This window comes from Oncorhynchus masou, chromosome 3 (genome assembly GCF_036934945.1).
Source record: "Oncorhynchus masou masou isolate Uvic2021 chromosome 3, UVic_Omas_1.1, whole genome shotgun sequence".
Classification (NCBI taxonomy): Eukaryota; Metazoa; Chordata; class Actinopteri; order Salmoniformes; family Salmonidae; genus Oncorhynchus; species Oncorhynchus masou.
The window spans coordinates 47,496,586-47,557,533 of NC_088214.1; the positions used below are offsets into that span (position 1 = coordinate 47,496,586).

The 60,948-nt window shown below is 43.1% G+C and overlaps 2 protein-coding genes across 3 annotated transcripts; one reads left to right on the plus strand and one right to left on the minus strand.

The window, feature by feature from the left end:
* Window positions 1-25,058: 25,058 nt before the first annotated feature.
* On the plus strand, window positions 25,059-49,313 carry ranbp9 (RAN binding protein 9). The gene is made up of 14 exons (XM_064942771.1): window positions 25,059-25,626; window positions 37,554-37,665; window positions 38,169-38,221; window positions 39,738-39,905; window positions 40,398-40,420; window positions 42,645-42,829; window positions 43,084-43,196; window positions 43,526-43,634; window positions 43,932-44,086; window positions 45,438-45,594; window positions 46,122-46,243; window positions 46,479-46,630; window positions 47,389-47,500; window positions 48,215-49,313. Exons 1-14 carry the CDS (start codon window positions 25,410-25,412, stop codon window positions 48,343-48,345), a joined length of 1,809 nt encoding a protein of 602 aa, XP_064798843.1. The 5' UTR covers window positions 25,059-25,409; the 3' UTR covers window positions 48,346-49,313.
* A 3,882-nt stretch (window positions 49,314-53,195) lies between these two features.
* On the minus strand, window positions 53,196-60,652 carry nol7 (nucleolar protein 7). Of its 2 annotated transcripts, XM_064942785.1 has the most exons (8): window positions 58,730-59,371; window positions 56,961-57,021; window positions 56,169-56,224; window positions 56,050-56,075; window positions 55,800-55,908; window positions 55,233-55,354; window positions 53,974-54,051; window positions 53,196-53,751 (listed from the first exon to the last, which is right to left on the minus strand). In XM_064942785.1, the coding sequence occupies exons 1-8, from the start codon at window positions 58,912-58,914 to the stop codon at window positions 53,678-53,680; spliced, it is 711 nt and encodes a 236-aa protein (XP_064798857.1). In that variant the 5' UTR covers window positions 58,915-59,371; the 3' UTR covers window positions 53,196-53,677. The 2 variants fall into 2 exon arrangements, with proteins under 2 accessions (XP_064798857.1, XP_064798863.1); XM_064942791.1 differs by lacking the exon at window positions 53,196-53,751 and having other exon boundaries at window positions 55,163-55,354; window positions 58,730-60,652.
* Window positions 60,653-60,948: the final 296 nt, after the last annotated feature.

The window sequence follows — 60,948 nt, forward strand, 5'->3', positions numbered from 1 at the left end:
TCATTTGAGGACCAGGATGTTGACAACTGTGCCATACAGATTGCAAAATCTGGGAAGAGATTTTTTATGTACCGATTCCATGGTACAAGGTGTATGAGTTGATATATAAAACAACGCAAGATTCAAGACTTTGTGCTTTTCAGCTAAAATTATTATATAGAATTCTTGCCACCATCAAAATGTTGAATATTTGGGACATAAAATCATCAAAGCTCTGCAGATTTTGTTGTGAGGATACAAAATCAATAGACCATTTACTTTGGTATTGCCCTCAGGTAGCCTGTTTCTGGTTTCAGGTTCAAGAATGGCTGAAAATGCATAGCATTGATCTAAAATTGACCCTAAAAATAGTACTATTAGATCTGGAGAGACCGGGTCAGTCAATTACTAATATACTAATACTCTTAGTAAAAGTATTTATCTTCAGCACGCAATTTGTAGATTCTATTCGGTTAGATAGATTGGGAAATTGTACGTTAAACATCACAGCATAGTTGAAAGATATGTGCTGCGTAGAAACACAAAGTGGGTGGCCAGCAGAGATAGATGGGATGGGCTGAGGGAAGCTGAGGGTTGGTATGTGGAACTGGAGACAAGTGGGAGTGGAGTGGCTGTGTTAGAGAGAGAATGATGGTCAAAAGATAAAGGGGAAAAAAGTCAAAATAAAACATAATAAAAGTACATTTGAATGACACGAAGTGGCAGTGTTTTTACAACTAATGCCGGTTTGTCTGATGCCGTACAGGTGTTTGTACACATGCATATACACACACGCTCATTCAAATAAACACATACAAGAACACACACATACATGTAATAGTGCAAGACATGCACACAAACATATACAGTTGGCATTGCTGTTATGATTTCAGTTGTCCTTGATGTCCTTTGTTTTAAATGTATTATTTTTTAATATATTTTTTTGCATTGTTGTTTGCTGTTTTCTTCTGTCTTTTCCTTTTTTCTCTTTAGTTTCTTCTCTTGGTTGTTGGTGCATTGGGGGGGTTCTTGGGGGTGGGGAATGGAATTAGGAATGGAATTAATTTTATTTTTTATTTTTTTATTCCGTGGGGGGGCTGTGGGAGGGGTCTCGAATGGTTGAGGGACAGCTATTGGGGAACTGTGGGGGATCTTGTAGGGTTCGGGTTTCACAAGATTGGGATCATGAAAAAGGAAACTATGACATATATTTTATATCACTATCATGCACACACACTCTCACACATAAGGATGGCTCTGTTGCGGAAAGACTGATACATGTTTGATAGTGTCTTGATGCTGTATTGGTTGTCCTTCATGCTCTAATACTTTAATGTTAACCCTTCCTTGTGTTTTTGTAATAAATAATAAAACATGTAAAAGATTGTGTACAAATCCTTTTGATATGGGGCTGTGCATTATCATGCTGAAACATGAGGTGATGGTGAAAAGCACGATAATGGGCATCAGGATCTCGCCATGGTATCTCTGTTCATTCAAATTGCCATCGATAAAATGCAACTGTGTAGTCCGTAGTTTCTCCCTGCCCATACCATAACCCCACCATCACCAGGGGGCACTCTGTTCACAATGTTGACAACAGCAAACCGCTTGCCCACACGATGCCATACACACTGTCTCCATCTGCCCGGTACAGTTGAAACTAATTAATCCGTGAAGAGAATTCTCTAAAATGATGTTGGAGGCGGGTATTGTAAAGAAATTAACATTAAATTCTCTGTCAACAGCTCTGGTGGATATTCCTGCAGTCAGCATGCCAATTGCACACTGTCTGGTGGATGGATTATCTTGCCAAGGAGAAATGCTCACTAACAGGGATGTAAACAAATGAATGCCATTTGTTTTAGAAGTAATCTTTTTGTGCGTATGGAAAATTTCTGGGCTCTTTTATTTCAGCTCATGAAACATGGGACCAACACTTTACAAGTTGCGTAAATATTTTTGTTCAGTGTACATTTGAAAGTTATCTAAACACTTAGGTTAGAAAATCTACATCTTCTCATATTTCGTCTCAGGAAAGCTCATCTGCATGCTCGTCATCCTCACCCAGGTTCTTGAACTGACTGCAGTTTCTCATCGTCACCAGCTTCAGCGGGCAAGTGCTCACCTTCGATGGCCATTGGCACACTGGAGAAGTGTGCTCTTGTTTCAACTGTACCGGGCAGATGTCAGACAGCGTTTTGTGGGCAAGCAGTCAGCTGATGTCAACGTTGTGAACAGAGTGCCCCATGGTAGCGGTGGGGTTATGGTATGGGCAGGCAGAAACTACGGACAATGCATACTCAGACCTGTCACCCATTGAACATGTTTGGGACGCTCTGGATCACCGTGCACGACAGCGTGTTCCAATTCCTGCCAATATCCAGCAACTAAGCATAGCCATTGAAGAGGAATGGGATAACATTCCACAGACCACAATCAACAGCCTGAACAACTCTATGTGAAGGAGACGTATCGTGCTGCATGAATCAAATGCTGGTCACACCAGAAACTGACTGGTTTTCAAATCCACGTCCATACCTATGTAAACATGTTTTATTTGTGACCAACAGATGCATATCTGTGTTCCAAGTCATGTAAAATATATAGATATGGGCCTAATTAATTTATTGTAATTGACAGATTTCCTTATATGAATTGTGACTCATTGAAATCTTGTTGCATGTTGTGTTCATATTTTTGTTCAGTGTAGTAACAGGTCTAAGTAGAATAAACAATTTTTTACATAATACCGCAGAAGCATTGTTCTGCTCATATAACAATGTGCACCTTTCATCTCCAGTTGATACAGATACTCTGCCTATCGACATTTTGTCTGGTGGTAATGGAGTTACTTTGGCAAACATGTCAGAGTGGTCATTCCATCCTATCAGGTTTCAGGTAAGACCCAAGTGCAGACTGTGTAGAAGTAACAATATTTATTGTAACAACAGGGGCAGGAAAACGACAGGTCAAGGCAGGCAGGGGTTGATAATCCAGAGTAGTGGGGCAAAGGTACAGGATGGCAGGCAGGCCCAGGGTCAGGTCAGGCAAAGAGGTCAGTAATCCAAAGTAGGTGCAAAGGTACAGGACGGCAGGCAGGCTCAAGGGCAGGCAGAGTGGTCAGGCAGGCGGGCTCGGCGTCAGGACAGGCAAGGGTCAAAACCAGGAAGGTGAGAAAAGAGAGACTGGAAAAAGCAGGCACTAAGACACAAATCACTGGTAGGCTTGAACAAACAAGATAAACTGGCACAGACAGAAAACACAGGTATAAATACCCAGGGGATAATGGGGAAGATGGGCGACACCTGGAGGGGGGTGGAGACAAGCACAGGTGAAACAGATCAGGGCGTGACACGTCCAGCGTGATGTTCCGTATACAACATATATACAATATACGTTCCCTGCTCCAACCTGATGGCTGCATTCACCTGTCTATTTCACTTTAAATATCATGGTATGTGAAGTGAAACTGGATGATAAACACAGCAATCAGGCAAACCTACTAGTTTATCAAACTGGCAAACTGTTTTGTACAACTTTTCACATAACCCACATTACCATTTTCTATGAAGCCGTCTGTGTCATCAGGGCAGGAACCCGGGTCACTATGAGAGGCCTCATGATGACGTATCCTTTTGAGAGTAGCCAATGTAAATTCTGGCAACAACTGAGGAGGATTCACAAGGGTATATGTGTCGCATGATGTACCTTTATTCTGAGGTCTTGCCTGACAAGCTGTGAAAACAGCAAGTGAACAGTGAATTACACGTGGTCCTGTTTAGCTCAGTTAGTAGAGCATGGTGCTGGCAACGCCAGGGGTGTGGATTCAATTCCCGAAGGGGACCAGTATGAAATAAAGTATGAAAAGTTGTCCTGTTATCAACTGATTTCAGCCAGTTTATGGCTGTGGGTTGACTGCATTGTTTAAACGGAATGATGGCAGTTAATTAAAAAAGAATTATGGAATCATTCCTCCAAAACTGTCTGGCTAGCTCGGTAACAAACATACAGTGCAGATAAATTGTTCAAATTAACTATTTTACACAATATCTTATCACAGCGCTGGCAAACCATGGTTGACCCTCTCCCTGACCAAAATGGCTGACCTTTAACCCATCATAAGAAGGTTCATATCCATTCTAGTATTCTAATTCGAAATTCTATGGCTAGTGCACTGTTGTAGTCAGACATGAGTTAGCTAATACCACCATAGCTGCATCCAATGTGAATGTGTGCCCTAGACATGGGTCGGACCTCGGAGGCTAATGTGACTATTTTGTCTAAATTACACTAACTTACAGTGCAATGGAAATGCGATCACATTGTTAAAGTAGGCAAATCATTTGTAGTAAACAACATGAGGTCGACAAATTCACTTTAGAAAGTTGGCATGTTGTCATTACTGTTACTAGCAAAGTTTGTCAAAAATAGTTAGCAATGCCAATGTTAGCTAGCTAAAAAAAATATATATATATTTCACCTTTATTTAACCGGGTAGGCTAGTTGAGAACAAGTTCTCATTTGCAACTGCGACCTGGCCAAGATAAAGCAAAGCAGTTCGACACATACAACAACACAGAATTACACATGCAATAAACAAAACATACAGTCAATAATACAGTAGAACAAAAGAAAAGCAAAAGTCTATATACAGTGAGTGCAAATGAGGTAAGATAAGGGAGTTAAGGCAATAAATAGGCCATGGTGGCGAAGTAATTACAATATAGCAATTAAACACTGGAATGGTAGATGTGCAGAAGATGAATGTGCAAGTAGAGATACTGGGGTGCAAAGGAGCAAGATAAATAAATAAATACAGTGTGGGGATGAGGTAGGTAGATAGATGGGCTGTTTACAGATGGGCTATGAACAGGTGCAATGATCTGAAAGCTGCTCTGACAGCTGGTGCTTAAAGCTAGTGAGGGAGATATGAGTCTCCAGCTTCAGAGATTTTTGCAGTTCGTTCCAGTCATTGGCAGCAGAGAACTGGAAGGAAAGACGACCAAAGGAGGAATTGGCTTTGGGGGTGACCATTGAGATATACCTGCTGGAGCGCGTGCTACGACTGGGTGCTTCTATGGTGACCAGTGAGCTGAGATAAGGTGGGGCTTTACCAAGCAGAGACTTGTAGATAACCTGTAGCCAGTGGGTTTGGCGACGAGTATGAAGCGAGGGCCAACCAATGCGAGCTTACAGGTCGCAATGGTGGGTAGTGTATGTGGCTTTGGTGACAAAACGGAGGGCACTGTGATAGACTGCATCCAGTTTGTTGAGTAGAGTGTTGGAGGCTATTTTATAGTTGACATCACCAAAGTCGAGGATCGGTAGGATGGTCAGTTTTACGAGGGTGTGTTTGGCAACATGAGTGAAGATGTAATTTTGGATTGGAGATGCTTAATGTGAGTCTGGAAGTAGAGTTTACAGTCTAAGCAGACACCTAGGTATTTGTAGTTGTCCACGTATTCTAAGTCAGAGCCGTCTAGAGTAGTGATGCTGGATGGGCGAGCAGGTGCGGGCAGTGATCGGTTGAATGGCATGCATTTAGTTTTACTTGCGTTTAAGAGCAGTTGGAGGCCACGGAAGGAGAGTTGTATGGCATTGAAGCTCGTCTGGAGGTCAGTTAACTTCTTGACGCTACCCATCCCTTATACAGGATAATTGGCATCAGCAAAATGCTGAATAGCATAGCGCCACAGTCAAATAATATTACTAGAAAATATTCATGAAATCACAAGTGCAATATTGCAAAACACAGCTTAGCCTTTTGTTAATCCACCTGTCGTCTCAGATTTTGAAATGATTCTTTACAGCGAAAGCAATCCAATCGTTTGTGTAAGTTTTTCGATAGCATGACAAAACATTATCTACACTAAGCATTAAGTAGCTAGGTCACGAAATTCAGAAAAGCAATCAAATTAATTGTTTACCTTTGATGATCTTCGGATGTTTTCACTCACGAGACTCCCAGTTAGACAACAAATGTGCTTTTTGTTCCATGAAGATATTTGTTATATCCAAATACCTCCGTTAGTTTGGTGCGTTATGTTCAGAAATCCACAGGAAAAAGCGGTCACGACAATGCAGACGAAAATTCCAAATAATATCCATAATGTCCACAGAAAGATGTCAAACGTTTTTTATAATCAATCCTCAGGTTGTTTTAAAAATATATATTCGATAATATATCAACCCGGGAGTGTAGGTTTTTCAATAGGACAGGGAGAAACAATTACTCTGTTGCGCAAAACTCACTCTGAGAGTGACTTATGCAATGTATTCTTTCTCGCTCATTTTTCAAAATAAAAGCCTGAAACTATGTCAAAAGACTGCTGACACGTTAGGGAAGCCATAGAAAAAGGAATCCGATTGATATCCCTTTAAATGGAGGATAGGCATGCATAGGAACAGAGAGGTTTCAAAATAAGAGGCACTTCCTGATTGGATTTTCCTCCGGTATCAGTTCTGTTATACTCACAGACAATATTTTGGAAACTTTAGAGTGTTTTCTATCCTAATCTGACAATTATATGCATATTCTAGTTTCTGGGGCTGAGAAATAGGCAGTTTCAAATGGGTATGTTTTTTTAGCCAAAAACGAAAATACTGCCCCCTACACGCAAAAGGTTAACACAGTGTCCAAAGAGGTGCCAGGAGTATACAGAATGGTGTCGTCTGCGTAGAGGTGTATCAGAGAATCACCAGCAGCAAGAGCAACATCATTGATGTATACAGAGAAGAGAGTCGGCCCGAGAATTGAACCCTGTGGAACCCCCATAGAGACTGCCAGAGGTCCGGACAACAGGCCCTCCGATTTCACACCTTCGTACATCAGCTGATATCTCAAAGTGCTGTACAGAAACCCAACCTAAAACCCCAAACAGCAAGCAATGCAGGTGTAGAAGCATGGTGGCTAGGAAAAACTTCCTAGAAAGGCCAAAACCTAGGAAGAAACCTAGAGAGGAACCAGGCTATGTGGGGTGGCCAGTCCTCTTCTGGCTGTGCCGGGTGGAGATTATAACAGAACATGGCCAAGATGTTCAAATGTTCATAAATGACCAGCATGGTCCAATAATAACAAGGCAGAACAGTTGAAACTGGAGAAGCAGCACGGCCAGGTGGACTGGGGACAGCAAGGAGTCATCATGTCAGGTAGTCCTGAGGCATGGTCCTAGGGCTCAGGTCCTCCGAGAGAGAGAAAGAAAGAGAGAGCACACTTAAATTCACACAGGACACCGAATAGGACAGTAGAAGTACTCCAGATATAACAAACTGACCCTAGCCCCCCGACACAAACTACTGCAGCATAAATACTGGAGGCTGAGACAGGAGGGGTCAGATGACACTGTGGCCCCATCCGAGGACACCCCCGGACAGGGCCAAACAGGAAGGATATAACCCCACCCACTTTGCCAAAGCACAGCCCCCACACCACTAGAGGGATATCTTCAACCACCAACTTACCATCCTGAGACAAGGTTGAGTATAGCCCACAAAGATCTCCGCCATGGCACAACCCAAGGGGGGGGCGCCAACCCAACCCAGGTAGGATGATCACATCAGTGACTCAACCCACTCAGGTGACGCACCCCTCCCAGGGACGATATGAGAGAGCCCCAGTAAGCCAGTGACTCAGCCCCTGTAATAGGGTTAGAGGCAAAGAATCCCAGTGGAAAGAGGGGAACCTGCCAGGCAGAGACAGCAAGGGCGGTTCGTTGCTCCAGAGCCTTTCCGTTCACCTTCCCACTCCTGGGCCAGACTACACTCAATCATATGACCCACTGAACAGATGAGTCTTCAGTAAAGACTTAAAGGTTGAGACCGAGTTTGCGTCTCTGACATGGGTAGGCAGAGCGTTCCATTAAAATGGAGCTCTATGGGAGCAAGCCCGGCCTCCAGCTGTTTGCTTGGAAATTCTAGGGACAATTAGGAGGCCTGCGTCTTGTGACCGTAGCGTACGTGTCGGTATGTACGGCAGGACCAAACCAGAGAGATAGGTAGGAGCAAGCCCATGTAATGCTTTGGAGGTTAGCAGTAAAACCTTGACATCAGCCCTTGCTTTGACAGGAAGCCAATGTAGGGAGGCTAGCACTGGAGTAATATGATCAACATTTTTTTGTTTCTAGTCAGGATTCTGGCAGCCGTATTTAGCACTAACTGAAGTTTATTTAGTGCTTTACCCGGGTAGCCGGAAAGTAGAGCATTGCAGTAGTCTAACCTAGAAGTGACAAAAGCATGGATTAGTTTTTCTGCATCATTTTTGGACACAAAGTTTCTGATTTTTGCAATGTTACGTAGATGGGAAAAAAACTGTCCTTGAAATGGTCTTGAAATGTTCTTCAAAAGAGTGATCAGGGTCCAGAGTAACGCCGAGGTCCTTCAGTTTTATTTGAGACGACTGTACAACCTTTAAGATTAATTGTCAGATTCAACAGAAGATCTCTTTGTTTCTTGGGACCTAGAACAAGCATCTCTGTTTTGTCCGAGTTTAAAAGTAGAAAGTTTGCAGCCATCTACTTCCTTATGTCTGAAACACATGCTTCTAGCGAGGGCAATTTTGGGGCTTCACCATGTTTCATTGAAATGTACAGCTGTGTGTCATCCGCATAGCAGTGAAAGTTAACATTATGTTTTCGAATGACATCCCCAAGAGGTAAAATATATAATGAAAACAATAGTGGTCCTAAAACGGAACCTTGAGGAACACCAACATTTACAGTTGATTTGTCAGAGGACAAACCATTCACAGAGACAAACTGATACCTTTCCGACAGATAAGATCTAAACCAGGCCAGAACTTGTCCGTGTAGACCAATTTGGGTTTCCAATCTCTCCAAAAGAATGTGGTGATCGATGGTATCAAACGCAGCACTAAGGTCTAGGAGCACGAGGACAGATGCAGCGCCTCGGTCTGATGCCATTAAAAGGTAATTTACCACCTTCACAAGTGCAGTCTCAGTGCTATGATGGGGTCTAAAACCAAACTGAAGCATTTCGTATACATTGTTTGTCTTCAGGAAGGCAGTGAGTTGCTGCGCAACAGCCTTTTCTAAGATTTTTGAGAGGAATGGAAGATTCGATATAGGCCGATAGTTTTTTATATTTTCTGGGTCAAGGTTTGGCTTTTTCAAGAGAGGCTTTATTACTGCCACTTTTAGTGAGTTTGGTACACATCCGGTGGATAGAGAGCCGTTTATTATATTCAACATAGGAGGGCCAAGCTCAGGAAGCAGCTCTTTCAGTAGTTTAGTTGGAATAGGGTCCAGTATTCAGCTTGAAGGTTTTGAGGCCATGATTATTTTCATCATTGTGTCAAGAGATATAGTACTAAAACACTTGAGCGTCTCTCTTGATCCTAGGTCCTGGCAGAGTTGTGCCGACTCAGGACAACTGAGCTTTGAAGGAATATGCAGATTTAAAGAGGAGACCGTAATTTGCTTTCTAATAATCATGATCTTTTCCTCAAAGTTCATGAATTTATCACTGCTAAAGTGAAAGCCATCCTCTCTTGGGGAATCCTCTCTGCTTTTTAGTTAGCTTTGCGACAGTATCAAAAATGAATTTTGGGTTGTTTTTATTTTCCTCAATTAAGTTAGAAAAATAGTATGATCGAGCAGCAGCAAGGGCTCTTCGGTACTGCACAGTACTGTCTTTCCAAACTAGTCGGAAGACTTCCAGTTTGGTGTGGCGCCATTTCCGTTCCAATTTTCTGGAAGCTTGCTTCAGAGCTTGGGTATTTTCTGTGTACCAGGGAGCTAGTTTCTTATGATATTTTAGTTTAGTTTTTAGGGGTGAAACTGCATCTAGGGTATTGTGCAAGGTTAAATTGAGTTCCTCAGTTAGGTGGTTAACTGATTTTTGTCCTCTGGCGTCCTTGGGTAGACAGAGGGAATCTGGAAGGACATCAAGGAATCTTTGTGTTGTCTGTGAATTTATTGCACGACTTTTGATGTTCCTTGGTTGGGGTCTGAGCAGATTATTTGTTGCAATTGCAAACGTAATAAAATGGTGGTCCGATAGTCCAGGATTATGAGGAAAAACATTAAGATCCACAACATTTATTCCATGGGACAAAACTAGGTCCAGAGTATGATTGTGACAGTGAGTGGGTCCAGAGACATGTTGGACAAAACCCACTGAGTCGATGATGCCTCCGAAAGCCTTTTGGAGTGGGTCTGTGGACTTTTCCACGTGAATATTAAAGTCACCAAAGATTAGAATATTATCTGCTGTGACTACAAGGTCCGATAGGAATTCAGGGAACTCAATGAGTAACGCTGTATATGGCCCAGGAGGCCTGTAAACAGTAGCTATAAAAAGTGATTGAGTAGGCTGCATAGATTTCATGACTAGAAGCTCAAAAGACGTTTTTTTTTTTGTAAATTGAAATTTGCTATCGCAAATGTTAGCGACACCTCCGCATTTGCGGGATGCACGGGGGATATGGTCACTAGTGTAGCCAGGAGGTGAGGCCTCATTTAACACAGTAAATTCATCAGGCTTAAGCCATGTTTCAGTCAGGCCAATCACATCAAGATTATGATCAGTGATTAGTTCATTGACTATAATTGCCTTTGAAGTAAGGGATCTAACATTAAGTAGCCCTATTGTGAGCTTTCATGATCTCTTTCAATAATGACAGGAATGGAGGAGGTCTTTATCCTAGTGAGATTGCTCAGGCGAACACCACCATGTTTAGTTTTGCCCAACCTAGGTCGAAGCACAGACACGGTCTCAATGGTGATAGCTGAGCTGACTACACTGACTGTGCTAGTGGCAGAGTCCACTATGCTGGCTAACAGCCTGCTGCCTGGCCTGCACCCTATTTCATTGTGGAGCTAGAGGAGTTAGAGCCCTGTCTATGTTGGTAGATAAGATGAGAGCACCCCTCCAACTAGGATGGAGTCCGTCACTCCTCAGCAGGTCAGGCTTGGTCCTGTTTGTGGGTGAGTCCCAGAAAGAGGCCCAATTTATCTACAAATTCTATCTTTTGGGAGGGGCAGAAAACAGATTTCAACCAGCGATTGAGTTGTGAGACTGCTGTAGAGCTCATCACTCCCCCTAACTGAGAGGGGGCCAGAGACAATTACTCGATTACAATTACTCGATGCCGACACATCTTTCTAGCTGATTTACACGCAGAAGCTATGTTGCGCTTGGTGATCTCTGACTGTTTCATCCTAACATCGTTGGTGCCGACGTGGATAACAATATCTCTATACTCTCTACACTCGCCAGTTTTAGCTTTAGCCAGCACCATCATCAGATGAGCCTGTGGTATGGGACGTGGATGCCAACATATGGCAGGCCCTGTGTACGGAACCCGCACCTGCACAGTGCCTGGAGAACCACACCTATGTGCCCACAGGTGTGCGGAACAGCCTCCTTTCCTGGGCGCACACGGTGTCTGTGTCGCATCATCCTGGGATAGGCCGTACCATCGCCTGCCTAACGGAGAAGTACTGGTGGCCCACCTTGGCTAGTGACACCCGGGTTTACATCTCTTCCAGCTCCATCTGTGCTCAGTCAAAGACACCCAGACGTCTCCTTCCCCTGCCGGTTCCACAAAGACCCTGGTCTCACCTCTCGGTGGACTTTGTTACTGACATTCCCCACTCCCAGGGGAACACCACTGTCATGACGTTGCCCTCTTTGGGTATAGCAAGCCCCATCCCCCTCTCCCTGCCTCCCCCTGCCTCCTTCAACTAGGCTGCTGTGGTCAGAGATAGGTTGTAATTCCTGAGGAGAAGACCCTGCTACATGGCCACACAATATCAGAGGCAGTTGAATTTTCATAGAGAACAAAGGAATTTCTTCCACCTCACAGAACTTGAAGCTCATTGGAGACAGTGTGGCCACATTACCATAACGCTGTTTATATAATAGCCTCAGATATGAGGTTAACATCTAATTGTTGAATAAGATGAATGAGTGAGTATGATACTGGTTGTAAAATTGTGTAATGTGATTTTGGACTGTTTAATGAAGGAAATTCCTATTCCCTTTTGAGTTGAACTAAATAAGAGGACTGCCTATGAGCCCAGTTAGGGTCAGGCATCCTGGGACATACCCTTTTCTGCAATTCCGAATAAAACCCAACTTTGAGAAATTCTCAAGTAGACCATTTTTCTCTGAATCACGGGAGTACAAAGGTTGTAGACCAATGCTGAATCTTTTAACCATACCACGTGGTTAAACTCTTAGACTATCGATACCGACAGAATAAGAACAAGTCTTTGATATTAATTACTGGTCTGCAGCTAGGAATTCGGTATTATTGAACGCGAAGAACGACAACCGCTGAAACTTTCATTCTATAACGAATGAAGGAATGTTACTCTGAACAATCCACTCTAACCACAACGGAGAGAGAGAGGGAGAGAGACGGACAATTCTACAAAAGAAACACACTTTTCACCAGCGATCAAGATGACACACTGAGTGTAAATATATATATTGAATGCAATTGTTCCCGAATGAGTGAGCGTTCATGTGCAAAGGATTAGCATTTCAATTGTTATAATTATCAACTCTGTAGGGACTTCTCAGCTGACCCCCACTCCCCGTTGTGTCCACCAAGCCGCGATGCCAGTTTAACCCACTAGGGCACATTCTCCTATCATTTCTTGTAACCATATTTACTTTGTTGTTTTGTTTATTCATTTCTGTGAATTACTTAGTAACAAATAAATAATTTAAGACAATTGATGTATGAATGACTCATAGTGAAGACTGGGTTCGTGCAGATAACCAACAATTTACGGCGTTTGGAATGAGACTAACGTGAGGTAAAATAAATAATTAATCAGAATGAATCAGATATGAAAATATCTGAAAGGTTATATTGGGAAATTATAACTTTGTAAATTTGAATATTTTCCTTGGTGCCCCAACTTCCTAGTTAATTACGGTTACATGATTAATCAGTCTAATCGCGTAATACTAATTACAGAGAATCTTTGATAAAACTATGTCTTCAATTTAATGATAGTATAGACATCATTTATGGTGCCCCCTGTGAGGAATCCAAAGAGAATTAGACTTAGCTGTGTAATTCTGTATATCAATTGTGCAAACAGAATTGTACAAACAGACTGCTTTGTATACATTCAAATTGGTTGTGTGTGGGTGTTCCCATTTGAAGAGGCTACAGAGCGCCTCCGGTAGTGGTTGTTAGCATCAGAGCAATGAGTGATAAATTCCAGATTTAGTCCATTAGGCCAAACGTACCGTTTTACTTCTGTCAGTCAATATTAACTTCTAGAGCAAATAAGGTTCGGAATTAGAGGATAGATCTTCAGTGTTCGAGCCGAAATATTTAGCTGCCTACCACACTACACCAGTGTGGACTGATGACAGGCATATCTGTATTATGTACCGTGTCGCTCCGGTCAACATAACGTCAGCAAAGTATGCCGAATGGTTTAATGTGAGACGTCACTAGTAAACCCACCCTTTCCATGGTGACAGGACCCTATTTTGTGCTTAGAACGTGATATTTCTGAACAACGTAGGATTGGCTTGCACGAGATGCTAAGCTAACAGAGAGGGAACATTTTTCACTTTCTGTGTTCCGTTTAAATTACTCCGCCTTGTGCGAAGAAAGTCCAGCCCTTTGTACTTACGTTTGATTTCAGCATTCTGCATCACTGGTGGTGAAGAATCGCAAGTACAGTGGGGAGAACAAGTATTTGATACACTGTCGATTTTGCAGGTTTTCCTACTTACAAAGCATGTAGAGGTCTGTAATTTGTATTATAGGTGCACTTCAACTGTGAGAGATGGAATCTAAAACAAAAATCCAGAAAATCACATTGTATGATATGTAAGTAATTAATTTGCATTTTATTGCATGACATACGTATTTGATACATCAGAAAAGCAGAACTTAATATTTGGTAGAGAAACCTTTGTTTGCAATTACAGAGATCATACGTTTCCTGCAGTTCTTGACCAGGTTTGCACACACTGCAGCAGGGATTTTGGCCCAGTCCTCCATACAGACCTTCTCCAGATCCTTCAGGTTTCGGGGCTGTCGCTGGGCAATACAGACTTTCAGCTCCCTCCAAAGATTTTCTATTGGGTTCAGGTCTGGAGACTGGCTAGGCCACTCCATGACCTTGAGATGCTTCTTACGGAGCCACTCCTTCGTTGCCCTGGCTGTGTGTTTCGGGTCGTTGTCATGCTGGAAGACCCAGCCACCACCCATCGTCAATGGAAGGAGGTTGTTGGCCAAGATCTCGCGATACATGGACCCATCCATCCTCCCCTCAATACGGTGCAGTCGTCCTGTCCCCTTTGAAGAAAAGCATGCCCAAAGAATGATGTTTCCACCTCCAATCAAAATCAACATCAAATCAAACACGGCAAGCGGAGTTTAGACCAAAAAGCTCTATTTTTGTTTCATCAGACCACATGACCTTCTCCCATTCCTTCTCTGGATCATCCAGATGGTCATTGGCAAACTTCAGATGGGCCTGGACATGCGCTGGCTTGAACAGGGGGACCTTGTGCGCTGATCCATAACGGCGTAGTGTGTTACTAATGGTTACTAATGGTTTTCTTTGAAACTCTTCAGGTCATTGACCAGGTCCTGCCGTGTAGTTCTGGGCTGATCCCTCACCTTCTTCATGATCATTGATGCCCCACGAGGTGAGATCTTGCATGGAGCCCCAGACCGAGGATGATTGACCGTCATCTTGGACTTCTTCCATTTTCTAATAACTGCCCCAAATGTTGTTGCCTTCTCACCAAGCTGCTTGCCTATTGTCCTGTAGCCCATCCCAGTCTTGTGCAGGTCTACAATTTTATCCCTGATGTCCTTACACAGCTCTCTGGTCTTGGCCATTGTGGAAAGTCTTTGATTGAGTGTGTAGGCAGGTGTCTTTTATACAGGTAACAAGTTCAAACAGGTGCAGTTAATACAGGTAATGAGTGGAGAACAGGAGGGCTTCTTAAAGAAAAACTAACAGGTCTGTGAGAACCTGGAATTCTTACTGGTTGATAGGTGATCAAATACGTATGTCATGCAATGCATCTCTTAAAAGAAGTGTTGGAAATCCAAACGTGGATCACGTTAAAATAATCCAGCAATCTCAATTGCTTGGGTCTCATTCAATTTATTTATTTAAATTGTTGGACATACCTTTCTAGGTTCTTCCAAATGAAATGAGACACTTTAAGCTTTGCAATAGTAACCTATTTGATCAATCAGTAAAATCTGCTTCTGCAAAGCACAATCAATCAGTCCTGCCTCCAGCGGGAATCCCATATAGCTTTGGCCTGAGCGGAAAGTGTAACATAGTGGTAAATGGACCTAACATTACCTTTATGATAATCCAGCAATCTCAATTGCTTGGGTATTATCGTCTCATTCAATGTATTTATTTAAATTGTCGAACATACCTTTCTAGGTTCTTCCAGTTAAATGAGACACCTTAAACTTTGCAATAGTAACCCAGACGAACCAACTTCCCAGGTTAATTTAAAGTTTAATTGTCAGATAGCCTATCCAGGTATGATTAATCATTATCATTAATTAATTTAATTTGCTTTTGCAAACTCATTCACATCCAACTTCCACAGTACTGTCCAGTACTGATGGTTCATTAACGTCTATAAATAGATTCAAATCGTCTTTGCAGCTCCCAATATATTCCAAAACCAAACTTTGGAAAATTAGGAAAAACGTTTTTCCTTTCAAATGTTCTAACAATGTGCAAGCTATCAGAGGGGTAGTCCCCACTCGCCCGCTAATTAGTGATTGGATTGATCTCTGACCTCAGCAGTGATACCAACCCTAATTATGCCATTAGTGGAAAAGCAGACAACGCTTTCCAAAATCAGCCATCGGGCACAGGCCTCGTAAAGGTTCTCTCCAGTCTAGCCCTGATGTCTTGCCACCCAAGAATGGCATCTGTCCAATACCGCAGTGCACAGCTGAAGCACGAGCAGGTAATGGTAGACCTAAAGGAACAGGTGGAGAGAACCGGGAAACCAATGGCAAATGCAGAAAAGGGAAACATTCTGCTAGCTATGGAACTGTGCTTGAATACTGAACAATTAAATGTAATTGCAAAAACATATGACGATGATCAAGCACAAGCTCTTCAACAAAATCATCTTCTACAGGAACAAAATCATATGCTACAGGAACTACTCGATTTAGCCAAAACTAAATACGATGATGTTCACGCCAATCTAGATAAATCTGACAAACAGGAGTGCTCAACTTGATAACATGCATGCAGTTTTGTTGAACGTTACTCAGAGTAACACGGTTCTACACAAAACGCTGCAGACCAAAGATGATCAGTTAATGAACACAATGACAAAGTTGGATGACAAATCAGCAGAACTCATTGAAGTCGCTGACCAAATGAATGATGAGAGAACTCAGGTGATTCTAAGCAAGCGGAGGAAATCTCATCACTGAATCTCTCGCTCCGTACTCAAGACCTCTATCTGCAAACCATGACAGATAAGTTTGAGACCGAAAGAAGCAAGTGTGACACTCACGTGTCCAAAATCAGTACTCTAAGCGCTCAAGTGGACTCTGCAATGCAGCAGAATACCACCGTTAGGTACCATCTGGAGGAAGTCCAGAATGGTCACGCTCTACAGCGTGACTATCAATCCAAGCAACCGGAGCCCTGTACTCACAGGAGTAAAGACGATAGGTTTCAGAACTTGCCTCCCTCATGTGTCCCTCAGTCTTCTCCTCTTGGCCATTCGGCACTGAGTAATATTGCGCCTCTTGGCCAACAACAACAAGGCTTGGCTTCTCCTCTTGGCCTTTCGGCACCAATCTCTCCACAGGATGAAGCCAACCCTCTCCGCCCGCTTGGCGCGGAATACCTTGACAAACTCATCAAGAATTTCCCCACCTTTGACCCCGTTCCAGGTCAGCCAAACAATACTGAGAACTTCCTAGCTGACATAGAGGTTGGATGGCTACCCGAACACTACGGGTTCTGATAGGGTTTACCTGTTGAAGCGAACGACGAACAGACACGTGACAAGGTTCATTAGTCTACAACAGCAACACATGCTAAATGACTACTTTAAACTTGCCACAGCTTTGAAATTAGAATTCAGTGGTTCCGCGACTTTCAAACACGATAGCTCACTGGCTAACACCGTCAAACAAGCTCGGAAAGAACACCCACAAGCTTACTTGTATGGGTATCGGCCTCAAGCAAATGGGCAGGTTGAGAGGGTCAACCAGGAGGTGGGCAGGTTCCTGCGGTGTTACTGTCAGGATCAGCCGGGGGAGTGGGCAGTTTTTCTACCTTGGGCGGAGTACGCACAGAATTCCCTCTGCCACTCCTTCACTAACCTCATTCCTTTTCCGTGTGTGTTTGGTTATCAGCCGGCCCTGGCACCTTGGCATCCGAGCCAGACCGAGGCTCCTGCTGCTTCTGCGGTGGACGAGTGGTTTCTCCGTGCTGAGTAGATCTGGAATGCTGCGCACACTCGTCTCCAGCACGCCGTGCATCGGCACAAGGAACAGGCCGACCACCACTGCAGTGAGAAGCATGTTTTCTCCCCAGGCGACCGGGACTGGATGTCCACCCGGAACCTGCCCCTCCAACTGCCCGGCCGGAAGCTGAGCCCTCGGTTTGTGGGGGCGTTTAAAGTCCTGAGGAGGGTTAATGAAGTAACGTACAGTTTACAACTCCCTGTTGATTACCGCATTAACCTGACCTTTCATGTCTATCCTCAGTACAGTGGTGCCTGGTTCCCTTGCTAAGGCTGGACCCATTGACGCCCCGCGGTCTCCTCTGGACATTGAGGGAGGTCCGGCATACTCAGTCCGGGAGGTCCTGGTTTCGAGGCATTGGGGGGGGGTGTCTCCAGTATGTCATTGATTGGGAGGGGAACGGCCCAGAGTAAAGGTGCTGGACCCTTCGCTGACCAGGGATTTTCACAATCGGTGCCCAGATCGACCAGCACCGTGCCCCTGTGGTCATCCCCGAGGCCGGTGTTGTCCTGCTGCTAGTGCAGCGCATCGGGGGGTACTGTCACGGATCCCCCCGGTACTGCTACTCATTCTGTTCACCAGTTCCGGAGGTCTACGTCACTGGCTTTCTAGGCTTCACTGAACGGGATTCATTATCATCAACCCCGGACTGTCTTGTCTGATTACACACACCTGGTTCCCATTTCCCCTGATTAATATGTTACATATGTGCCCTCTGTTCCCTCTGTCTTTGTCGGTTATTGTACTCATGTCTGTTGGTCGTGCCAGTGCTGCGTTGGTGCAGCTTTTATGCTGTGTGCTTTATATATTGTGTATTATGGGTATCGTCCCGTGTCGTTCGAGGTTTACCCTTGCTTTATTTTGTTTGGGTACAGCCCAGGGTTTGTGTATACGTGTTTGTTTTGGGTGTATTTAAAACCCCTATTGTCTATTCCTGCGCCTGTCTCCAAATCCTTTATACCAGCATGACAAGTACAACCGGTGTAGAACTTACAGTGAAATGCTTACTTACATGCCCTTAACCGACCATACTGTTTTCAGAAAAATAAGTGTTAAGTACAAATAGATGAGAAAAAATGTAATAAAAATATAAATAACAAATAAAGAGCAGCAGTAAAATAATAGTGGAGGATATATACAGGGGGTACCGGTACAGAGTCAATGTGCGGGGGCACAGTGTCACGCCCTGACCTTAGAGAGCTTTTTATGTCTCTATTTTGTTTTGGTCAGGGTGTGATTTGGGTGGGCATTCTATGTTCCTTTTTCTATGTTATGTATTTCTTTGTTTTGGCCGGGTATGGTTCTCAATCAGGGACAGCTGACTATTGTTGTCTCTGATTGGGAACCATACTTAGGTAGCTTTTCCCCACCTCTGCTTTGTGGGTAGTTATTTTCTGTTTAGTGTTTTCTGCACCTGACAGGACTGTTTTGGTTTATTCTCTTTGTTATTTTGTTCCAGTCTTCAGTTCAATAAAAGTCATGAACACTTACCACTCTGCGCTTTGGTCCGATTCTTCCTCTTCAGACGACGACACCCGTTACACACAGGTTAGTTGAGGTAATATGTATGTGTAGTTAAAGTGACAATGCATAGATAACAAAAAGAGTAGCAGCTGCGTAAGGAGGACGGAGGGGCAATGAAAATAGTCTGGGTGGCCATTTGATTAGCTGTTCAGGAGTCTTATGGCGGGGGTAGAAGCTGTTAAGAAGCCTTTTGGACCTAAACTTGGTGCTGCGGTATCGCTTGCCATGCGGTAGCAGAGAGAACAGTCTATGACTAGGGTGGCTGAAGTCTTTGACAATTCTTAGGGCCTTCCTCTGACACCGCCTGGTATAGAAGTTGTGGATGGCAGGAAGCTGGCCCCAGTGATGTACTGGGCCATGCGCACTACCCTCTGTAGTGCCTTGCGGTCGGAGGCCGAGCAGTTGCCATACCAGGCAGTGATGCAACCAGTCAGGATGCTCTCGATTGGTGCAACTGTTTAACTTTTGAGGATCTGAGGACCCATGGCAAATCTTTTCAGTCTCCTGATGGGGAATAGGGTTTGTCATGCCCTCTTCACTACTGTCTTTGTTTGTTTGAACCATGAAAGTTTGGTGATGTGGACACCAAGGAACTGGAAGCTCTCAAACTGAATGGGGTCCTCCTTTTCATGTAGTCCACAATCATCTCCTTTGTCTTGATCACAATGAGGGAGAGGTTTTTATCCTGTCACCACACGTCCAGGTCTCTGACCTCCTCCCTATAGGCTGTTTCATCTTTGTCGATGATCAGTCCTACCAGTGTTGTGTTGTCTACAAACTTTTTTTTTTTAATTTTACCTTTATTTAACCAGGCAAGTCAGTTAAGAACACATTCTTATTTTCAATGACGGCCTGGGAACAGTGGGTTAACTGCCTGTTCAGGGGCAGAACGACAGATTTGTACCTTGTCAGCTCTGGGGTTTGAACTCACAACCTTGCGGTTACTAGTCCAACGCTCTAACCACTAGGCTACCCTGCCACCCAACTTAATGATGGGTTTGGAATCGGGTGAACATGGTGTACAGGAGGTGAACAGGGAGTACAGGAGGGTAATCACACACCCCTGAGCGTCCCCCGTGTTGAGGATCAGCATGGCAGATTTATTGTTACCTACCCTTACCACCTGGGGCCGGCCCGTCATGAAGTCCAGGATCCAGTTGCAGAGGGGGGTGTTTAGTCCCAGAGTCTTTAGCTTAGTGATGAGCTTTGAGGGCACTATGGTGTTGAACGTTGAGCTGTAGTCAATGAAAATAATTCTCACATAGGTGTTCTTTTTGTCCAGGGGGAAAGGGCGGTGTGGAGTATCAGGAATCAAGGTAAGACCCAGACCCAGATGCAGACACATTGAATGGACAATGGTTTAATATCCCAACAGGGTCAGGCAAAAGTTAGGGCAGGGCAGGCAGAGGTCAGTAAACCAGAGGTGTGCCAAAGGTACAGGTCGGCAGGTAGGGTCATGGCTAGGCAGAGTGGTCAGGCAGGCAGGCTTGGAGTCAGGACAAGCAAGTGTCAAAACCAGGAGAAAAGAGAGACTGGGAAACGCAGGAGCTGATAATAAAAATGCTGGTTGACTTGACAAACAAGACGAACTGGCAACGGACAAACAGAGAACACAGGTATAAATACACAGGGGATAATGGGGAAGATGGGCGACACCTGGCGTCCTATCTGGGCGCATACCTGGTTGACCCGGGTGTCGGCTTTGAAAATCTGTGATGAGGGCTGGGTCCAGGATGTCCTTGGTCTGCTCCAGGCCACAACCCTCCCAGTCAACTAGGTACTGGAACCCCCTGCCCCAAGGTTGAACCTTCAGGAGACACCTCACCGTGTAAGCCGGTTGGCCATTGATGAGATGGGGGGAGAGGGGTGGGACCGGAAACAGGAGACAAAGAGCTGTGAGACATAGGTTTGACTCTGGACATATGAAAGGTGTGATGTATACGAAGGGTACAGGGCAACAGAAGACGAACAGCAGAGGGGCTAATAATCTTGGAGATGGGAAATGAGCCGATAAACCGGGGGGAGAGTTTGCGGGATTCCACATGGAGGGGCGGATCCCGGTTTGATAGCCATATCTTCTTTCTGAGATGATACCGGGGATTCGGGGTCCGACGGCAATCCTCTTGTCGTCGATACCTGGAGGTGGTCTTGAGGAGGGCCGACCGGGTTCTCCTCCAGGTACGACGACAGCGGCGGACAAACATCTGGGCAGAAGGTACGTCGACCTCTTCCTCCTGCTGATACCCATGGGAACACTCAAATGGAGATAGGCCCGTGGCAGAGCAGGGAAGAGTGTTGCGGGTGTACTTGACCCACACCAGCTGCTGGCTCCAGGAGTTGGGATTGGTGGAGACCAGGCAGCACAGAGTCGTCTCAAGATCCTATTTGGCTCACTCCGACTGGCCATTGGACTGGGGGTGAAACCCAGAGCACAGGCTGGCCGACGAACCAATGAGGGCGCAGAACGCCTTCCAGAACCAGTGTGAGAACTGAAGCCCCTATCCACGGGCAGTCCATTTGATCCGGAAGTTTGGGGTGAGGAATGAAGTGAGTGGCCTTGGAAAGCCGATTGACCACAGTCAGGATGGTAGTGTTCCCCTCAGACGGGGGTAGACCCTTGACAAACTCCAGGGATATTTTGGGACCAGGGTTGGTGAGGGACAGGCAGTGGTTTTGCTGAAGACCAGCCGGGGCTTGGTGAGGAGTCTTAATCTGAGCACAGACCATGCAGGCGGAGACAAACTCGGCAACATCCGGAACCATCATAGGCCACCAAAAGCGTTGTCGCACGAAGGTCACGGTCTGACGGGAGCCCGGGTGGCAGGCAAGCCTGGAGGAATGGGCCCACTCCAGGATCGCAGAACGAACAGCATCAGGCACAAACATCCGATTATCAGGGCCCCCGCAGGCAGCTGGGATGGGATGAGTGGCTCGTACGGATGCGGCATCTTTAGGGTTCTTTCCATGACCTGTGGGTGGATGGAAGCGATGGCATGAATGAAACAAGACACCCTGTAATCAATTTAGCCACTAGCTCTTACCCATAGGCACTGCTTTAGATCTGAAACAATTGGATAGGCGTAAGTAGTAAGATAGAAATTCCCTCAAGCCAATCAGACAGCAGCAATTACAACTACCATATTGCATAAATCAGATTTACTAGAATGCCGAGCGGTGTGGGAATTCAGCATTAGGTGAACAGAAAAAGTGAAGGTGAATAGTTCCTTTTGAGGTAGATTATATTTTTAAATCACTTAGTAATTATTTTTCAACATTAATTGCACTATGCGGGTTGAACGCTTTAACACAGAACAATTAATAAAAAGTCCCATGATGGTAGTGAATGCTTATCACTTAACCATCATTTATTCACAGTACTTTGAAATATTTACATTCCTTTTTTACATTAATATTTAATTCCAAGTCATCTATAGAACTGCTGCCTATGATTTAAGAAAATTACTTCAATGTCGAAGGTATACTTATGAATAGCAACTATCAAAATCACTTAGATCATACATTTCAGGTAGATACCTTGAAGCAACTGCTCTATCCCTCTCAATTGGGCATTCTGGCTTCTCTCGTCTGCCTCACACTAGCCTAACAAAGCAGGCGTAAAATAAACAATTAGACAAGTAGGCCCGCAAAGGATTATGATCATTGTAGTTCATAACCATTTTTTCTGCACTAAACTACTGTATGTCGACTATTGGTCTGTTGTGAACTGCAACTCTGAGTCACACAGTTAAGGTTTGATCTAATTCCTGTAGAGAAAATTGCATGATGTTGAGCTCACAGGAAAAAAATCAAATAGAACAAGATATTAAAGTAGTAGTTTCAAAAACGACTGACATTTTGGTTAATCGCCCAGCACAATCTACCCTCAAGTGGGAACCATGAATAAGATTTTCGGACAAATCACGATGTAGCAGGTACTCACATCTAATTTGGGAAGGGGGACATTTGGCACACAGACTTGCCTGAAACTGGCAGAGAAATTGCATTTAGGACACCCAGAATACGTAATTATCATGCACCGTCTGTAAGTCATCCAGAAGCTCTTTGTCCAGTTCGAGGTGAGTAATTGCTGTCCTGGTATCCAGAAGGTCTTTTGGTCATAAGAGACGGTGGCAGAAACATTATGGACAAATAAGTTACAAATAACGTTAAAAAACACACACAATAGCACAATTGGTTAGGAGTCCGTAAAACGGCAGCCATCTCCCCCGGCACCATGACACCCTGAAGACTTTCACTTTGATTATGCCTGCACATCATGGTTCACCAGCAGCCCCAAACGTCTAAAGAATAAGCTACCAGCCAAACAAGCTTGTAAGAATTTAATAAACTCCCCCCTCATACTCATCTGGTGGTTGAGCATTTTTTCATTTCTATCTCTGTAATTGTGTGTGTATGTATTTATGTAAAAAATAGGGATCACAATGGAAATAAGTCAATGACTTTATTGTATAATCCTGGTCACTTAAACATCTTTGTGTATATATGTTTTTTTTTACTGACACATAAAACCAATCAATCAATTCAAACTGTGAAGCAGCGAATTGATGAATAGAAAGAGACATCTCCTACAAAACACCAAAAAGTTTAATGACATTCAGAGATTGTCAAGCCAAGCCTTCGATACTGGGTAATTCTACAAGGTTTGGTCAGATGTATTTTCTGTTTCTTGAGATTGTCTATTTATTGTGATGATTGAAGTGCCTGAAATCGGTATGCTTTGTTTGTTGGTTGTGTGGTGCATTTGCACAGAAACCTGTTGGTAGAAAATGTGTTGCATATATTTTATATAATTATAAATATGGCATCAAAATGATGAAAATCTGATTTACCCCTAGCTGATAATTTTCTGCAGCTGGCTCTGATCGAAGTGTAATGAGGGACAGTAGTGGTCGGAAAACCCTCAACCTTCTGGCCCGTAGCCCTGCATGGCATCGACTGTGCCACAAAAGCATGCTGAAGTGGCAAAGTTGATATCCATGCTTATAAACAAAGGGTCGCAACTATTATTACTTTTGGTCGCAAACATTATTTTATAGTTCATTCTATGAGGGGGGAGGGTGTTACATTTATTTTACAGTAGAAGGGGAGGATCATGTGAAAATATCTAATGTTCAGGAGGGGGTGCATTTTTTTTTACACCTGGACCAGCCCCCCAACAGTAAATTTTGATCTGTGCCTAAGCTGTCATGCCTGCTAGCAAGGTAAAGAGCAATTGAACAGGTAAAGAGGTATGCTGAGATAACCTATGCAGAAAAATAGGTGTTTCAGGTGTTTGAAATTCTCCTACATCCGGAGGAGTGGGGGGGTCACCTGGGCCACCTCCCGTCCATCCTCATGTACTTCGTGTACCACCTCTAAAATAATGGGTGCATGACGCCCCTGAATCCAGGTTTCATTTAGTCAGACTCGGGACAGTTAGACTACATTAAGCCACAGTTAATACTAGCTTCAAAGAGATTCACTGTAAACCAAATGTAAACGAGCTGCAAATTGTGAAAGTATCTCTGTTGTGTAGGAAGAGTTGGCCTAATCATCTTGGGGGATGACAGCATTTGAGAAATGTGGTAGGTGAGCTGGTTTCAACTTGGATTTGCATTATTAGGTGATTATTATATAGATTTTTATTTAATTTGTGTGACCACAGTGTTAAATGTATGAATGATTTTCGTTCAATTCTTTATTCATTTATATAACTTTTTCATTTTACACAGTGATGGAAATGTAGGACTAGACCTCAATTTACCCCACTTCCTACAGTCATTCCTTGTATTGCATTAGCTACCCTATTTGATGAAGAAATTACAATTGAACTACTTTACCATTTTCCAAGAGAAAACTACTTCATATAGAGTTGGGGTTTCTGCAGATCAATTGGCCTAAATATAATAAACTGTTGAGAACATTGTGAGGATAGAACTAAACTTTGTGATAGAACCTCTGGTAGAACATTGAGGGATACATTGCTGTTTGTTATGTGTCTGAGCATGTACTTCCCAGTCCTTAAGGAAATGTGACTGGACCTCCTCTAAACCAATCAAATGTGTGGATTAGCACCGACAACAAACAAAAGATCGAGGTTAGCCATACTTTGTCGATGTCTACCAGCTCTAATCATATCTGCGAGATAAATCGTGTCGTATATTTTCAGTTTGTCTCCAAAACGCTTTAGTGAGATGGGTTTTCTTCGTTAAATTTGGTCGTTTTATGTGTTTAGCGGATGTCAGATATTGAGCCATTTTTGCAATACGCGTATTTAGTTTGCTAGCTTGTTTTGTGGCTAGCATTAGCGAACAGCGTTAGCTTTTAAAATACTTGACAGTTTGTGGAGGCGTTTGACTTATAGTTAAGTTGTTTGAATCGGTGGCTGACACGCCTTTAACTTAAATAAACCCGTTTGTTCGACATGTCGGGACAGTCATCGGGCTGTGGGTTTCTTATGTCGGTTGTTGTTCACGGAGACTCGGCTCTGAACGAGCAGGAAAATGAGCTCAACCAGCAACTCAGACGGCTCTATCCAGCGGTAAACGAACTTGAAACCCCGCTTCCTCGATCCTGGAGCCCGAAGGACAAATTCAGTTACATTGGCCTCTCTCAGAACAATCTTCGAGTGCACTACAAAGGTAACTATCTATGACGCGTGAATGAAATTAAATGTGAGTGCTAACGTTAGCTAGTGTCATCCGCTTACTTTGCTGCGGTTACATGTCAGTGGCTAGCTAGCCGTACTCTTAGCTAGCTACGTTACCTAGGCTAGCCAACGTTTGCAGCTAATCTTAGTAGTTATCGCTCTCAAAACGAATTGACAGCACTAGTTGGCTGCAAACAACAGTCAAGCTAATGTTAGGTTGGTAACTAGGTAATGATTAACAAAAATGCGCTGTCTTGTAAACCAGCTGGCGAAATCCCCAGCCAAAACAAGAACGTTAAGTAGCAACGTTACGCCAGCGAGCTTTCCAGTTAGACGAACTGCAGTCTTAGCTAACAACTGTCTGTCAAAGCTAGCAACAGTTGATAATTAGATTTTTTTTTAAACATAATTGACATGTCAGTTGTACCTTGCTACATAACTGGCACGTTTCTTTGTTTTCCAGCTGTTTAGCATAGATGGACTCGACCAGGTCCGGAAATAAACATGTCGCAATCGCCGATTTGTCATTTTTATTTGACATTCATTTAATTAGGCAAGTCAGTTAAGAACCAGTTCTTATTTTACAATGGCGGCCTACCCCGGCCAAAACCTCCCGTAACCCTAGCTGATTAGGCTAACTGATTTATAAGGGCAGGGCCTACTGCTAGCTTGTTTTTTATTTATTTATCAAGGGCCCAGGGTTCACAAATGAATTAATCTACGAGTTAAGCAACTAGTTAAATTGGCACAAATCAGCAAGCTAGCTTTGTCAAGCCGACAAAACAAAAGACACCTAAAGGCAAAGCCCTTATCCCGTGTAGGCTGTCGTCTAGCTATAGGCCTAAAGTTAGCTAGCTCGCCTAGAAATGCTTCTTTAGCACTACCCATTTCGGATCTGTATACCCTATATTAGGTCATATTGGTGGCAAATACTATTATTCAATCGGTTGCTATGTCATGGTGGAAGTCAATGGCTGGAGTGAAAATCAAGGCTCTTGCTTTGTACCTCAACCAACTAAAGGTATTTTCCCCAGTGTTTGATGTAGGCCTACTACATCAAGGTGTAACAGTGTATTTCCTTTCTGGGTGTGTAGGCCATGCATTTTACCCTTTAAACAATCTCTTCATATTATGTGATGTGTCTAGAGAACATCATGGCTTTACACATCCTCTTGTGGTTATACAGACCACTGAGGTTATAATATGAAAAAGATCTAGACTTATGCCTGACCTTTTCGTTTTCAACGTAATCTATTCGCGTTTGCATATGCCGATTCATGGACCGTTTTATATCCGGTTTACGCAGACTAACTTGACATGCGCACTTGAACTCGGTGCGCACAGGGAGCAGCCACGATGTCATCCAAAAACATTGGCAGACATTGGATGAATGTAAAATGTTAGATCTGCAATGTTTTTTTCTGGGCCACCTGACTAAATTGACAAAGAAATGACTTACAGATCTGTCATTCTCATTGAAAGCATGTCTAAAAAGCTGTAGCTCTGTTCTGTGCTCTATTTATATGCTTCACATTAAGTTTAATTTTTTGCTTCTTTCTGTTTTGTACAACAGCTGAAAATACCATATTTTTGGTTATGGAAAATATATTTCAGTGGTTTAGATGGTCCAATGATTATCTACACTAGTTTGCTTTGTCACAAACTGAAATTAGGCTAATTATTAGAGTTTAACAAACGGGAAATAAGCCTCTGTGACAATTTGAATTATTCAATGAATGTTTTGTGCACAAAGGTGACAACTGTCCTTATTAGGAATTTTCAAATCTGACTTCTATGGAAATTGTCTTTCTGGGCCAGAACTGACGCAAAACTGTAGGAGCAGTCAACTGTGTTTCTATACCGGAACCCTGGCTCCATGATTCATCAGCCAGGCAGGCATAGTGCAAACTTTAAACCACACTTGGCTGACAACTGGTCACTTGAGACTGACACTTTAGGTTATGTGATTATGTTCACAGGGATGGGTGGGCCAAAGATTATAAATATACTGACAAGATGCATGTCTCTTCGCCCAAACAATGGGAGTCGTTGACCACATGGCGGGTTGTCTAGCTCCCGCCTATCCTTACTTTGTTGGTGGATACATCTCATTATTGTAATCCTTTTTTAAATATTCAATGATGGTTGTTTTCAACCACCTGTATTCAATGGCGACGGATGCTATACTACTAGCCTCATGCCATGAATAGTCATCTCAAGACAACTCCGATAAAGTTCTCAATGTTGCCGGGATGTCACGTGTCCTTACTTAGCAGTACACTTGTAACCACTTAAGCAATATGAAACTTCTATTAGATCAAATAAACCTCATGTAGCAAATAAGACATACATTCTTTGTTGTTGACCAAATTCAACACTCATTGACCTCCATATAAAACTCCATTCTTGGTGGGCCAAACAACAAAAACACCACCTGCTGGAGTGAGATTTTCGCAGAGTTGGCCCACAATAGTGGAATTTGCGGTATGCCTTAAATCATATTCCCCCATTGAAACTGGGGGATACAAATAGTGGAATAATGCCATGTTTAGCATCTAGTGCAAGTAAGGTTTGCATTTTATATAAATTCAACAAAAGACAATGTAGTTAATTTGACAACTGAAATCGCACTGTGGAAGTATTCGACTTCAGAATTACATTACATGCATACCTGTAGACTATGCACTGTATAGCCTACCTATGGATCTTGCAGGGCTTGACATGGGCTGCTGGCCCAGGTAGGTTTTGGAAACCATCTGGGCAAGTCAATCATCCATCATGCTATTTTCAATCTAGGCTATATAATTGAGAAAAGTCTGTTCCAAAAGCTGTTAGTTTATGTACAATGTAACCTCTAAGCTGCGCACGTGCGCAAAGTTCCACTCAGAAGAAATATCAGCCCACGCAGACAAGCAAGAGTGAACTTCATTCAACTTTCTACATTCCTCCCCTGTTAACACTATCAACGCTTCCCTTAACTCGCAATTGATCGACTCAACACAATATTAGCCACTTTCAATGCAACAAAACAAACTTTGCGATAGATTTTGTGGTAGGCAGAACGCATTAGCGTTGGATTCTATTGCATTGACAGGCACCACTCAGGCCCGTACTCTACACAGGCCCGTACTCTACACAGGCCCGTACTCTACACAGGCCCGTACTCTACACAGGCCCGTACTCTACACAGGCCCGTACTCTACACAGGCCCGTACTCTACACAGGCCCATACTCTACACAGGCCCGTGCGCCATAACCAATCAATGCTGCAGTAGGCCAATATGCAAATAGACCATTGCCATATATGGATCTGTGCCATTCACTTTGAACTGGACTGTTTACAGCATGAGTGGTCGGGAGTAGGTGAGCTTGTTTTGAGATCAAAGCGAGAGCTGCATGTAGCCACTTGCGCACATTTGTTCATATCTTTCGCTAGTTAGTGAGTTATTAGCCCAGTTATAGATCATTAGTAGTCAGCAATGGGGGAGGGATTGCTTCCTACAAGAACACATTGTGTGCATTTCCAGCTATCTTTGAAAAGCGAGTCAGGTAAAAGAAACGTTTTTAACCTTTTAACTAGGCAAGTCAGTTAACCAAATCCAATCCGGAAGTGCTGTTTTTCCTGAAAGCTCTCTATTCCATAGCCTGCCTTCGCTCCATTTAAAGGGATACCAACCAGATTCCCCATGGTGTGAAGTCTTTAGACATGGTTTCAGGCTTTTATTTAGAAAAATGAGAGAGATTACATCGCGTCATGCAGTGTTATGCATGTGCAACAGCTTAGAGCAGACATTTTCTCTCTCCTATCGAAGAAGCTATAGTCCCGGTTGAAATATTATCGATTTATATATTGTAAAAATAACCTGAGGGTTGATTATAAAATTAAAATAAAAACGTTTGCCATGTTTCTATGAACTTTACGGATACTATTTGGAATTTGTCTGCCCGGTCTTGACCGCTCGATCCTGTGGATTTCTGAAAATAACGCACCAACCAAATGGAGGTATTTTGGATATAAAATAATCTTTATGGAACAAAAGGATCATTTTATTGTGTAACGGAGTCTCGTGAGTGCAAACATCCCAAGATCATCAAAGGTAAGCGTTTCATTTTATTGCTTCTCTGACTTTCGTGACCAATCTACTTGGCTGCTAGCTGTTTAATGTTTTGTCTACTGAGAGAGATGTCCTTAAATAAACGATTGGAGTGCTTTCGCTGAAAAGCTTTTTTGAAATCTGACACGCCAGGTGGATTAAGAACAAATTCTTATTTTCAATGACGGCTTAGGAACAGTGAGTTAACTGCCTTGGTTAGGGGCAGTACGACAGACTTTTTTTTTTTTTTTTTTTTTTTTTTTTACCATGTCAGCTTGTGTACTCGCTCTAGCAACTTTTCGGTTATTGGCCCAACGCTCTAACCACTAGGATACCTGCCGCCCCTAAAGAGCTTTTTTTTTTTTTTTTTTTTTTTTTTTTGTCTGAAAGGGTCAGTTGAATTTTGTATAAGCTAAGTAGCCAATAGGCAAGAGGGTAGCATACATGGTCTGATTCTCTGATAATGGAATAATTGTGTTTTTATAAAGTGTCTTCTTGCATCAAACGCATTCAGTCACCTTGTCTGAAGGACAAATGGATAAACAGGTTGTCAATCACTTTTAAAAAGTCTCATGGAACGTAGGCCTACATTGAACACGAGACATTTGCTGCTACTGTAGGCTGAACATGGTAAAATATTATGGGATGAATGTTCTAAATTCTTTTTGATGGTAGGCCACTCTGACAGTCCTACATTATGATCAAATGGCCAGTAGCCTACTTGACCACTGTTAAAACTAACTTAAAGCTGGTACAGCCTGTTCACAGTAAACATGTGCAAGAGTGTGCAATTTTCACCACGTTCAAGTTTGCACCCAGCAAAAAATGAGGGAACATTGTCCCGCTCAAAATAATCTACATAACCAAACTGTCACGTAGCTCTCAAGTGGTTCTTTTGTGGAGCAGCTCACAGAAGAATGACAGCAATAGGGTAGGTAGGAAAGACTTTTAGATTTGTGATATACACAACTTTTTGTGTCGACACCCCTTCAAATCAGTAGTTTCGGCTATTTCAGGCACATCATGCAATCTCCATAGACAAACATTGACAATAGAACGGCGTTACTGAAGAGCTCATTGGCTTTCAACGTGGCACCGTCATAGGATGCCACCTTTCCAACAAGTCAAATTCCTGCCCTGCTAGAGCTGCCCCGGTCAACTGGAAGTGATGTCATTGTGAAGTTGCACCTAGACATTTCACAACGGCTCAGCCGCAAAGAGTTAGGCCACACAAGCTCAGAACGGGACCGCCAAGTGCTGTAAGTGTGTAAAAGTCCTGTTGCAACACTCACTACAGAGTGCCTCTGGAAGCAACTTCTGCACAACAACTTCGTCAGGAACTTCATGAAACGGGTTTCCATGGCTGAGCAGCCGCACACAAGCTTAAGAACACCATGCCAAGCGTCGGCTGGTGTGGCGTAAAGCTTGCCGCCATTGGACTCTGGCGCAATGGAATTTCTTTCTCTGGAGTGATTTAATCACACTTCATCTAGCAGTCTTGCAGACTAATCTGAGTTTGGTGAATGCCAGGAGAGCGCTACCTGCCCCAATGCATAGTGCCAACTGTGAAGTTTAGTGGAGGAATAATGGTCTGGGGTTGTTTTTATGGTTTGTCAAGTGAAATCTTATCGCTCCAGCATACAACAATATTCTGTGCTTCCAATTTTGTGGCAACAGTTTGGGGAAGGACCTTTCCTGTTTCAGCATGACAATGCCCACATGCACAAAGCGAGGTCCATACAGAAATTACTTGGTTAGAGCGTTGGACTCGTAACCGGAAGGTTGCAAGTTCAAATCCCCGAGCTGACAAGGTACAAAATCTGTTGTTCTGCACCTGAACAGGCAGTTAACCCACTGTTCCTAGGCCGTCATTGAAGATAAGAATTTGTTCTTAACTGACTTGCCTAGTTAAATAAAGGTAAAAAAATAAAACTTGTTGATCAGTGTGGAAGAACTTGACTGGTGGCCTGCACAGAGCTCTGATCTCAACACCTTTGGGATGAATTGGAGCAATGACTGCGAGCCAGGCCTAATCGCCCAACATGAGTGCCCATCCCCACTAATGCTCTTGTGGCTGAATGGAAGCAAGTCCCCGCAACAATGTTCCAACATCTCGTGGAAAGCCTTCCTAGAAGAGTGGAGGCTGTTATGGCAGCAAAGGTGGGACCAACTCCATATGAATGTCCATGTTCGATAAGCAGATGTCCACATACTTTTGGTCATGTAGTGTAGCATTTACTGGTAGATAAGTTAACAATGGATATTTAAACCAGAACTACTTTTTGGTCCGAAATCTTTCCAAAGCCTAATTCGGTCATCTTGCGCTGTTTTGAATGAACAATTCTAATGGCTTTCCCAAAACAACCTTCCCAAATGAATGTTGAATGCGAAGTGGGTCGAGCTGGCAGAATGTCCTGATGAGTTGCACAGTATCGATCAGGTGGGTGTTAATGAAGACTCTGCCGTCACATGTAGGCTACACTGTACAGTATAGAAACACCACTACACAACGGACTCTTGCTTGGTTCGCAATTGAATTCAAGGGCACCTATAACCCTCCCCACAAAACATATATAAATAATATTCTCCCACACCTCATTAGTGGTCTCCTCATGTGGGCTAACCATTGTTGTTTTTTTTAATAGGGCCACATGACTAGCCTGCTGAAAATCGTAAACAATGATCCCCTTTTTTGAGATTTGTTTTATACATTTGCGCAATCTCCGCCGACGATTAAGGCCTCTGATTCAGAGGTGTTGGATTAAATGTGGAATAAAGATTTCAGTTGTGCAACTGACTAGGTATCCCTGTTCGTGTGTATTGACATTCATATTGCAATGTACTAGCCGGACTTGTTTTTTTTTGCAGACATTTAGCGGGGCTCCCGAGTGGCGCAGCGGTCTAAGGCACTGCATCTCAGTGCTAGAGGTGTCACTACAGATCCTGGTTTGATTCCAGGATTGTATCACAACCGGCCATGATTGGGAGTCCCATAGAGCGCCGCACAATTGGCACAGCGTTAGGGTTTGGCGGGGGTAGGCCGTCATTCTAAATAATTGAACTGACTCGCCTAGTTGAATAATGATCCAGAGGGACTTACAGAAGCAATTAGGGTAAAGTGCCTTGGCGACTCACCCTAAATTCTACTGCGCTATCTTTTGCTAGATACTTGAGTCTAAGACTGCCATCATTGAAGCCGTTTGTGGTGACAAAAGGCACGAAGGGCGTTGTACAAAAAGTAATCAGCGACGGGATCGTCTCTAACCAATCAGAGTATCAAAGCCAATGATAATTAGTTTTATTTTTTTTACCCACGTGTGTTCTTTCTCTGGCTCAACCCAACGGCTTCTGGAACAGTCAGACGGCCTGAATGTGTTTGCATTTGACTGGAGCAAGGAGTCTGTGTAGCCAGGCACGCAATGTACAGCGTTACCCATCTTGGTTCCGTGAAATGGTGTATCAGCCAACTGTCACCCACAGAACACAACTGAAGCGTTGGCACAAATATTGTGTTCACTACAACCCCAGTTGTAACTAACCTGATTAAGCTTATTAACCAGCTAATTACTAGAATCGGGTGTGCGAGATTATGTCTAGTAAACCTACAGGACGGTTGCTTTCCAGGAACCGGGTTGTTGACTTATATTAGGAAGCAAAGTGGAAATTAGCACCGTTGTCACCATCTTGTTGCATCTGACCATGCAGACAGAGCTCGAGTGACTGGGCGGGGCTTGGTGTGGGAAGCGCGTAGGTATTTATGGAAGGAGAGGGAGTGAGACTAGCAAACTAGGTTATCTATAAAAATGGACATTTAACAAAATCAACATTGACATACCTTTTTGTACAAGTAAAAACCCAAACTGGTCTGTGCAGCTGTGTGTACACTGAACAAAACTATAAATGGAACATGCAATAATTTCAAAGATTCTACTGCATTACAGTTCATATGGAAATCGGTCAATTGAAATAAATTAATTCGGCCCTCATCTATGGATTTCACTTGACTGGTAATACAGATATGTGAATGTTGGTCACATATGCTTTACTTTTTTATTTTTTGTTAATCCGTAGGGGTGTGTGGCTCTGAAAACCAGTCTGTATCAAGTGTGACCATATTTCTCGTGTTGTGCTGCATATCGCCTTCACATAGAGCTGATCAGGCTGTTGATTGTGGAATGTTGTCCCACTCCTCTTCAGTGGCTGTGTGAAGTTGCTGGATATTGGTGTGAACTGGAGTCAGAGCATTAAAATTGTCTTAGATAAAATGCAATAGTGTTCATTGTCTGTCACTTGTGCCTGCCCATACCATTAAACCCACTGCCACCATGGGGTACTCTGTTCACAATGTTGACATCAGCAAACTGTTTGCCCAAATGTCTGTCATCTACCCGGGACAGTTGAAACCGGGTTTTATCCATGACGAGCACACTTCTCCAGTGGCCATTGAAGGTGAGCATTTTCCCACTGAAGTCTGTTATGACGCCAAACTGCAGCCTGGTCAAGACCCTGAGGACGACGAGCACGCAGATAGTTTGCATGTGAAAAAGCCAGATGTGGGGGTTCTGGGCTGGTGTGGTTACACGTGGTCATTTCAGTTATCTGTTTATTTTAGATCATGACCCATGGTACCAACACTTGGCATGGCGCGTCTTAGTTTTGTTCAGTATAGTAAAATACGGTATTTCGCCCAGCCCCACGTTGTACAGCATTACCTATGGATCTTGGGACCATGAAATGTGCGATCAGCCTCCTCTGACACCCACAGATTGCAATTCTGAAGAGTTCACACAAATATTAGCTTCAATGCTCTTGTGGGAAAATCACCTCTATTCAGCCAATTTGTACGTACTGAACATTCATATTGCCATGTACAGCCGTACCTATTGGGGAGGGGGATATCCCACCATTGTTGCTGCTAGGACTGATGTGAATTGAGCCACATTAGCTCAGTGTTGTCACGGAATAGGCCGATGCCCCATTTCATGGTCCCAAGATCCATAGGTAAGGCCTAACAGCCCACAATGCAATTCTAAAGTTATAATACATCCATAGTGCGATTTCAACAGCTTTTACGTTTGTGTCAAATGAACTACTTACTGCCTTTGAATTTATATAACATTCCAACCTTGTTTAGCGTGCTCTATGGCATTATTCCACTAGTTGTATCAGTTCTCTTCAGTTTCAAGGGGGACTTCTTATTTTGAAGTTGAATCGCAAATTCCACTTGTTGGTAATCGTTATTGTTGCTAGTGTCACAGGTGTGAATGGTCTCTCAGGGTTGACATTATTTCTGATGACTTACAGACAGTGCATGATAATTACTTTTCTGGGTGTCCTAAATGCAAGTGTATGGGCCAAATGTCCCCCTTCCCAAATTAGATGTGAGTACCTGCGACATCATGATCTGTCTGAATCTTATTTATGGTTCCCACTTGGGGGTAGATTGTGCTGGGCAATTAACCAAAATGTCAGTCGTTTTTGAAACTACTACTTTAACATCTTGATATATATATATATATATATTTTCCTGTGAGCTCAATGCGCACATCACGCAATTGCTCTACAGGAAATAGATCAAACCTTAACTGTGTGACGCAGGGAGTTGTAGTTCACAACAGGCCAATAGTCGACATACAGTAGTTTAGTGCAGAAAAAATGGTTATGAACTACAATGATCATAATCCATTGCGGGCCTACTTGTCTAATTGTTTATTTTACGCCTGCTTTGTTAGGCTAGTGTGAGGCAGACGAGAAGCCAGAATGCCCAATTGAGAGGGATAGAGCAGTTGCTTCAAGGTATCTACCTGAAATGTATGATAGTTGCTATTCACAAGTATACCTTCGACATTGAAGTAATTTTCTTAAATCATAGGCAGCAGTTCTATAGATGACTTGGAATTAAATATTAATGTAAAAAAGGAATGTAAATATTTCAAAGTACTGTGAATAAATGATGGTTAAGTGATAAGCATTCACTACCATCATGGGACTTTTTATTAATTGTTCTGTGTTAAAGCGTTCAACCCGCATAGTGCAATTAATGTTGAAAAATAATTACTAAGTGATTTAAAAATATAATCTACCTCAAAAGGAACTATTCACCTTCACTTTTTCTGTTCACCTAATGCTGAATTCCCACACCGCTCGGCATTCTAGTAAATCTGATTTATGCAATATGGTAGTTGTAATTGCTGCTGTCTGATTGGCTTGAGGGAATTTCTATCTTACTACTTACGCCTATCCAATTGTTTCAGATCTAAAGCAGTGCCTATGGGTAAGAGCTAGTGGCTAAATTGATTACAGGGTGTCTTGTTTCATTCATGCCATCGCTTCCATCCACCCACAGGTCATGGAAAGAACCCTAAAGATGCCGCATCCGTACGAGCCACTCATCCCATCCCAGCTGCCTGCGGGGGCCCTGATAATCGGATGTTTGTGCCTGATGCTGTTCGTTCTGCGATCCTGGAGTGGGCCCATTCCTCCAGGCTTGCCTGCCACCCGGGCTCCCGTCAGACCGTGACCTTCGTGCGACAACGCTTTTGGTGGCCTATGATGGTTCCGGATGTTGCCGAGTTTGTCTCCGCCTGCATGGTCTGGTCTTCAGCAAAACCACTGCCTGTCCCTCACCAACCCTGGTCCCAAAATATCCCTGGAGTTTGTCAAGGGTCTACCCCCGTCTGAGGGGAACACTACCATCCTGACTGTGGTCAATCGGCTTTCCAAGGCCACTCACTTCATTCCTCACCCCAAACTTCCAGATCAAATGGACTGCCCGTGGATAGGGGCTTCAGTTCTCACACTGGTTCTGGAAGGCGTTCTGCGCCCTCATTGGTTCGTCGGCCAGCCTGTGCTCTGGGTTTCACCCCCAGTCCAATGGCCAGTCGGAGTGAGCCAAATAGGATCTTGAGACGACTCTGCGCTGCCTGGTCTCCGCCAATCCCAACTCCTGGAGCCAGCAGCTGGTGTGGGTCAAGTACGCCCGCAACGCTCTTCCCTGCTCTGCCACGGGCCTATCTCCATTTGAGTGTTCCCATGGGTATCAGCAGGAGGAAGAGGTCGACGTACCTTCTGCCCAGATGTTTGTCCGCCGCTGTCGTCGTACCTGGAGGAGAACCCGGTCGGCCCTCCTCAAGACCACCTCCAGGTATCGACGACAAGAGGATTGCCGTCGGACCCCGAATCCCCGGTATCATCTCAGAAAGAAGATATGGCTATCAAACCGGGATCCGCCCCTCCATGTGGAATCCCGCAAACTCTCCCCCCCGGTTTATCGGCTCATTTCCCATCTCCAAGATTATTAGCCCCTCTGCTGTTCGTCTTCTGTTGCCTTCGACATTGAAGTAATTCTTATCATAGGCAGCAGTTCTATAGATGACTTCGAATTAAATATGAATTAAAATGTAAATATTTCAAAGTACTGTGAATAAATGATGGTTAAGTGATAAGCATTCACTACCATCATGGGACTTTTTATTAATTGTTCTGTGTTAAAGCGTTGAACCTGCATAGGAATTATTTTTCAACATTAATTGCACTAAGTATATTTTTAAATCAATCTACCTCAAAAGGAACTATTCGCTCAGCTTTCTTTCCTGTTCACCTAATGCTTAATTCCCACACCTCTCGGCATTCTAGTAGATCTGATTTAAGCAATATGGTAGTTGTAATTGCTGCTGTCTGATTGGCCAGGGGGAATTTCTGTCATACTACTTACCCCTATCCAATTGTTTCAGATCTAAAGCAGTGCCTATGGGTAAGAGCTAGGCGTTGAATTGATTACAGGGTGTCTTGTTTCATTCATGCCATTGCTTCCATCCACCCACAGGTCACGGAAAGACCCCTAAAGATGCGGCATCCGTACGAGCCACTCATCCCATCCCAGCTGCCTGCGGGGTCTACTACTTTGAGGTGAAAATCATCAGTAAAGGCAGAGATGGGTAAGATGGCTGCACAGAATTGAGCACTACGCACACTGTGCTCTACCCATGCAAACCTCTTGACTTAACTAATCAGTCTACAGTTAACGTTTTGTTCAATCAAGGTCATCTAATCAGTTCCCTGTAATAGTTAACGGTTCTGAGATTAGACTCCAACCCATTAATCGGCCTATAAACTTTTTCCTAGGGTGTATTCACTAGGAACCAAACTGAACAAAAACAGGGAGGGACAACCTGAATTTGTCTAAAAAAACAACACACTTTTTCATTTGCAATTCAACTTTTGTTATGCTGTGCACTAATGAACACCCCTGATTTCCATTGCTGATCACATCTCTGGACAGTTAAGAATTGACCTTTGCATGAGGGTGTCATGTTGGTATGATTGATGAAAATCCCTTGAGGCAGTTTAGATATCCTTCGCCAGTGGAACCAATTCTTTCTAAAACTGTTAACACGCCCGGATCATCACATTTTGACCCTGCTATCTTTCTGTTTATCAGGTACATGGGTATCGGTCTCTCGGCTCAAGGTGTCAACATGAACAGACTCCCTGGTAAGGCGACTCTGAAAGCTATAGCTTGTGTGTGTCAATGTTGACACTGCCTTGGTCTTCGGGTGGGTTGAAACCGTTTGGTTTGTGAATTGTCCCTGTCTGTGATGGGGAATTATGTGAATTGGTTTGTGTGTTTATTGTCTGGAAGACATGCTGGTGATGCACATACACTTGTGTGTTTCAGTGGATTGTCTGTTTTCTTTGAGTATGTATTGTCAAACTCGTGTGGGTGTGCCCTTCGAAGCCAGACAGGCTGCTTATTCTCTGTCCTGACATGACACCATTGGGGCAGGGTCACATGTGGGGGGGGGTGTTATCTGGCAGTGCAGGGTGTCTCTCTCTGACACGGGCCTGCATCCCAAATAGCAGACTATTTCCTACATAGTGCCCCACATGCTCTGGTCAGAAGTTGTCCACTATATAGGGTGCCGTTTGAGATGCGTCCTGTAACCCTTCAGGACACAGGGCGGGCCCGGCGAAGGCCCACGGCATTGCAATGCAGCGCAGTCGTATAAAACAGCAGACAGAGCAGTGCCAGATCATGGCTTAGTAATCACTAATGGCTAGTTGCTAACTTGCTAAATAAAACTGTTAGTAGCTTTGTGACCCACAAGTGTCAATGGAACGTGGCTAATTCTTAGGAAACCTAATACCAACATGCATGAGAATTCAAATGAGAACATTCTTCAATTATTTTGACATTTTATAGCAGAGACTTAATTAGCATAATGCACATAATTGTTAGGTCCTAGGTTTTAAAAGCTATACTGAAATGAGAGCTTCTAATCTAACCGGTGCCGTGGCAGATCGATAGGCCTATAGTTTACCCAGGTGTAAAACTGATATTCGTCTTCTGCTGTGAGGCTTTCTAATCTGAACATTTAGTTTGAGGTGCATTGGTGAAGTGTTTCTAGTGTGTGATGGTTAGTGCAAACACATTTCCTCTTTGGGGTTTAATGAAGTATTATCTTATAGAGAATTGCTACTTATACTGAGAAAAAAAAAATATATATATATATATATTATATGCAACAATTTCTAAGATTTTACTGAATTACTTTTCATATAAGGAAATCGGTCAATGTAAAAAATAAATTCATTAGGCCCTAATCTATGGATTTGGCATGGGTGGGCCTGGCTGGCATAGGCCCATCCAATTAGAATATGGTTTTTTTGCCACGAGCTTTATTAAAGACAGAAATACTCCTCTGCAACTCTCCTCCCCCTGCATGGTTACATGTGGTTGTGAAGCCAATTGCACGTACTGCCAAATTCTTTAAAACAATGTTGGAGGCGTGTTTTGACAACTGCACATTTTAAAGTAGTGTTTTTTTATTGTTCCCAGCACAGGTGAGGAATATGCTTTTTGTGGATATGGAACATTTTGGGATTATTTTTATTTTTCTCAGCTCATGAATCATGGGACCAAGATTTTCTATGTTGTGCTTACATTTTTGTTCAGTTTGTAAGTCGAGGCATCTTTCAGAGTGACGTCAATGTCTGTGGTTTTTCTCAGGTTGGGACAAACACTCGTATGGTTACCACGGAGATGACGGCCACTCGTTCTGTTCCTCCGGCACGGGGCAGCCCTACGGCCCCACGTTCACTACAGGTGACGTGATTGGCTGCTGCGTCAACCTCATCAACAACACCTGTTTCTACACAAAGAATGGCCACAGCTTAGGTATGGAACACCCCTGCTCTAGAACATAAAAATGAATTTAATTAATGTAGTAATCCATTATGGAACTTAAACTGAATGACACAGCTTAAATTTTGTGGAGTTATTGGGGGGGAATTGGGAACTGGAAAATGTACACACTCTGAACTAACACAATGTGTGCCCCACCCTTTAATTTTTTAACAATTTATTTATTTACACCATATCACTATCAAACAACACGCCCCATGAAAACACATGATACACAATATTGTTCTGTGTCATCCTGGTCTGAATAATTTGACTCGTAAAGGCACTTTTCTATACTTTCTTTGCATGTCACATTTCATCCCACCCTTTAATGTATTTTAGAGGCAACATTTTGTCCAATTGAACATCCATGGTTTGCATAGAATTGATATGCTGCATCATGCATTCCTGTACCCAACAATAGGATATTCAGTCAGAGATTGAGAAATGTATGTTGATGTTTTTATCTTCTCTCTTGTACTCTAGGAATAGCCTTTACAGATCTACCGGTAAGTATTATCCCACTGGCCATGTTGTCTTTAAAAGCTGCATTCTGGGATGTGAAACAACTAAACGACACCCCTGCCACTTGTTTTGATCCACAGCTGAGGGATGGGCTTAGGGCAATGTAATCCCCCTCATTCATTGGTCACACTCTAGCTGCATGGACTAACATTCCATGATATCCAAGAGATGGTGTCCCATGTACCAAATACATCAGAGGACCTTACAGTGAAATGCTTACTTATAAGCCCTTAACCAACAAAGCAGTTTTAAGAGAAATACCTACAAAAACAAGTAATTAAAGGGCAGCAGTAAAATGACAATAGCGAGGCTATATGCAGGGGGTACCGGTTAGTCAAGGTAATTGAAGTAATACATGCATACTACCGTTCAAAAGTTTGGGGTCACTTAGAAATGTTCTTGTTTTTAAAAGACGAGGACTTTTTCTTCCCCCATTTAAAATAACTTCAAATTGATCAGTAATACAGTGTAGACAATGTTGTAAATTACTATTGTAGCTGGAAACGGCAACGTTGTTTGTAAACAATGGATGGAGTAATAAAACGTGATATGTTGGCTTATGATAGACAGTTGTGCTAATTTCATTTAGACTTTTATGCATTCAATTCTTAAAGAATCAATGGGTAAATATCTAGAATTTTAATTGAACAACTTCACAAATCCCAGACTGTAGCTTTAATGTAAACGATGCATACTTTTAATGGTGTTTGCTGCCTGGAGGATCTGATATAGAAAACAAATATGTGAAGACTGAAGAATTTATGCCATTTTAAAGTTCCTAAAAAAAATAATGAAATTTACATGTCTGCATCTTTTTCGCTGCACTCTGAGGTGGGGGGGTTTGAGCGCTGGCTGCGCTGTCCCCCTACCAGCAGAATGACCACTTGTTTGAGGATAAAATACGACTGCTTTAGCCGAAACAATAATCCATTGAGCAGAAACTGTTGGCCACGAGCCAGCATTCATGTTTCTCTGGGCTCTACGGTGATGTGCGTCAACTCCACTGGAGCTGACCTTTTCTCTGTTAGACCATGAAACAGGCTTTTAGAAATCCCTCCGCTGCTAACTCCAGGGTCATGTTCATTAGGCGTGAAACGGGGCGGGAACTACCAGAGTATGCCGAATGAGAATGCAACCCGAGTGGTCATGATTGTTTTTATTTTTTGAATATGCCAATGTATAACTCTCATTACAAGACTTCCACTTTATTTCCTGAACTGCTTTTTTTGTGACCAACCTTTTATTCAGTTGTCATTTTTCAGGGGGGGGTACAGGTACAAAAAACAATCAAATGATTACATAACCCCCCTCCCTCTCCTTGGTTTCCTTGATGTTATACTGTCTGACCAAACTTAAAATGATTAAGTTGGTGGTTTGGATTATGGGATGTCAAGGTCATATTTTTCCATATTCTGTTACAGTTAATGTGGGGGTTCATATTCAATTAGTTAAGTGGACAATCATTTTTCTTTAAGCGCCAGCTTTTTCAATTTTGCAGCAAATAGAAATTGTGACAATAATAGCACCAAAGCGTTTAAGGGTCATATCAGTGAAGGCCACCTCTTCCAGGCCAATATGAGATGCCATTTGTCGCTACTCAGCCACGGGGGAGAAGAATCGTGTCTAAACCAGTTTAAAATTGTATTTCCAGGCACATTTTGTCCCATCTGAAAGTTTGGTACGGATAGTCCTATGTCTTCCCCTCTTTGTAAATTTTATCCGGGATCGTTTACCTTTGCCATATACACTGAGTCTACAAAACATTAGGAACACAGTCCTAATATTGAGTTGCACCCCCCAATGTAAGTAATGGTAGTCTTTCTTGATAGATGGCAAATTCTGCTGTTTTATCAGTACATTGCTCCTTATAAAACAACCCGTCTTGGAGTGTGTTCATTATTGCGCACTGTAGTGAAATGTTTTGCAACGGAGAACAAACGTTTCTTAAGCGGACATTCAGGTAGGTCCCTCCCAGTTTCATTTGGTTCCTAGTGAATGCAAACCTGGTATCAATTTGGCTCCTTGACCTATCTTGCTTGTGAAATTATATTATATACTCGCTGATTTGTGGTGTAGGCTATATGGAACTTTTCCCCTTGAGTGGTTTGATGAAAATAAATACAAAAGATCATCTGTTTGAACCATGCATCCAACATTTTAAGAGTTTGTGATTTAACAAATCATCTTAGTATATTTGTGTGTCCCCAGCCCAACCTGTACCCCACAGTGGGGCTGCAGACCCCTGGGGAGGTGGTGGATGCCAACTTTGGCCAGCACCCATTTGTGTTCGACATCGAGGACTACATGCGCGAGTGGCGGACTAAGATCCAGGCCCAGATCGACAGGTTCCCCATAGGGGACAGGGAGGGAGAGTGGCAGTCCATGATCCAGAAGTAAGTACCTTCCCTTGTAGCTGTACACACCAATGGAAACTACATTTCCCATCCGCCCTTGCAACTTGTTTGACTTGTATTATTGACATTTTTTTTTTTAATTTTTATATATATCTCAAAATTTCCAACTTGTTTTTTAAGTGGGTATTTCTGACTCTGAACCTCGTATTTCCAAATTCCCAACAGCAGCATATCGTTATCTGTATATCATATCTCTGAGCTGTTATGTTTCTCCTACCTCTTTGTCTCCACAGAATGGTGGCATCCTACCTGGTCCACCATAGTTACTGTGCCACTGCCGAAGCCTTTGCCAAATCCACAGACCAGGCTGTGCATGAGGAACTGGCCTCCATTAAAAACCGACAAAGTGAGTCATGCTTGTGTGAAAGATGGGTTTAGGGTGTGTCCTGTCATTGACTTGTGTATTTGCATTGTGTATATTAGAACTATATGCCATATTCACAAAATGTAAACTTACTAGATGGGTAGTTGGCATAGGTGGAGCCATTACAATATTTCTTAGGGACACATTTGCCTAGAGGCCAGGGGCCAAAATGGAATGGGCCTAGAATAAATGATTGTCTAACACTTTAAAATGTTTCCGCTCTCGTACCTTTGGAGACGAAGGGGGAAATGCCATGCCACACTAAGTCTCATCCCAATATGTGAATGATAGTAAATGGAATGTGCTTGCAGAGATCCAGAAGCTGGTGTTGTCAGGCAGAATGGGAGAGGCCATTGAGACCACCCAACAGCTGTACCCCAGCCTACTGGAGAGTAACCCCAACCTCTTATTTATGCTGAAGTGAGTGACTGCAAGGGATAGGCAATATTGGCACATTTAGGAACCGTACCTCTTAAGGGGAGGCTCAGGATATTACAACTTGTTAGATGGTTCCTCACCCTGGAAGTGGTTGTAAATTCCTGAACTTACCCTTTAATGGCAAGACTACATTGATGTGCAGCCAAGTATATTTGGTTGTTGGTATATCTGTATTTGATGCTGTATTTTTAATGTGGTGGTTGATGGTTTGACAGTTGTATTGGATAGGCCTGATCTTTGTAACCCTCCCCCTGTCCACTTAATCCCACTGTCTCTCAGGGTTAGACAGTTCATCGAGATGGTGAATGGGACGGACAGCGAGGTGCGCTGCCTGGGAGGCCGCAGCCCCAAGTCCCAGGACAGCTACACAGGTTCACCTCGCCCCTTCAGCAGCCCCAGACACAAAGCAAGCGGCTCCCAGGCCTACCTCACAGGTATATGATACACTGAACAATCTGGATTCCCCATGACAGATATGCATTGGTTAGTCACAGATGCCTTAATTAAAAAGCATCTATCTGGTGTGAGAACCATTGGCCTCATGCTGCGTGACATCTCCTTCACATAGTTGCTCAGGCTGTTGATTGGCCTGTGGAATGTTCTCTCACGCTTCAAAGGCTGTGCGAAGTTGCTGGATATTGGTGGGAACTAGAACACGCTGTCGTACACTTTGATCCAGAGCATCCCAAACATGCTCAATGGTTGACATGTCTGAATATTCATGGATGAACTGGGACATATTCAGCTTCTATGACTTGTGTACAGATCCTCATGAGGTGGATGAATAGCGTGACGAAATGTGCCTCGTCCCAGTATCTGTGCGTTCAAACTGCCATCGATTTAAAATTCAATGGTGTTCGTTGTCCGTAGTGTTTATGCCTGCCCATATCATAACCCCTCTGCCACCCCGAGGCACTCTCCACAATGTTGACATCAGCAAACCACTCCCACACGGTGCCATACGCTGTCGCCATCTGCCCAGTACAGTTGAAACTGCGACTCATCCATGAAGAGCACACTTCTCCAGTGGCCATCGAAGGTGAGCATTTACTCACTGAAGTAGGTTACGACGCCGAACTGCAGTCAGGTCAAGACCCTGGTGAGGACGAGCACGCAGATGAGCGTCACTGAGGGTTTATGCAGAAATTCTTTTGGTTGTGCAAACTGTTTCATCAGCTTTCCGGGTGACTGGTTTCAGGTGATCCCACAGGTGAAGAAGCCGGTTGTGGAGGTCCTGGGCTGGTGGGGTTGTGAGGCCGGTTGGACATACAGCCAAATTCTCTAAAACGACGTTGGCAGCAGTTTATGGGGGAGAAATTAACATTAAATTCTGTCTACAGCTCTGGTGGACATTCAGCTCATGAAACATGGGACGAACATTTTACATGTTACATTTTATGTTTCTGTTCAGTGTATATTCACACATCTGGTTGTGTTCATTAGGCACTTAACAGGCCGAAACAGGAAGGTACTTTTTGAAATGGTCTTTTTTTTTTTTTTGCACAACGTTTTTGCAACAGTGTGCTGTTATAACTATGACCCTGGGGCGTGTTCAATAGGTACCAAATGGAAGAGCACTAACAAACGGAGGGACTACCTGCATTTGTCCAAAAGGATTACATTTCTTTTTTGTTGCTAAATGTTTCTAAACCTTATCCATGAACATGACCCAGTCCTGGATCAAATTAATTTAGTCATACTTAAGGTGCACTTTATTTAGCTTGCCATTCACCTTTTTGTGTCTTGTATGGTGTTTTTCATCTGACTGTCCTGGTTGCTTCCCAGGATTTGATGGCGGCTGTTGTAATGGGGTGATGTCCAGTAAGGCCCAACCCTCCCCCCACAGTCACAAGCCCTGCCCCCCGGGCCCAGCCCTCCTTGCCTCCGCTGCTGAGCTCAGCTCCCTCAATGGCAGCCACAGCCTGCAGCAGCCCAACGCCAGGTATGGAACATGCACAAGGCTATAATGTACTGAACACCCTACTCAATACTAGTTGCTTGTAAACGCTTCAACATGCATCCAACACTAGAGAACATTTTAAACGGTCAATACCGACAGTCTTGCACAGCCTGGTTAACTTCTACCTGCAAAACAAGGTATTGACACAACGTATCACGCAACCAAAAAAACGCAGGTTTAAGTTCGACTACATTGCAGTGGGACTGAACAAAACTTTGGATTTACAAATCGGCTTGCAGTTCTAATAACTTATGTTATCAATATTATAAGTACTAGAACTCTAATGATATTCCAAATCTACGAGAATGGAAGAATCAAATGCTTTATTGAAATACACATTATTTTTTTGGGACTTGGAAATGTGGCTCTGAGGAAGTGTGATGTCAATGTTTGTTGAAATGTATGAATGTTGTCTATTTTTGTCTGTCAAAAATAAAGTATATAATTTCTAATCTTTAAAACGGATCCACTCAAACACACTTCCTGTTTTACCCCCCCCCCCCTCCCAGTACTGATGTGGACATGGAGGTTGACCACTTCACCAACGGAGTGACCGAGTCCTCCTCCAACGGCTTCTTCAATGGCACCTCCAAACACGGAGCCCAGACAGAGGACTGTGACACAGACATGGGTGAGTGACAGGCCATGACATCCACATGATAGTTGTAACTTTTTGAAGCTTACAACCATTTTTAAACAATGGAGTAGTGCATCTTTTTGTTATGATAAGACGGATGTGCTAAACTCATGAGGCAAAACTTATTATTCAAGAATCAATGGGTGTGTATCTATCAAACCATCCCTCGGAGTGGCTGAATGCTATGTCCTCGCGTGACGTGCGCGTTTGATTGGTTCTGTGTCCACAGAGGTGGAGTCAGCCCAGTCCAAGAGGCAGCTGTGTGGGGGAAGCCAGGCAGCCATCGAGAGGATGATCCACTTTGGCCGGGAGCTCCAGAGCATGAGTGAGCACCTACGCCGAGAATGCGGCAAGAACTCGGTCAACAAGAAGATGCTCAAGGTACTCTGTCAATTATGTTCAAACAACGTCCGATTAATGGCTCAATGTAATGGCTGTAAAACCTTGGATGTCCATTTTGCTGTGAGTGTTTTGCGTGTACGTCACACTACATTAAGTCTAACAACGCAGCACTGCACTTGGCCTATAACTACATCAATATCTCAACAGTATTTCTCTAGCAGTACACTACCGCACTGAACAATTTCAAAAATGTTACTACATTATAGTTCCTATAAGGAAGTCAGTCAATTGGAATGAATTCATTAGGCCCTAGTCGATGGCTTTCACATGACTGGGCAGAGGTGCAGCCATGGGTGGGCCTGGCTCCCAAGTGGGTGGGGCAATGCCCACCCATGGCTGCATCCAATCAGAATGAGTTTCTCCCCACAGGGGCTTTCATTACAGACAAATACTCCTATCTTGGCAAAAAACAAAATGCTCATGAACAGGGATGTAAACAAACTTGACAAACTTTTTGTGTGTATGTCAGCTAATGAAACACAGAACCAATACTTTAAATGTTGCATTTACCTTTTTGTTCAGGGTATGATCTGTCAATTTTGAACTTTGTGTACAATTTGAGGTTACTGTACCTTGACTCACTGCATCCATCTCTCATTAACAGCTGTTTCTCCTACCCTACCTTTCCCCGTTCTTTTCCCTGCAATGATTTTTACATTCTTCTAAATTCTTGTTCTTCTTGGCTGTCTTTCTCCTCTATTTGTATGTCCCTTATCGCTTCCCATCTCCCTCTGTAGGATGCATTCAGTCTGCTGGCCTACTCGGACCCGTGGACGAGCCCAGTGGGCTACCAGCTGGACTCTATCCAGAGGGAACCGGTGTGTTCCACACTCAACAGTGCAATTCTAGGTAGGTACACCACCACCTCTGTCACTTCAGAGCCTCTCAACCAGCAGTCAAGTGTTGTCCACTCTGGGGCGGTTTCCCAGACACCGATTTAAAGACTAGTCTTGGACTAAAGATGCACTTTCGATGGAAAATCTCCATTGAACATGCTTTTTAGTCTAGAACTTGGCTCAATCTCTGTCTGGGGAACTGGCCCTGTAAATTTAGCATTTTGATTACAATAATGCTAATTCTGTATAGCTTCGCATTGACCGGGGTGTTATCGTTTTCCTTTGAAAATGTCAACAAATTAGGGAGCGGTTAATTATCAACGTGGTCATAAATGTGAAGTCATTTTTTGATTGGAGTCCTGGTTAATAAGTAGTCATTTGGCGGTGTCCATAGCTACTGTGTATGTGGCGGTGAAATGCGTTGCCTATGGGTGTGCTATGTGGAACTGACTTGACTTATTTAGTGTCCTTAGTTACTAGGCCCATGTCATGGATATGATGTGTAATGCATTGCCCAATGTTAGAAATGTATGAATCTCTAAAATTGGTGTTGATTCAGTCTTTTATTGATTTTAATAAGATGTGCACACTAAGGCCCTTATACAGCCTCACCCCCACCCCAAGTTACTCATTCAGCAGTGTCCTTAGCTACTTTTGTGTTGAGTGTTATGCATTAACTATTGGAGTGATATGTAGTCCTTACATAGCTGTTTTCTACCCCCCACAGAGACTCATAACCTGCCCAAGCAGCCCCCTCTGGCCCAGGCTGTGGGACAGGCCGCCCAGTGCCTGTCCATCATGGCACACTCTGGAAGTGGCTCCTGCGCCTTCGCTGCTGTGGACGATTACCTGCACTAGCCCCCCACACACAGGTCCCCCGCCTTCACACAAACTCAATCTGGATCCCTCCACTCCCCGGGCTAGCCAAGGCTACTTTCAGATTCTCCAACCTCCTGAAGTGTTCACTCATGCATTGGATTGGTGCAAGAATGCCTGGGAAGAGTTTTCACCATCTTCCTCACAGCAGTCCATTCCCTTGAAATCCATGAGGGGAGTGTACGAGTGCACTCTTTGGGATAGGGTGGAGAATCGGGATGTTGCCCAAGTCTCCCAGGAACCCTGATGCAAGTCTGCCCACGTAATTTTGGTTGATGGGGAGAAGGGGGAAATTGCAAAGACTAGCCAACTAGTAAATTCACCTCTCTGATCTGTGTGACTGTGGCAAACCATGCAGGATTTTCATATGCCCAAACTACTGTGCGAAGGTGGGAGCACCCTGGTCTGAAGAACAAGGAACGGCTTTCCAGTGACCGCATAACACCAACCCAGTCAACATATGTTGACACTCCATTTGCCAACCCAAAACGTGGTCTGTTTAAACCCCTGACCAACTATACCTACCAGGCAAGCCAGGCCCACAGAAGACGTGAGTATTCCGACCCATTCTAGTGCATTTGCACCTGGGTTTGGAGTACGCTAGCCGATTCCCACCCCGAGAAACCAACTCCTTGGTGGCGCAAAAGGCACACCCAAACCCCATGGCATCAGTGACTGGTGACACATGTGGCTTGAAGACTGAAGAAGCCAGTGAGAGAATCTACAGTCTTAACTTTTGTCCTTCTTTTAAAAAAAAAAAATATTGTTTATTTTGGGGAGGGACAGTAGGTGGGAGAGGGTGGGTAGGCTCTGTTAACACTTCCTGGTTTACAAGGCATGGTGGTTTATTATTCTAGCTAATTATATTCTTACTTGCATACACAGTATATTTGTTGCGCGCCGGTAAGAGTGAATTCCACCAAATAATAAAGGTCCCAATCCCACCACTCCTTACTAGTGACAAGTGTCAGCGTGTGTACATGTTAACATTTCTATGAATAAAATATCAATCATTAAATATTTAGCTACCAAAAGAAAGGAAAAAATATCTACCCTCAAAGCTTCACACTGAGTGTTTAGAATCCTTTGTGGTGGTAGTCTCTGAAACTTTGTTATACTGTGGTTGAGAAGTTTAATTAACCCTTTCCATGGGTACCCCAGTACCTGACCCCCCCCCCCCCCCAACTGCACAGCAGGTCTGATATGTTATGACATTTTATTTCCTAATGTATTCATTCATGGCATCACATATCCTTTAGCCATGAATAACTCATGAGCCCTTTCTTGATTTGACTGCTGAGATTGTCTCAGTTAAGTTCTAAATGAACATGTGTCTGTAATGAAGGGCTTTTCAGACTTTTAAATCCTCAATGTTTAGCAGATTAGCCTTGTGTTGAACCGGTAGCGAGCTAGCACCTAAGCGCTCATGATTTAATGTTAGCCAATACCCAGAATAGGTATTGTCCTGGTTTGGGGCTAACCATAGCAGCTTGATGCTAGCCCAGGGCTTACCATAGCTCAGCTTGTGATGGCGAACTTGGTCAAGAGCAGGCTTGTGTAAGGTTAACCTTGGCACCCCCCCCCCCCCATTAGCCTTTTCATAGCTAACCACATCCCAGCGACGCAAATGTTTGGATAATGTCATGTTTGAGATAGCGTCAAGATTCTGCAGAGCTCTTCACAATACCTGGAGAAGGGTTTTAACCTACCAATTTACTATAATGAGCCTATACTCTGCAAAATCTGTATATCGACCGTGCCCATTTTCAGGTGTGAAAAACCCTTATAGGCTGCTTTTGTCAGAACACTTGTCATTAACAGAAAGACTTGGACCGGGAATCGAAGGCGACTGTAAAGCACTTGAGCATCTGCAGCTTCTGGGACATTGCCTTTCAACAGGCAAATTGTTCCCTTGCAATGAGCTTGTCTACAACGCGCCTTAGCTTGAATCCCGGCCTTACTCTTTCCTAGTTTTTGTTGACCGGATCTCCTTTTAGTACTCTCAACAGCAAAACGGAAAATAAAATAGTATTGTCAACTGCACTGTGGTTACCACGTTTACAATAAAATAAAAAACATACCTAGGAAGGCGACATTGCAACTGTGCTTTAGTGCTTGCAGACGCAGAGAAACCACAAGCAGGGGCATATGGAGCATCTCACAGTAGGATTTGTGATTGTTTTTGCTTTTCAGATCACAATGAATAATATTACATAGACATGGGATCTAATCCACTGAACACTCTCAGGCTGTATGTATTCTGGCTAAAAGTAAATGCTAACGCATTGGGCATGTATAGTCTGTCTCGGAAACTGTCCCTCAGTGTCTGACCACACCATTTTTTCCTTTAGCACATCTTTCAGTTTAGAAATCATCTTGCACGATATACCGTATAAAAACATTTGTGACTTTGATCTTAAGATAATTGGGCCATAAGTCTGTCCCACATGGTTCCTTTTCCCCCCCTATATAGGGCACTACTTTAGACCAGAGCCCTATGGGCCCAGGTCAAAGTAGTGCACTAAATGGGGAATAGGGTGCCATTTAGGGCAGAACCAATGACATAGTTGGCAAGATGGCACAACCATATCTGGGACTCAGCTTTGACATATCCACTTGGGCTGCAGTTTCATCCCATGCTTCAGTCTGGTCTCGGGTGATTCAGATTCGCCTGGTTGCCGCCGAAGACAAATTTCCAATGCAGGCTGCTGTTACAGATGACATCCTTTGGATTAAATCTGAAATTTCTCCCTGGACTTAAAAAAAAACCCAGAGTCATACTGAGACCACAGGTCTCTTTTGCAGATGAGCGCTGCGTGAACATCACAATTGCACTCTTCATATCTATACTGAACAAAAAGAAACAACATGCAACAGTTCATATAAGGAAATCAGTCAATTAAAAATTAATTAGCCCCTCATCTATGGATTGCACATGACTGGGAAGAGGTGCAGGCCCTGCCAATCAGAATGAGTTTTTCCCCACAAAGGGCTTTATTACAGATCAAAATACTCCTGTTTCATCAGGTGTCTGGGTGGCTGGTCTCAGACGATCCTACAGGCAAAGAAGCCAGATGTGGAGGTCCTGGGCTGACGTGGTTGTGATGCCAGTTGGTGGTTCAGACAAATTCTCTAAAATGAAAGAGGTGGCTTATGGTATAGAAATAAACATTCCAATTTCAGATAGTGCCAGATAATTGATATGGTTATATTATGTAAAAAATAATGGTGCAACACATTTCAAAACAAATGCGCTTTCTCCCGCATTGGATACGGTCACCGTTTCAGAACCACGGACAATCTTCAGTTCACTGTAGAATTAGCGCCTTTCCCTATGTTGCTATGTGGATAATAGCAGCGTTAACCAGCATATCTGGGTTGAGAACAATGCGGTGGAGGGAGCAGCAGCAGAGATGAGGAGCCAGCCCTTGCTTTAGCCAATTTGGCTAAGCAGATTAAGTTGGTTTCCTCTCTCCTCAATTAGGTTGAGGTCTATAATCAATAGCCTAACTTAAGTGTGCCTGGCTTTATTAATCATCCATATATCTGACATAAGACAGATCTTGCTTCTGTTGCCTGTTTGAGTGTAATGGCCTACTGATTTCGTGAGCACCAAGCCTCATGCAATGGCAAAATGTCGGAGAAAGCGATTTCACAGATTCGGCGGTTTTTAATCTTTGCTATGCTGTTAAAAGGCATTACAATTGTTTTCCTTAGAACATACTGGTATTACTTAGTTTACACTTTTCCAAACAGGCAGAAAAACAAGATTGTAATCTAACAGCACATTTATCTTATCAACATTAGTAGGCTTTGTATAGTTGTCTTGTATAACCACCATCGAGCTGTCGGCCTCAGAACGTGCCCTGTTCAGTCTTAATACCGTAACTTACTTTGGCCTCTTTCAATAGATCGGAAGTATCTATCGTTCATGCCGACACACAGCAGATGAGACATTCATGCTTTGAAATGCAATCAACTATTTTTTTAATGAACATTAGCGTAAACAAACCACAATTCACAAATGCATGCAACTGTTTAGTCTGCTGTAATAAAGTATCTTATATATTGTAATCTAACAAACTGTTTGGAACACAATACTCATGCAACACTTGCTCTTATACCCTCCTTTTCCTTGACCTCCAGTAGTTTCCATAACTATGTCAAATGTCTTCCACAGATCTGACTTCCCTTTCCCTCCTGAGCAACCAGTAAATATTTTGATTTTCACATCCTCTGCATCCATTTTGCAGATTTAGGACTAATCAATTTATTGATATGAGGCCCTATTGGTTGCATGCGACGCTGTCATGTTTCACAAAGTGAGCAAGAGTTGAGGGAATAGGGAAGTTTTTTAGTAACAGAACTTCAGTCAGAAACTAAATGGCTGAAATTGTTGCATTGACAGCGCAATAAACACTTGCTGTGTTGCCTTTTCGCTGCAGTAGGGAAGATAGCGAGACAACATGCGCCGGTCACAGTCATTTTTTCTTAAACAGTGACCATCGTCATTGGTCTTATTTAATCAAACTGTGAGCTTAAAGCATCAGCCCAGCTCAGTGTATATGTAGTTGGTTTTATTCAAACACAGGGTGTGTGACTGTGGAACAATACATTTAAACATTAACAGAACAGGACAACTCGGTTGACAAAGATTTTCTTTAGTCTGGGACAGCCCTAGTAATGATCATGCTGTTTAATCAGCTTCTTGATATGCCACACCTGTCAGATATGCTCACTAACAGGGATGTGCACACAATGAGAAGCTTTTTGTGTGAATTTCTGGGATATTTTATTTCAGCTCATGAAACATGGGACCAACACTTTACATGTGGCATTTACATTTTTATTCAGTGTGTGTCACACCAATTACACTACATGAAAAGCAAAACAATCATAAGGGGGAAATCGCATTCTTCAGTAAAAAGGCCCTCTAACATCCACATGAATTGCCCTAGAGGCTCCAACTTCAAAGAGTTTTGGGGATCATTCCACATAAGGTGCAACTTAAAAAAGCTGGTCTACTTAACTCAGATTGGCAGTCATTTATCAATTGTATCAGAGTAGTAGTTCTGATTCAGGTTCGGTTTTCCTCTTTTACATCACAATGACAAATTACATGATCAGCACTTCTACTCAGAGATGCTTGATCCAGCTCCTCAATGGCCTGGATAGGTGAAAGCACTTTGACCCAGATCAGAAGGCTAGTTTGATCTATAACCATAATTATTCAACTTATCCAGCACCTTCAGATCAGGGCAGAGTGAAAGGTCGATTACCCGATTGGTGTCCACCCCATATTTTCCCTATTTGCTCAGCTTGAGGGAACCTTCTGTTTCTGAATCCATTGCTTCTTCAACTTCTCCGCCTTTGCTTTCTTCTCTGTGCCTGTAAGGATATGACATCATGGGTAAGTAATCCTTCCCAGAGAACTTACTTTATACAAAACCATTTAGTAAACTGAGTAGCAGTGTGACCCAAAGAGAGCCAGATGCAATTCCATAAATCACATTACTACTGATGCATTTTAAGTCGTGGCAGCCATGTAGAAATTGTATTTTGACTGGACGAACTGAGCCAACCACAGCTTGAAGGATGTAGGAAACTCACCCCATTTCTTATTCACAAACTGCATGGCCGCACTTTTATTTGGGCCTCTCTTATTTTGAAGGGAGAGAAGTTCATTGTCTGCAGCAAAGAGAGAATTGCTGATATTAGAACAGGAGTATACTACAGTAGAAGCTAGATCTACTCACAATTTTCTAAAGCTAGCCAGCTCAGGCTTCCTCCGCACTACAAAAGTGGATATTGCTGGTCTGCCTGCCGCTAACCGTAGCAGGCTTGTAACTGCGCGTGCTAGCGCAGGTGGTTAGTCCAACTCCGAACTCTCAAATTCAGAAGGCTATGGTGTGAAATGGGCTTTTATAAGTGCATCAGCACTTTTCCCCCCACTCCTATCAATAAAATAATTGTATTTAGTCAAGCTTTAACTGTGTGAAGTTTCAAATGCATTCTGTCATTACTAAATGTGTAACGTGATAGGTATTAACATTACAAAACTGAACAAAAATATAAACGCAACAATTTAAGATTTCACTGAGTTACAGTTCATATATCGAAATGAATTCATTAGGCCCTAGTGTATGGATTTCACATATCTGGGCAGAGGTGCAGCCATGGGTGGGCCTTGAAGGGCATAGGCCCACCCACTGGGGAGCCAGGCCCAAGCCAATCAGAATAAGTTTCCCCCCCCCACAAAACAGGTTATTACAGATAGAAATACTCCTCAGCACACAGATGTGCACAAGGTGCACCTGTGTAATGATCATGCTGTATAATCAGCTTCTTGATATGCCACACCTGTCAGGTGGATGGATTATCTTGGCAAAGGAGAAATGCTCACTAACAGGGATGAAACAAATTTGCACACGAGAGCTTTGTGCATACATTTCTGGGATTTTTTTTCCCATGGGTCTTGGCCGGCTGCGACAGAGCCTAGACTCGAACCAGGATCTCTAGAGGCCCACAAATCAACTCTTTCGTCAACCAGATCTCCCCTCTCTAAATTTCAAACATATTTTCATCTATCCCATGAAACGTCTCGCATGTGTGGTGCGCTTTTGACAACTTTTTTCCCGCTAATTGCATGTTCCTATGGAACAAACATTCACTTATCATGAAGAAATTATTACATTTTTTTAAAAGTTAAACATTCTGATCTGTTGCATCAGCTGTTAAGATGAATATCCATCATCGAAATGTAATCTGCCATTGTGGGCGCTCTAATCAGGTTACGCACCCAATGCATATGGGTAAAATGCTATTGGTCAAATGTCCAGCGCCACATTTTCCAAACGGAGTGTTCATACTTGTCGTCCTCTGACTTCCCGGGCCATACAGTCTGGCCTGTATGAAATCCATGGCTGTCTGCTGTTGGGAGTTGGTTGAAGATTGGTCCGCCACCCTCATTACTCTGTAGTTACCCTTCAGACTGAAACAAGAGGCGTGTGTCATTAATGGACCATTCCTAGTAGGGAAACATTAGAATGGAGTTTTTCAAAAGGATGCTTGCCTAGTCGTAAACCTTTACAGGGGAGCTACACTGGGGCGTTGTGAAAAACAGTAGGTTCTTAGCTTCTACACTGGATTAGTAACTTTTGCAGAGTTTATCAAGTGTTCTCGAGCGTGAGCCACATGTCATTCTTGATAGAACCACCACAAGCTTCTTACAGAGCCACGCTTCTTATGTCCAGGTTTTAATTAAATAAATGGGCTCACGCTGGGCAAAAGTTACACATCTGGTGTAGCATGTTAGACATGCCTTTATGGCTGCATTTACACAGCCAGCCCAAATATATTTTGCCCAATTATTGTCAAAAGATCAAAATTGGGCTGCCTGTGTAAATGCAGACTATGGGACCAGAATTCAGTTTTACCTCCGGATATTTCCCTTGAATCCTTTCTTCGTCTTTTTCTCATACCCTTCTTTCGATCCTTTGCGCCCCTCCTCCCATGAACAGCTTGCCTCTTCATGGTTGCTTTCAGCTGGGATAAAGAATAAAATAAACCAATTTAGTTTTAGAAACTGAAGAAATAACCATTTAACAATTTATTGAAAGGTAAATTATCATTTCAATACGGAAGAAACGAGACGGCTACTTAAAAAATCTGAGGTGATGAACATACCTTGATCTCCAGGTAGCTTCTGTTTTCTAAAGAGATGGGTAGGAACAGTTAAGTTTCATATGCCAATATAAAGGTATATCAATTGTTGCATATTGGGATATAGGCTTATGTGCACTTACTTTGATGGAGCTGTGTCAATTTCTTCTAGAATATGTGCAGGGAGAAGTCTTCTTTTCTGTACAGAACAACATGGAAGAGAAATTCACTCATCAAAATTATAACCCTTTGAGACCTTGGTAACTGAAAGTTGAAAGAAATAGAAAACCTCAAAACACTGCCTTAATGCAAATGAACTTATTTTCTATTACTTCTGACACACATTGTGCCAAATATAACTGCGCACAGTAAATGGGTGGCAGGTAGCCTAGCGGTTAGAGTGTTGGGCCAGTCCCCGAAAGGTTGCTTGTTCGAATCCCAGAGCCAACAAGGTTAAATCCGTTTGTGCTCTTGAGGAAGGCACTTAACCCTAATTGCTCCAGGGTTGCCGTGGATAACGGCTGGTCTCAGGGGGAGTTGGGATATGCAAAAAAACAAATCCAGTTCACACCTGCGTATAGTACAAACTTAAATATGTCCTATTTCACACATGTACAAGCACCAGGGTAATAGACGGCTTTTGGCTGTAACAAAATAGAAAAGCCGATTTTAAATAAAATTGTCCGGGAGAAGAAACAAAAAAAACTACGCGAAATTCTGCTTTTTAGCCTATTCATTTATGGAAATACCAGTTGATGTAATCAGGTTACACACCCAATGCATATGGGTCCGGTAAATTAAAATGCTGCCGGACCGCGGCCACATTGTCATAACGGAAACCTTGATTAGCACCCACCAAATGATTATGATTAAATTGCGACAGACGTCAACATTACTGGGCTAATAATATTGAGAACATTGAGACATGGACCTACCTTCTGTTCTTGAAACAGTTCCTGTCTCTTCCTTCGCTTTTCTTTGAGCAAATCCTTTTCTCTGTGAACAAATGAATGTGTTACCTCAGGCTGGCCATTGAAGGGTAACTATCAACCCCAATTCAGCCTTTGCCCAACCCCTTAACATTTCCCGAAAATGAATTTAGGTGAGAAGTTGTGGGTGGGGGGAATTGCTCATAAATATCCCAATACTCTCTCACTAAAGCATACTTACCAGAAGTCCACTGGCACGCTTTGCTAATAAAATGAGCATTGTGAGAAAATATGGCTTTGGACAGTTAGTTCACAGTGGTAAGGTGCTGAGTTCCTAGACATCTACTGCCACTTGCGGTGTAAATTCAAATCCCCCATGGGGTGCAATAAATCTTTGAAATGTGGACTCACATTTATTGCGGTATCTTGTTGGGAAGAAAATGCAATCATAGCTTAAATTTAGGGCTCAATTCAATCCAACCTGGACTGCAGTATTTACGCACTAGAGCTTTTTCGAATGGTCAAATGTCCTCCGATTGGTCTTGGGTACTATGTAAAAACCTAAAACTCCTACCAGGGTGACCTCTCACAGGTATGCGATCACTTTTTAGAATTAGAAGTGTGTGGGCACAGGATATAGTAAAAATATCTTCCCCATATGGGATTAGAACTCACAATAATTGAACTATGAGCCAACTGTTTGAGCAGACCAATCAGTCAAAGCGGTTTGGAAAAATATGAGTTGAGGCACGCTGTCATCTGCTTTTATAGCAAGCCTTGAGTCGGTACCACTCAGCACATATAGATGGAAGTGTATACACCGAACACCTCCCCTGAGATGAGTATGACTTAGAGCAGGGATCATCAAATAGCTTCAGCCATGAGACATTTTCTTTCTTCAGCGGATGGTCAGGGTGCCAGAACATCAAATATTTTTAGTCTGCAAATTGACCGTAAGAAGCCTAAACAGATAATACGAAAACAATCATTTCAAACCTCTTACATTTGGGTACATTGTCCTGCGTAGGGTGCCGTCTATCGGATGGGAGGTAAAAATGGGTGTCCTGACTCTGGTCATTATAAATTCCATGGTGCTTATTGTGAGAGTAGGGGTGTTTGCCCCAATTCCCAACCTGGCCACCTAATCATCCCCCTCATTCCTAATTGGCATACAACTCCTCACCTCTCCTCCTGACAGCTGATGTGTGTTGAGAGTTCTGACACACAAAAAGGTTACCATGTATCAGAGATGAGTGCAGCTCATTGATGGTGGATGCGCTGAGTTTTCCCCTACTATGTAAAGCGCTTTCAGTACCTCAGTTGGTATTTAAGTGCTTTATAAATCCAATCAATTATTATTTGTATATGATCACGTCTCTTACGCGTGGGAATACTTGGGAACATATTGTAAAAACAGCAGGAAATCAACTAAGTGATTTACATTTGGGTATATTTTATGCCCAACACAAATTTTAAGTTTTTTTGCTCAGAAAACATGGGGGCCAAATTTGGGAACCCTAATTTAGAGGCACCTTTTCTACATCACGATTTCAAGAGTCGATTTACTACTAGTCGATTTACTACTGAAATACCAAAATATCACTTTTGCAATGTACTGTAAAAATGAACACCAGAATTTGTTTTACTAGAAATAAGCCTAAAACATCTGGTTTTCGATTTTAAAAAAACGTGGTTTCATCAACGTTACTCTAACTGAAAAACATACTACTGTACCATGAGGAGATAGTTAGCATTAGCAGGTAGCTAGCCTGTACCTTTTGGATGTCTCCAACGCATTTTTCATGCTCCGTAGAGCAGAAGCCTTTGACTCTTCGAAGGTCACCTCTTCTGGAGCGTCGTCCTCGCTTGAGTCGAGATGTAATTGAAAATCATCCGTCATGTTTGCACTATTGAATTTATTTGAGGACGAAGGAGATTTCCCAAGCAGTTTTTTCGCCATCTTAGATCAATACGTCATCAGTCCACTTCTTCTTCGGTGAGGTTTAACTTATTTTTCAACCAATATTTTTTTGCATTACCGCCACCTACTAGACTGGAGTACAACTCCCTTCTACTTTGTTTGAAAAAATAAATAAATAAACAAATACCCTGCCATCTAACACACAAATGCTCACATAATAAACAAGAACACCACCCTACTCCACTATTTAAAACTATTTAGTTTCAGGCCAAACACTTGAAAAGAAAAACCACCACTTAACACACCCTGTAACTCTTATCATATCAAGTCTCGCACACCCAAATACCGCTTGGGGGGTGCCGCCAAAACCTCAATCCCTGCAGTACAGTTGATAGCCATTGCTATAAATGCTAAAAATCCAATCTTACTGAAACATATATCACTTGTTGGTTTATCACTCTAATGGTACAGCTCTACTACTCCCACCACTCCTCTCAGGATCCCTCCCTCTTGACCCATCTTCCTCTACTTTCTTCACTGCCTCAGCATATGACAACTTCTGCACTACTCTAACCCTGGAAACCTCAACCTGCCTCTCTCACACGGGACATTTCTGATCCCCAGCCCCATGGGCACCCCTACAATTAACACATACCACTACTTTCCCCAATGCTACACATTCCTTTGTCTCATGCCCTTCTGCACACTTCTCACACTGCTAACACATGCCCATAAGCTTGATACCTGTAACAATGTAATGTATTCGGCACAAAAGCACGTACAGGATAACTTATATAGCCTAATATCACTTTGTCGGGCATAGACTCAACATTAACTTTACTTTCAAAAGAACAGACTTAATGCGGAGTGCCTGCTCCCTCTGACCAGCAGAAACACAAACAATTACCACAAGAACACTTCTGGTTACCTTCACAGATTCCACAGCACCCAACTCTGTTTTCACCCTCCCTGAAACCACAAATGGATGAGCCCAAATGGCAAGGGTCCACTTTTTCCAAAAACTTCACTCCTACTGTCACAGGCTCATCTTTATTCTGAACCTCGGCGCAAGCCTCGGGCCCCGAGAGCTTCACCACACCTCCCATCTCCGATACTTCTCCCTCATTCACTTCCATTTCTCCTCCTGCCTTCAACTCACTCTGCTTACACTTTCTACCATTCTTCTTTAACAAACCATCTCCCCTTTTCCCGACATTTATAACCAACTCAAGCCTCTTCATCCCTCTCTCTTAGATCTCCTCTGCCTCTCTTTTTCACTCCATTCGCCCTCCGTATTCCAAGTATACGTCTCCTTATGATAACACTTCTCCTGACATACGTTTTGTTCTTGCCTTCTCAAGGGACGCCATTTAACCGTCTGTCACAATCTCCATAGCGCTCCCACTTGTAAAGCAGCTGCTTCATCTTGATGTTCTTCTTTATCAATAGCTACCGCTTTTCCAATTCAAACAAGCGTGCTCTTCCAACCACATCCACCGTCTCCTCATTAGTCCACGTCGTGGCGAAACCAAAGATTTTCAAGACAACTGGCGCCGCATTCAAAACAACTGGGAACTCGGAAATCTCGGACTTCCGATTTCAGTTTGTTCAAGACATTGCGGAAAAAAACAATATTTTCTAACAGTCATTAAACTCGGAATTCCAACTTAGTAACTCAGGCTTCTTTCTAGAGCTCCGACTTTCCAACTTGAAGATCACTGAAGTCATTATTTCACCTGGTATTTCCCAGTTCCCAGATGTCTTGAACTCTGGGGGAAAAAAAGAGGTCAAATCATGATGTCAGGTCAGAAGGTCTGTGTCTTTAGAGGTGGAATGACCATTTTTTTAAATGAGCATGGCCTTATTTCTATTACAGCATATTACATGACTCTCATTCATATTCCATTCACCCAGTTCAATGTAACAGTGATAGGCTTAGGCTACCGGTGGGCCCGGTGGCAATCATTTAGTAATACCAAAAGCTTACCTTGACTTGGAAGAGTTTCAGTGTTGTGTTGGAAAGTCATAGCCAGCTGCATTTGCTAGCTAAGTAAGTGAAAGTGAAAAAGAATG

What these genes read in the sequence shown, in the direction of transcription:
- nol7 (XM_064942785.1), bottom strand. Translation starts at nt 58,914, where the DNA reads ATGGCGAAAAAACTGCTTGGGAAATCTCCTTCGTCCTCAAATAAATTC. An exon ending in TTCAAGGGAAATATCCGGAG is followed by an intron (nt 55,355 to 55,799) that starts GTAAAACTGAAT and finishes CTCTTGTTTCAG; the next exon opens with TCTGAAGGGTAACTACAGAG. An exon ending in GGGAAGTCAGAGGACGACAA is followed by an intron (nt 54,052 to 55,232) that starts GTATGAACACTC and finishes TCTTTGCTGCAG; the next exon opens with ACAATGAACTTCTCTCCCTT.
- ranbp9 (XM_064942771.1), top strand. Translation starts at nt 25,410, where the DNA reads ATGTCGGGACAGTCATCGGGCTGTGGGTTTCTTATGTCGGTTGTTGTT. An exon ending in ATCAGTAAAGGCAGAGATGG is followed by an intron (nt 37,666 to 38,168) that starts GTAAGATGGCTG and finishes TCTGTTTATCAG; the next exon opens with GTACATGGGTATCGGTCTCT. An exon ending in CTGCAGCAGCCCAACGCCAG is followed by an intron (nt 45,595 to 46,121) that starts GTATGGAACATG and finishes CCCCCCTCCCAG; the next exon opens with TACTGATGTGGACATGGAGG.